Raw genomic sequence first — 72,089 nt, forward strand, 5'->3', positions numbered from 1 at the left:
CAGCTTTGACATACCAAGTTTCTGGAAATTTCGTTGAGCCAAGGTCCCCAAAATACGACGAATACAGTTTAAAACCCATGAAGTCATGTGCGGAGGTTTCAGCGCGAAATTTCAAAAGGGAACTTTGACCTTGATTTTTTCCTTTATTAATAGACTCATTGATGGTGAAATTATTGACCTTCGGATTCTCAGAGTACACTCTATCGGTCTAAACCGATTCAGTGTTTCACTTTGGTGACCCTTTAAGAACGGAGCAAAGTCCAAGCCCGGCCCGACCCGAGCCCGCTACCTCAAACCCGGAGCTTCAGGCCCGAGCCCGGCCTGGGCCCGCCGTGAAAGCTACTTTACCCGGCCCGATCTGTGACGTCATGACAACGTCATATGGTGATGTCATCACGGAATGATGTTTTTTTTTTGCATCACTCGTGTTAACGCCGACGCCGCGGAATAACGGTCAATTTTCGCGTTTGATGAGGCATCTAAGGATTTGGCTCTAATTATATTCTCCGCTAGCAGCGTGGATCAGATGTTTACGATGACAGGATGTCACGTGATCTGCCGACATACCAGGATTTTAGTGTACACGCTGCACTATATACTATCTCTATTCACTATATTGCAGCTGTATCTATCCCTGTGTGTTTGTGTTTAGCTGCCGAAACCTATAGCTTAGGAGAACTTTAGCATATAGCACCTACAGCCTATAACCTATAACCTATAGCACCTGACCACGCGGCCGAATTGCCTCTATACACTGGGCGCATTATCGGACAGGTCGGACTTCCTGAAGAGGTTCTGATTCTCCGTAGAAAAAAAAAAAAGAATCTATACGCACAGGATTCGTTAGCGGCCTCTTGTGAGCGGTGCCGAATAAATCTAGGGAATGCAGTCGAGATGCCACACACAATCTCAATATTCAATTTCTGGCACGATCGGAAAATTTATAGCCGGAAGTATATATTTTTTTGGAAGATCTTGGGAGCCGGGCCTCACTCAGCTCAACAGCTCACAAAGCTACAAGAGCCCTGGCGCAATGCTTAAAGCAAGGGCGTAGCCAGAATTCTCTTTCGGGTTGGGGAGGTGTGGGGGAGGGGGGATGTCGGACACCCTTCATGTATGTTCGTGGGTTTGTACGTGTACGACACACGTGTACGTCTATATCACGGTGTAAGAAACTTATTCTTACACCGTGGTCTATATACACATGTAAAAACTGAAAATGTGCGGGGGGGGGGAGGTTGAAACCCCTGGCTACGCTACTGTCTTGAAGGCAACGGAACTATGTATGTATGTATGTATGTATGTATGTATGTATGTATGTATGTATGTATGTATGTATGTATGTATGTATGTATGTATGTATGTATGTATGTATGTATTTATTGCTGACAGCCAGTCAAGGGGGGGAGGGGCTGCTGTTAAATATATTCGTGAATATGTGCGGCAATCCGTTCACTACACCATATTTCCGCTTTGTCAAAGGGGTCACCGTTGTATTACACTCGTACCCGCCTTAAGAACGTCCGATGTGGCACACCAACACCCTACTTGGCACACGCGCTGCCTTTCGTGTAAAACATGCCTCCAATGTACTACCCCTTCGCTGCGTTAGCCAAAATATCGCATCGCGCGCAAATCACAAACAGCAGAGCGCCCGCCGCCGCAGACTTCCGCGTTCGTGCATAAGCCACGCTTGGGCGCAGAGCTATAGATACAACGCTCTCTCCCTCCTTCCCGCCTCCTCTCCCTCCACTGCTCCCTCACGGGACACCCATCTCGCGGTCCTGCATGGCAGCAAGCAAAAAAGCGAGAGCGCGCCGGCTCTAAATAAGACGAAGTTACCGAGCACGCCGCTGGGTGCGCTGCGGTCGGGAGAGAAGGCACGAGGCTTAGGCTTAGCTTTCTTTCTTTCTTTCTTTCTTTCTTTCTTTCTTTCTTTCTTTCTTTCTTTCTTTCTTTCTTTCTTTCTTTCTTTCTTTCTTTCTTTCTTTCTTTCTGCACATACATGTTGCTTCGTCCAAACTGCCTTGCTCTCCTTCGGGCTGCTTTAATTTGTCCCATCGGCCGAGACAGGGGCAGAAGGTTTCGAGTGCCGCCGGCATTTCCCGTTCCAGTCTTTCTCACTACTTTCATTAGCTCCTCTACGCTCTCTTTCGAACGAGACTTCCTTCGAACGAGATTTGTTTATTTCTCAACACCGGCGGAATGGAGCGAGAGGCTCGCTTCTACAATCTCTCTCTCTCCCTGTTTCACTAGTCTTCCTTCGTTTGTTTGCATTTTGTTTGCGAACCTCCAGCGGGCTAGCGGGCGGTGCTTTGATGGAGGAAGGAAGCTAGAGTGGCGTGCGCGGGCTCGGCGTGCTTCGCCCTGTTTAGAACGGGACGCCGGCTGGCTGAGCGCGATCTTTCTTGGCACGAGCTCCTTCCACACCCATCCTCCTTCAAACCACCGAGCGCGGCGGCGTCGTTTTGTCTACGCGAGCCCCTAAACACCGCAGGTCGTTCACTTCGCTGCCTTGGGAGCTGACCTCTCGGCGCTGCAATGCTGGCTGTGAGAGATGAAGGCGAAAGTGGTAATAACAATAAAGAAATAAGGAATTCTAGGTGTGCTCTTTCCCCTTCTTTTTTTGCGCACTCGGGTAGTGTACACGAGGCGCATGCGTTCATCGGTCAAACAACCTGACGTCGAACACGGACCAACCCTTCACGCGGCGTTGGTGTTCGAGAAAAATTGCCCGTGGGCAGGTATACATAGAAAACGATCCATATACCTGCCCGTCCAAAAACTTTCGGCACGCACGTGACACTCTCGAGGAGGGGTGCATGACAAAAAATTAAGAATAAACAAGTATCAAGCCGTGAAAGCGCTGTGACGAAGTGTTGCTCCATCTCGGTACTGCTGGCTTTTGTACTATACAGCGACGCCGACACTGCACATGCTCGGCGGTAGCTTACCAACACAGCATAGGCCGGAATTTTAATGTCTCCTTTTGATAAAGGAGGTATGTACAACATAAGGGTAGAAGGAGGGGAGGGGGGGGGGAGCGGTGGCGACACAGCCGGGCCTGGGGCGTCAAACCGGACTAACTTATGCACTGAGAGGGAGGTACACGAAAGAAATCTGCCTTTGTTGGGACCAAAATTTAGCAGTTTTTGTAAAAGATGCATTCGAGCAATTTACTGCATGTCTCTGGCAAAATGAATGTGCAAATTAAGGACGCCGACGTAAAGGCCACTCCTTCCCCCCCCCCCCCCCCCCCCTTTCCGGGAGACGAGCATGGGGTGGGTGGGGAGGGGTTCTCTGTATAACTGAGGCCTCTGCATAGTGGTGAGCAGATTCCTCGTCTCCCCGTGGACAAGCTTGGGGGAAGGGGCGACCGCACCCTCCACTTCCGTAACTGAAGCCTCTGTTTTGGACACATGTGCTCTATCTGAATGTTTCTCGATAGTTTGTGAGAACGACAAACGGTATCTAAAAGGCAGGAAGAGTCTATACCAATCATTCCGTCCGCGAATACTTTATAGACATACCTAAAGAGCCGTCAAAGTACTTTTTGGGCGCTACTTTGTTATATTCATACTACACATTCGTACACCTCAGCACATCACAGCACTTTTGCATTCCTCAACAGCATTTTAGCTGGACAGCTTTGGCGTAGCCAGGGTTGTGGTAGGGGGATTCAACGCCCCCCCCCCCCCTCCCCTCCCTTGTTTGCAAAAAAAGTCTTACGCCCCTGCTCAACAATGCTTGTGTCTCGTCAAATACCGGTCGATAATTTGAGTTTTCAGATGGCAAAGCCGAGCTCACGCGTAGCTGTGTTCAAAACATGGCCTTGCAAACCCCACGTACGAGACAAAGGGCGCGTCGGATGCTGAGAGCGAGCATGCGCGCCATCGACACCTAACTGACGTGCGAGTTTAACAGGCACGCGGCTTCGTTATTGTTCCAGTCTTTAAAAAGACAGACAAGAAAATTGACAGTTTCGTGCCCGAAGGGCGACGCATCGACAGCGACACCAAGGTTTCGCGTTGCGCTTGAACGCCTCGACGGACGCGACCGGCACGGTACGGTCACGGGAAGCTGCTTCGCGAATGAACACGGCGGTAACGGTGACGTCAGTGCAAAATATAATCACGAGTCCACCGTTCTACGTCGGCTTCTTGCAATGATCTTCAGCTCGCCCAGTACTGCGCGGGCTGACTCCATTTTATTTATGCGAATTTTTTAAATTTCGTCACTTCCTCTAACCCTTTGCCGTCTTCGGCCGCGCTTCCCACTTTTTATGTATCCCTTCCGTCGCTCTAACCGACCACAGGTTGTCGTTCTTTCCCACCAACCGACGTCCATTCTTTTTTCTTTTAATATAAACCGTATCATATGGGCTACCCATGTTCAAGTTCAAGTTTACTGTTTCTCAAAGTATTACATTAAGACAAGAAATTATAGAAGATACAGAGGATAACTTACCCAGAAGACCGGATGATGAACCTATGCTTTTCCTCTGGCCCAGTCTGTCTTTCCTATTTCTTAGTTTTGACGCCTATCGTTTTCTTTTTAAAGCGAAAACCTTAGATGCCTCAGCGAACGCGAAAATTAACCGTCGGCGGCGTCGGCGTCAACACGAGAAATCCAAAAACAATCTTCACGTGATGACGTCAGCATGGAGCCACAGATTGCCAAAATATCTGACATCACTATGACGTCGCATCATGTCGTCATCACATAACATCGACGCTTTGTCAAAGGTGGGCCGATCCCGGAAGCAATGCAACACCGCCTGAGGTACTGGGAAGCTTCAGGTGGCGAGAGACAACGACTGAGATCGTCGAGGTAATTGAATAGGTGTCTCGTGTACACTGCGGTTGGTTATGGCTTGCAAGCGTGGTCCCCGACTGTATAAATTGATGCGTTGCCACGGCCTTCGAGTGTTACGCAGTGTAAAGTGCTGCCTGATTTTCTGCATCTGAAACCGTCGTTTCTGTCCAGGCAAAACGGAAGAATTCTTCGAAAGGACAAACAGCAGCCGTGCTTCGCACGTGGCGTGCAAAAAGCGGTGAGCTAAGATTGCGCTCGAGGTGTTTACCCGAGTCAACGCGTTATCTTGTGGGGGGAGGGGGGGGGGGAGGGGGGGCTCTTGGCTCGTGCAGGTTAAGAGGTGCTGTTTGTGGTTTGTGTCGCTTCTTGGGTACATATATAGATACGCACGTTGTCAAACGCCGCGTCACTTGGCACACAGCAAGCCGTGTGGGAAACGAGTGCGCGTAAGTTGCTTAACTTATGGGGTTGTTTTGCGTGCCAAAACCACGAAGTTATTGTGGCACGCCGTGGTGGGAATAACGCCGGAATAATTTTTTTTGCATCCTGGGGCTCGTCAACTTAAGTCTAAGCACACGGGTTGCTTTTGCATTTCGCCCACATAAGGACACGTTTGCCTTGAACAGGGGCGTAGCCGGGGGGGGGGGGGGGGGCACCGGGCCCGTGTTCCTCCCCCGATTTTTTTTTTTTTTTTTTGCCATGGCATACAGAGCTCAAAATGACACTCGATCACGTCTGCCTGCCCGACCCCACTTCAGATCAAGGAGGTGCCCCCTCCCCCTCCGAAAAAGAATTTCTGGCTACGCCCCTGGCCTTGAATCGAACTCGCATTCTATAACACCTACAGGGCTACCGAAGCTCAGGTGCGTCGACATTGCTCGAACGTAACAGAGGCTGAAATGACACCCGACTTTTAACGCTTTAGATGCCTCATAAAGCGCGAAAATTGACCGTCGGCGTCAACATGCGTGATGCAAAAAACAATCTTGTGATGACGTCACCACATGACGTCACAGATCCCCGAAATCTTTGACGTCGCATGATGACGTCGTCACATGACATCGCCGCTCGGTCAAAGGTGGGCCGATCACGGAGGCAGTCCAAAACCAGGTGAAGTGCAGAAAGTTCGCAATGCCTCCGATCCTGGAGGCTGTGCTAAACCACGCTAAGTGCAGAACGCTTTCGGAACGGGGCGAGGGAGGATCAATACATCGACCGAGAAGAAGAAGAAGAAGACGACTTTAGCCTTCGAGTCCTCTTTGGCGAATGCATAAGGGACCCTGTGAGCTTCTTTTTTTAGAAATTAGCAGCAATTCGTTTCCAAAACTTGTGCATGGCGCTCGACAACCTGTGTCACTGTATATCTGCATTTCTATCTATCTATCTATCTATCTATCTATCTATCTATCTATCTATCTATCTATCTATCTATCTATCTATCTATCTATCTATCTATCTATCTATCTATCTATCTATCTATCTATCTATCTATCTATCTATCTATCTATCTATCTATCTACAATAATGCTTGAAGTAACACGTATTCTACGTGAAGGAAAGAAGGGGACTTTTAAGGGCTCGTTTTTTCTTTGTTAGACAAAATATTAATCAGAACTAGCAGACAATAATGCCAAGGAAAGTATAGGGGGTGTTATTTGCAATAATAGGGATACAAATGTGAACAAAGTAAAGTGGACGGAAAGATAACTTGCCGCCGGCAGGGACCGAACCTGCGACCTTCGAATAACGCGTCCGATGCTCTACCACTGTCCTACGGCGGCGGTCATCCCCCCGTCCTCTTTATGGGGTATATATGCGCATTTAAGCCCAGGAGTGTTTTCCTTGGCAGTATTGTCGGTTATAGTTCTCGTCATTAACGTATTTTGCGTTGTAACACGTGAGGAACGCCGTGCATAGCGCAGTGCTTTCAGTCCCGTTGGTTTTCTTACACGTTCTCACACAAAACATACACGCTCTACCATTATGTGGCTGTCGGGAATTGAATACTTCACCTCATTAGCCTAGCAGCAATATATAACTGCCGCTGGAGTCAGTATGGCAGGTGCAGCGGCGGTTTGAAGTCACACTAGTGAACGTAATACGAAAATACAGAAACCCGAAATGCTAGAAGCCCGTGTGCTTAGATTTAGGTGCCCGTTAAAAAACCCCAGGAGGCCGAAATTCCCGGAGTCCTCCACTTCGGCGTCCTTGGTAATCATTATAGTGGTTTTGGGAGGTACACTCCAACGATTATTAAGTATTTAAAAGCACAGGAACCAGGCTATGGATGAGATGACAGATTTCTGAGGGACGCTGACGTAGCAAGGAGAGACAGGGAAAGAAAGAGTAACAACCGAAGCACGTCAGCAGCACAAGGGCAACTCTAGTTTGTTTAGAGCGAAATAGGTCTGGCATTGCTATTGTGACTATGTGCCCCATCCGCCCGGGGGCTGGGACTTGGTTACCTGCAGGGCTTAAAGTCTCCCTTCATTGGAGGGGGCGGGGGGGCTCATAAAGCGGCAATATATATATATATATATATATATATATATATATATATATATATATATATATATATATATATATATATATATATTGTAGCGAAGCGTTGGAAGTTTGTAATGGGTCGCCCTCTCGAGCGCTTTCTAGTGGGTCGTCCCCTTCGGCTCTTCTCTGACAGCACGCTCCTCGCGCTCAGAGTCCGCGCTCTGTCTTGACTGGCGCCGTTGTGCCTCGTCGACTAGTGCGGTCAATAAACGCCTTTATAATATATATATATATATATATATATATATATATATGAAGAAAAGTAGCAGCAATATTTTCGCCGCAAAACCAATGCTGATCTGGCTCTGCAACGCGCAGATCGTGGGTTGTTGGAACGCTGTGTAAGCTGTCATACCGAAGAATAAACGCAGTATTTCTAGATATATCGGTCAAGATCCGCTTTCGCGGTCGTATTATCCAATTTTGGGCAAAAATGTGATCGTATTAAACGGATGAAAATGCATTATTTCAAAGAGATGTTGGCCGGGAATAAAAACAAAAACATATTAGGCTGAAAAACGTATTATGCAGAATTGTATTCACGAGATTCTACTGTGTATATATATGTTATGGATTAAGCGTTAAGAGAGGTCTTTGCGATGATCACAGTGCAGTGAAGCCAACTGTCTGTAGAACTAAACAAATGCTTACGAATGCTATACAAATACATATATTATTCCGAATGTATGTCGGGCATTTAATCAACGTGTCAATCCAATCAAGCATCAAATGAAATTATTTTGGTAACGATTTTTCAAAAATAACTCGGGATGTAAAGGCTTAAAGATATGCGATCTCGAAGTAAGTAACATTAGTTGACTCACTGGATTCAGAACCTCAGGCACGACAATGCTATATTTTATTTTCACTACCACTTGCCTAATAAAGTAGTCAAAATACATGCGTCTTTGCAATTACAGTAGAATTGTGATGCACAACTAAAAGAATGACAATTGAGTGGCCAACTAAACAGATGAAGGTGAACTATTACTGGCAGGTAGCTTCACATTCAGGTGCCTCGTGTAACAGTATGCTGTGCCAAGACGCTCCGTCGAACGAGGTGGTGACCCGTGGTTTCAGGAGGCGTTGCCCGTGGTGTTCAGCGTCTCAGTGAATTGCATTCAGCAGTACGACGATACCTGTTTTCTTCTGTTTTGCTGACAGCCCGTCAAACAAACATTCGCGATTAAATCATTGTTCGAAAAATTGCGGAGCATAATTTCCCCGCACAAAGCACTACTGCTGCTACTGCCAACAAATTCTACTCCAGCACTTGTCAAATGGGTGCTGTAGTGCCACCGTCGGACTGCCTAGGGGGGGTCGGGCCCCTACTTAAAAAATAGAGGGGGGGGGCATGCCCCCCCCAGGCCCCTCCTGACTTTAAGCCCTGGTTACGTGCCCAAACATCCCATGTACCCTTTGAACACACAGTAAAAAAGTTAGAAGACAAAAAAAGTCACAGTTTCGCCGCAAGGGCGAAACAATGAATGTGATAGCAACAAATTGGAGTGTTATGCGAAGTAAGGCTATAGTAACCATTAGCGTCATATCCGGTGTAACTCTACAACGTGCTGGCATAAGGGGAATTCAGAAGCCCTTGCTATCGGAAAAATGGGGGCAACCGAAGCTTGGCGTGTGCGCGCAATGCTCATTCCTATTTTAACGCGATAGCGTTAAGGAGCTCGTTTCGCAGAAATTCCGGTGTCGGCGTCGGTGTCGTTCGTTGTGAGCAAAAAATCACCATCTTGTCCATGACCGAAAAATCGAGATAGACGCAAGTAAAAGAAATAAGAAAAATCTTCTGGTTCGAGTGAGAATCGAACCCAGGCCGCCTGCGTGGCATGTAGGTGTTCTACCACAGAGCTACTGCTTAAAACAGCTTCGGACAAAAGAAAAAAAAACACTATATGAATGTCATGTAGTGGAAGGAGTCTCCTTAGCGCATATGATATTGCGTGGCAGAAGCGTTAAATCGCGCCAGGCGTCAAAACATTCGAATCGCGTAAAGAGCGGGTGTTTTAAAGGCCCATCCGTTACGAAGCCGTGTTGCCTTACCGGCACGTCCTTCGCTTATTCGCAAAAGGAAGATATATGGCTTAGTGGGCACTTAACAACTGTGCTTGCAGTAGACATTCTAGGATAGTTTGAAACGGTCAGTGTTGCGCGCACAGTCGTTCGTTTCCTTACGGCACGGTTGAGGCATGCACCCAGAACTGAAGCTATAGGCTAACAATTGAGAAGGCGATGCGCACGGAGCCCGATTACGCTATTGCGTTCTACGCTTGAAGGCGAAACTCAAGCGTCCTCCATGTTTTTTTTTTCCTATTCAGTTCATTCGCCGGCTTAGCAGCACAATTACTTCTGTTGCTGTATACAGGCAGCTGCGACGGTCATGCGTTCATATCCATGTAGAGATGAAACGTGACAACGTGAAAATGACAATCGCCTCGATAACCTCGATAAAATATCAGATTGCCGTTTCAGACACGGCTGATCGCCGACATGCGCACAATCGATAGAGCACCAATTATTGGAAAACGGCTCATACAAATGCGCATGCGAACGGCGCATATCTACAACGGCCACATTCGTCTGCGCTCGCTGGCGCCGTGTTTCTTTCCTTTTCTTTCTTTTTTTTTTTTTTTGCGGTCACACCTACAATTCCAACGACACTTGTGAGGCGATACAAGCGTCGCTTGAGAAAAATACAACAAAAAAGAGAAATTTACTGAACGACAATGGAGTCTTTATACCGTGAATCTTTGCATTGTTTGTGTGTCCTTTTGTTTTACTAGAGGCTTTTCGTGATCGTTCAACGGCAGCTGTTCTAAATATGGCTATACATGGAACAAGTTGAAGTAACGCTCGTGGTCACACGACACGCGTGGTGTGCGCAGTGGCCCTTGCGCCTTAAAACACCACGTATAATGATCACATGGTGTGCGCACTTTGGATGGTAGGTGTTTTACGCTTGTACGCATAAGACACCAACAGTGACCAGTCAACCAAAAGCGCTAATGACACATTACGTCGTTGCAGTTTAAACTTGATCAGTGCGTAGTATATGAACTCACTGATAAGCGTGATCAGCGGCTGTCACGTGAACACGATTAGCATAGAAATAACCAGTCAGGAACTTTGACCTTATAGCAAATGCTTTCAACAATGGTGTAAAGGAGCACAGCTTGCCATTTCTTGATGATAAGGCATTTGAAGTTGGTTTTATAGTTATTTCGTTCTTGCTCATTTTGCGTATAGTTAAGTTAAAAACTCAATACATTATTTTTGTGGTTTCACGCGCCGAAACCATGACATGGGAACTTTTAAAAGCATCCTTCTCGCCTTCTTTTTATTTGTTTACTTATTTTTGTGAATCAACGTTGGTTCGCTATCGACAAGCGCGCCGTGTATTTGTCCTTGTGCTCGTCCTGTTGCTCTGCATTGAATTATTACGCTTATTAATTAGACACTTACGTACGAACAACCAGCCAATGCAGACCATGCAGGAAACTGCACTGAAAGCAATATTACTTATGTTTAAATATTTACACGGTGATCGGCAGGAGTCAATCCGTGCTGCCTAGGTAGTCAAATACCTTTAGCACAACCATACCTGCTATCACCTGAACTGCCACAAGCCTATACAAGTGCGGCAAGGAACGCGACAGCCGACAGTATATCCGCATGCAAATGAAGCCATAACCATTGTTTCGTGCCGCAGTTACGCACAAATGTCATCTGTCGATAACATGTCTAGTTCCTGTCATTGTCATGCCAGAAGAATCGTCTGCAGAGATCGAAATACAGCGTATCTTATTTTGTTACGTGCTATAACGACATACACATCGCATATCAGTGGCATACGCACCGTCCATTGTGCAACGGAAACTTACCAGGTAACCGAAAAAAAAAATAACAAAACACAGAAGAACGAGGAAGCTGCGCGAACTCCCTCCCGTCAGGATGGTTCGACGATACGAAGACGGATAGCGCTTATTACGTAGCTTTCTTCCGTAGGCAAAGGGACGTCTAACCGTGTAATACAGGTCTGCATCGCTCCAGTGCATCGTTACTGTCTTTTATATTCTTCACTATTTTTTCCCCTTTCTTCGACGACCTACGCTCAACTATTTCCGTAGTGCAGCCGCCACCAGCCGTTAGGTGCAAACTATGTTTCCCGACCTGCAATGCACGCAGACAGCTGCGTAGATCGTGTATGCATTAAGTGACGGAGAGTTGAGCGCGAGCGAACTCGTTATAACCCCTACGCAAGAGTGGTGGGACGTTCTATAGCGAGGCCAAGAAGGTGTTCTGATTCATCCGTTGCTTTAGTTTCTTTTCTTTTCGTTTCCAAAGTATAGCGACAGGCCGACGGACGACGAGGAACGAAACCGAAGACAAAACAACCCACTGTTGGTCGTCGCAACGGCTGGGTGAGTCACACTGCGTCGCACTTCGCTGAACCCGCCGCAAAGGCGGGCGGACTCTACCGAAGAAAAGAAAAGCGCCGAGGCCTGCACGCAGCTGCGCGAATGTAGAAAGTAAATCAAACGGAGGCCCGGAGCAAGAGCAACGGAGGTGCCTCGAAACAAGTGTGAGCCGCGTAACTCCACCCAAAACTGCCGTTCCTTTGATTACGTTTATTGCAAGCATTTACAGATTGTAGCGCCATCTATGAGCTAAGTAAACAAGCGCATGTGCAATAATTACGACAAAAAATAGTTTAAATCTTGTTGATATTTAGTCTACAAAGTAGCGCTTTAGTCTTTCAATACTAAGCTGTGGTTCGGTGTTTGTGTCATTTGAGGAGTCGTTGTTCACTCGACGTGACATAACTAGCGTTGTTTTGCGTTTGAGAGAGAGCAAGCACGCTCGCCGTCTGCCGCGTCCCTCGAACCAGAGCCGTATACACGGCTCTGCCTCGAACTAGCGCGTCGTCTACTTCGCTTGGCAGCGCGTTTTTTTTTCTTTCTGTTTTATACCCTACGTCCGTTTGCAGGCCGCAACCATCTTGTAGTTTCGCGTTTTATTTTACATCTCTTTTTGCCGCTGCCATTCATTGTTTTGTTGTTGCTTTGGTTTCTCGACGCGGCGCGTTGCTTGCCTCACACGGCACGGATGATTTCCCGCTCGCACGAAGCCGAGGAATTTCGACCGGAAACAGAAAAAAGAAATGAGTGACGAAGGAGAATCGCAATACTCGGGGCTCTTTCAAAAGTACGAGACGACCCGGAGATGAGACACGCGGGGTAGATGGACGACGCAACTCGCGACGGCACTGTAGACGCGTTACTGTCACACCTACTTAATGTCACCGCCGTACGCCGCCGTCTCGCATTACGGAAGAACGTTAGACACAACAGACCTTTATGCTGCGTTACAGAAAACCAGGCTCCCTGTCTCATCTGAGAGGGCTGCGGTTACGAAGGAATGCAGGCTAGCGTTTAGAATGACATGTGTCGCGGCTAATGTGATATATCTGCGACAGTTTCTTGTAGCCATGTAAACATCACGAGTCAAACCTCTCGTGATCTGCGAAAGTTTCTTGTAGACATGTAAACATCCCGAGTCAAACCTCCCACGTTCTTGTTTTTCGTCAAACGTTGAGTCAGCTTATCAGTCATTAATGAGGGGTCACTCATTACTGGGTTATCATCAGGTGAACCGTATTCCACCAAACACGATACACGGTCATATGACTACTTTACACTGCAACCGCGATATGGCACTTTCACAAGCTCACACCTGTAAGCAGGTACAGGATCAACACGGGGAACGCGATCTGCATAGCCACTCAGGCGCCACAACTAACAAAGCACGCGCGAACGCCGTTTTAGTTCAGTTCGCTACGGGTGGGCCGACTGTCCGGCTTTATATTCAAATCATCCGCACGTTGTTATCATGCCGAACCTCCTTCCTCGCCGTCAAATTTCCCACCTCCTCTCTGGCGCTACGATTGGACGAGGCGCATCACGTGGCACCCTCTCCGCGTCTCCGGTTGGCTGATGCCAGCCGGGAGCCGGTTCAGTCAGTTTGAGCCGACGACTTGGCTCGCATGGATGTCAGTGGAGCAAGCGAGCCAAGAAGCGTGCTTGGCGTTTTGTCGTGCTTCGCGCTGGCTTTTATTCGTTTCCGCCAGGCCCTTTAACGAGTCGTGATTATCTGTACTGTCCTGCGGATTTGTTGCGAAGCCACGCCCTGTGATTGACGGTGGAACTCCCTGTAACAAGCATCGAAGCCGTGAGTGTTTTGCGTTGTTTTGTTTGCGTGCCTGCTGAACTAGCGGCGGCTTCAAGTGACAGCTAGCTCAGTGGGTTGGACTGTTTTAGTGGGGAGCGCCGAGGGCCTCACATTTATAGCGTCGGGCGTTGCCACGCCGGCCCTTTCGCTATTGTCGGCGTCTTGAATCCCGACTACCGCTTCCTGAATGCGACCTGCGAGGGGATTTCGTCTCGTCGCATAGTAGTCGTTCTTCCGTTGCGTGCACCGGCGCTATGCGACTCAGCGGCTGCGCTGAGTGAGTCATACAATACGTGGCCTTCGGCGAAGAGCAGGGGCCTTTCCTTTTACCTTGGTGCAGGAGTCGCCGATAAACCCTTGACATCATAGAAAACGGCGAAGGTATGCATCCGCGCTATCGCCGCCGCTGAGGTCACATCGCTAGGTCGACGGAAACTATTGTTACCTGCGCGAAAAGATAACGTCAGTGGGCCGCGTCGATAGATATTGGTGTCTATACCTTCGTTGTAAAAAGGGACTCGGGCATTTGCTATAATCGATAAGGAAGCCCAAATTTAGTTCGACCCAGTTTTCGTGTGATATTAGCACTGTCCCCGCTCGTTGAAACTAGTTCACGCGAACTTGAAGCCTGTTTCGTACTTACGTGGAGGCTTGTTTGCAAGCACTACGTGTTCGTAATTGTTCACTGTGTCCTAATTGTCCATTAATTAACGCTTTGGATGTGTTCTGCTCCGTGTACGCCTTTGCGATGACTGTAATATCGGAGGTAATTAGACATGTTGACCTATCTGTATTCTATTTCAGTGCATGGTGTCACGCCATGTGATGCGTGGAAGAACGTCAAATATTTGATAGCTGCTGCAGTGTTGGTTTGAAGTGTTTTTCCAACAATTGGTGTCGGATAATTGTTCTACGTATGATTCAAGGCTTTGGTAGGCGCACAGCTGTTGCCGATTACAACATGCCGAGATAACCTAATACACTGAGCGCGCATTCCTTTCATTCATGGAAAGTTGCTTTGCGCCGGATTCGTGTGCTATCGTGGGCAGTACACAATTATGTACTTTCATGAGGGGCAATTTGGCGGGCTACTGTATAGATATAGCTTATCTTCCTACAGGCGCTGCCATCTCGCCTGGTATGCCCGTGATTACGCGCGCGCATATATATATTAGGTCGGTAACCGGCGCTTGTTTGTGCGGTAGGTTTGCGATACGAAAATTCCTGTAGCGACGATTGAAGTATTTGCTGCATCGAAGGTCGGCGAACATGATTAGGCGTCGCAGTTCGTGATTGTGATGCGTTAAAGTGAGACTGCGAACAGGAAGCTGACTAATCAGGACGCCTGTTATGCTGTAATTAATTAATGAGATGTGCACCGTGTGATTGATCGCTTTGTAGTCGTTCCCGAAACATGTAGGCAGGCACGTAGGCAAGCCGCCACCCCCCCCCTTTCCGAAATTTGTCCAGCCTTCTTATTCCCGGGCAACGTTTTTTTTTTTTTTTTTTTTTGCCATGGAGACTTTCTTTCGAACAAGTAGGCCTTGCCCCCCAACCGAAAAAATCCTGGCTACGTGTCTGTATGTAGTAGTACCGATCGAACCTGTGCAAGTTTGCGTGTTCGAATTACTTTTCCTGGGTAGATTAGCCAGCGAACGAAACAGCGCATTGCAGCAGTTTCGGAAAGGCTCGGCGGGTGTTGCTCTGCCAAGAACGAGAACGCGGGTGCGATACCAGGCCATGGCGGCCGAACTTCTATGGTGACGTAAATGGAGTGACAGCCATGTGCTTAGGTTTAGGTGCATATTAAAACCCTAGGTGGTCAAAATCCTTAGATGGTCAAAGCCCCCCATACCAGGGGCGTAGCCAGAAATTTTTTTCGGGGGGGGGGGGTTCAACCATACTTTTTGTATGTTCGTGCGTGCGTGTATACATACGCAAGCAAAACTGAAAAGTTTCGAGGGGGGTTTGAACCCCCCCCCCCCCCTTGGCTACGCCCCTGCCCCATACTGTCTTCGTGTTATCGGAGCTTTGGTGCATGAAACCAAAAAAATTTACAGCCAAGCTGACCCCACTGTGAGCAGGGTTAATAATTAGACGCAGCTTTCCGCTATTTCTCATCGCAATTGAGGAAGAACACGTGAGCGCAATTACTGTCGATTACTGTTCGCCTCGGTGGTGCAGTGATTACGGTACTCAACTGCTGACCCGAAAGTCGCGGGTTCGATCCCGATCGAGGCGGTCGTATTTTCGGTGGAGGCGAAAGGGCTATAGAGGCCCGTGTCCTGTGCGATATCAGTGCACGAACACTATAGACGGACGATATTTTCGGAGCCCTCCACTATGGCGTGCCAGGCACATAATCATATGGTAGTTTTGGCACGTAAAAGCATGCTTTCAAAGCATGCTTGGCATGCTTTCACTTTTACCGGATGCCTCACTTGAGCGACAGCCGCCCCTGTCAACCACGCTGTCATTATATTGGAAGTTTTTTCGAGGACTTCGTACGACGTGAGAATTCGTGCGTGAAAACAAACTGTGGGGATACGCTATTCCTTTCGTGACGTGCATTTCCGGAAGACCGGATACCTGATCGGATGCCATTTCTCTTGGCAAGATTTCAATGCTATGGCGAGCCAGATTCTAGGTAAACAAACGGAGGGTGTCCTGTTTGTTTGTTTTGTGACAATAGAGAATTTTTCTATAGTCGGTTAGAACCGAAAAATGAATATAAGCTCCACCCATTGCCGTCACTGTCCCACTTAGAGTGAATTTGCATAAATGTTCCGTTCAATCACATTAACATATTTACGTGATCTCGAAGACTTTTCGCGTGTTTCAGATAGTTGGTGTACCCGTACAGATGCATGCATGTTCGTGTCCTCGAAGACACAGCGCTAGCAGACGAGGGCGTAAGAGAGACGACCCCACAACGTCCTCTTATGTCCTTGTCTGCTAACGCTGAACATGTTTTCGAATTCAGCATACTAACATTCCCGAAAAATGGCAATGCTAAAGTAATGTTCGTGTCGCTGGTTTTCAGTCGAAAAACTTGATCGTCCTGGCAAATTTCATCCGAGATTCTGACATCAGTGCTTAGCTAAAAGTAATGTTTTAGATAGGAATGACGAACCTTTAGTTTTCGATGTCCGTGGTATTTATATTAGCAGAGATAAGTACTTACGGTTAGGTGATCGACAGGTGACCCGCGGCTTTGCGGGCGGAGCTCATTGTATTTACTCTGTTGTAACCGACTATAGGTATTCTGTGATAGATAGCATTATTACAATCCTCGGGTTTGTCACTAATTAGGTTTCTCGTTTACTTTGCGGTGCGCTTCTGCACTTTGAATAAAAGCGGAGGGTGGCGCTAACTTCGAGGTGTCAAACCTTGCTGGACAAATTTTGTTCCAGTTACTCCCTTTTTTTATACAAAAAAGAGAAAAACTCCAGGCCTGCACGGAACACGCAGCGCAGACACAGAGAAAGCTGGAGGAGCGGCCTTCTAGAGCCCCTTGTAAACATTTTTTTTTTTTTTTTTGGTGCGACTACTGCAAACGCGGTTGCAAGGCACCAACTACGCCATAAACCGTCATAATATTGTGAAGTTGCGAAGTACCCACTATGTAATTATTCATCAGTCTGTGGGGAAGCAAAGTAACCACTACGCTTCTGGAAGGCATTATGTGCACCTTGTTATGTCTGTGGCTGTTGAAAAAGAATCATGGCTGAACCCTTTGTAATAGGTGGAAAGCTTTAAAACACCCACTCCTTACGCAGTTCGCATTGCGTGACGCGTGGTTATTTTACTCTTCTACCACGCTATTCGACATCTGTTAACGCGATTCCTTGCCTGACATGTTTTGCGAAGGCGTTTAAAGCACCGGCATGGCTTTGTGGTAGAATAATTCACTGCCACGCACTGAGCTTGGGTTCAAATCCGTCCCCATCCTGGATACCTTTCTTTTTTACATTGTGCGCGATAGCGGTTACGGACACCGGCGGCGGCGGACAACTGCGCCGCCAAAATCGGCTGTTGTGATTTCATAACAGCTTTCGGTGTAAAACACAAAGCACGCAATTGACGGCAATTCCCCCGTATGTCGTCGCACTATTTGACAATGGATATCTCGGCAGTCGTGTCCTTCAAAGAAATTGCTAATGCTGCGCTTCGTGAATTGCAACATGTGTGGTAGTGCATACGTAATCGGCTAAATAATAATCACCGACTTTGCCGCACGTTGCAGTTCGCCAAGTGTATATGCCAGTCCATTCGAAGGCATACAACTTTGAAGGAATTGTCACGGTGACAATTATATGCACGCATTCTTATCTATCTGTATATAGACACCGAAGTGAGCTGTCTTTTCTTACGCCGGAGCTGTATGCGGCTAGGGTTCTGTGTATTTTTCCTGTCCGTCAACAAGGACGTGTGCGCCAAACTGGCAAGTTGGGCAAGCAGCCCCCCCCCCCCCCCCCCCCCCCCCCCCCCCCTCGTCCTCTCTCGCACACACTTACCACCGGTCCACTAAAAAGGAAGGCAACACGCGGGTGGCAAACATCAGTTATAGGATCGGGCTCAAAACGCCAAGCACACGCGGCAAGACTGCGCGTGTTGCGGAAGGAAGACGCATGCTGTTCAAGTGGAAAACTTCAAAGGATCATACGTTCAATTGAACAGGGACTTTCTGGACAGACATTTCTGATTTCGTTGCAGGGTGTGTGATTGGCTAAGATCGAAATTCTGTGTCACCTCTGTGGCGTGTGCTACATAGCTTCGCTGGTCATCGACCTTCACAGAGCGTAATGGCTCTTGAATTTTTGTTTGCAAAACGGTTGACGGGAGAACTGGCAAATGTTGGCCAAGTACTGGGTAATGTGGGCTACTTCTTTTACATTTTTTAGGTTATCGATTTTCTTCTTAGTTCCGTATATTCATTTGACTGTGTGTGTGTGTCACTCCCTGTCCCGTCCTCGTCAATTCAGTACTGCGCTTAACGTTTGCATATGTCGCACCAACAAGGCCAAAGATCCACCCTTGCCAAGTTCATTTGACTAATTCGTTTTGACGTTTGGACAGCTTTTGGCTAGGACGTTATTCTTAATTGCGTGAGGCACGGGTTGGCATTCAAAGAACGCCCGTACACTTAGATTTCGGCGCACGTTAAAGAACCCCTGGTGGTTAAAATCAATCCAAAGTCCCCCCACTACGGCGTCTCCAATAATCATTTCGTGGTTTCGGAACGTAACACCCCAGCAATCACTAGCTCTATATGCACCGGGCCCTGTCCCTGTTATTGTCCCGCTATCGCGAAGTCGTGGGTTCGATTCCCGGTCGCCAGCCGAACATAGTTGCGATATGGTTAATAATTTGATTGCGGAAAAAACGCGCGCGCACGTGTCCAGACATAGTTACCGTGGCGGCTCGAAATTAATCTGCGGAGCCTCCCTCCCTTTTCGTGTGTCGCGGCTTTCATTATTTTGTATTACTGGCTTTGTTGTTCCTCATTCTTTGCGGGGTGGCGGCCGCCTCGGCTTGTTCTTCGCAAACCGGTTGCGTGCGCTCGCAAATGAGGAGGCCCTCGGACGCTGCGATTATTCTAGCACACGCGATCGAAATTACGTTCAAAGTCTCGACTGAGATCTTACAGCGATTTTTTTTTTTTACCGACAACCGACACGCACCCCGCCAGCCGCAAATTTTTGAAATGTTTTATATTGGGAACAGTTAGGGATAAGAGTTAATGGAGAGTATCTCAGTAACCTGCGATTCGCTGATGTTATTGCATTGATGAGTAACGCGGGAGACGAATTACAGCTCATGATTACTGAACTGGATACGGAAAGTAGAAGAGTAGGTCTGAAAATTAATATGCATAAAACTAAAGTAATGTGGAACAATCTTGGCAGAGAACAGCGCTTTGCGATAGGTGGCGAGACACTGGAAGTTGTAAAGGAGTACGTCTACTTAGGACAGGTAGTAACCGCGGAGCCGAACCATGAGAGTGAAATAACTAGAAGAATAAGGATGGGTTGGGGCTCATTCGGCAAGCATTATCAAATCATGAATGGTAATCTACCACTATCCCTCAAGAGGAAGGTATATAACAGCTGCATCTTACCGGTACTTACCTACGGAGCAGAAACCTGGAGACTTACAAAGAGGGTTCAACTTAAATTGAGGACGACGCAGCGAGCGATGGAAAGGAAAATGATAGGTGTAACCTTAAGAGACAGGAAGAGAGCAGAGTGGGTCAGGGAACAAACGAGGGTTAAGGACATCTTAGTTGAAATCAAGAAGAAAAAATGGATATGGGCCGGGCACGCAGCACGTCGGCAGGATAACCGGTGGTCATTAAGGGTAACTGACTGGATTCCAAGAAATGGCAAACGCGTGAGGGGGAGACAGAAAATTAGGTGGGTAGATGAGATTAAGAAGTTTGCAGGTACAACGTGGCAGCAGAAAGCACAGGACCGGGTTGGTTGGCGGAACATGGGAGAGGCCTTTGCCCTGCAGTGGGCGTAGACAGGCTGATGATGAGATGATGATGATATGCGACAGCATACCAGCGTTCTATTACTGTGCCCTTTTTTTACTGATAAATGATTAACTGACGTGAGCTCCTTTAAAATTTTCGATGGAGGAAAGATTTTTTTTTCCTCTTGAACGCTAACGTTTTATCTTGCCCCTGCTAAGATGGCGACCGCGGCCGCCATCTTATGGTTACGGCTTCACTCTTGGGGCATAATTTCGACTCCAACAATTCCCTTTAAACCTCCTCGGATGTAGATGAGGACGCGACCGTTGTTGACCTCATTGTGAATGCGCCGAGAGTGCCACCGCGCAGGCACGACATGGTCACGCAGTCAGAAGCAATTAACACCCTTCTTATAATTGTTGTTTTGACAAAGGCTCCCTGTACGCGTGCATACATTATCGAGTGAAAAAAGGACGCAGCAGCTGTCGACGCCATACAGCGAAGTCCTTATCCTCCTTCAAAGCGCGTTCCAAATAGCCCCGACTTCGAAATGAGGCGGCGCTCGTTACAAATCGCCGTCATCGGACCACGTATCTTTTCTTGCACGGCGTAGCCGACCGGCCAGTGGCCTCAATTTTTCGCCGCTCGTGTGCGCCGTTGCCGGAGCTTTTAAAGAGACAAAAAAAAAAAAAGAAACGTAGGAGACTGAGAGAGAAGGCTCTCGAAAATTGAAACAGTAATCTCACAAGGACTTGTATGAAGAGGAAGTGGTTTTGCTAGTTTAGCAAAACTTCATATCCGGCGAGAGACACAGGACGGTCGCTAACCAGTTAACTTGAGAAGTAGCAAGCTTTGACGTGAGCCCTGTAAAAGAATGTCAAATTTTGAAGTGTTTTTCACACCGTGTGGGCTCTTTTTATGACATCCGTCAAAAGCTACTTCTCAATTTGACCGGTTAGCGCTCGTCCTGTCTCTCTCGTTCTATGTGAATGTCTGTTTTTTCTTGCGCTTTAGTTATCCCAAAACTTCTTTTGTGGAGGGGAAGACCGCAGTATTCTACTGTTTCACGCATTGGTGGACACCTCAGCGGCGTACCGGTAGAGATAAGGGTAACGTTAGATAACGTTGTATAAGCGCGATATTTGCCACTTATGTATGTCTATATCAATCCACTATCCCTGGCTTGTGCGTTCGAAAGGGTATCGCGTCATTTTTGTTTATTTTTTGGTGAACTAACATTTTTTTGTTACAACATACTTTGCAGCATTTAATCATTTGTGCGTTGGCGGGCTAGTTGGTTTATCACGCTAAGTTTGAACAGCGCGACTGAACGCGGACAGAGTAGAAGATGCGCGCGCACACATACAGCGCTGACTTTGTCACAGTATAAGGCATTACGCAGTTGTTTTAGGAGTACAAGCGCGATACCAAAAATAATGGACATATTTGGTTACCATTACATACTTGTGTATTGCAAAAGGGTTTGTTATAAAATGTGATTAGTGAGCTAAGATAACTTTTGATTGTTACTTATAATGTGTTTTTTTTTTGCGTTATCTAACTTGAACGTTTTGTATTGCCTCTCCCCTCCTAATGTATGTTTACTCTCAGGGTGCTGTAAATAAATAAATAATGCTTCGGAGACTCATACGGAGGAGAGAGGGTGCAGAAATTAGCCAGTATCATCATCATCATTCTTGAGAGAAGGATGCCTGTAAGAGAGAGAGAGTAACAAAGAAAGGGTGCGTCGTCTGCTAGGAACGCTCGTCTGGCCCGAGCAGACGACTCCACCACCACGACGACTCGCTGGGCTCGTTGAGAGTTGACAAAAGGCGTAGCACCACTTGAACTGGCGTTGCGCGTTGACACTATGTGCTCGAGGACCGCAATGTGTGCCGAGTGGGGTTGAGAAGGGTCGCGTCGCGCGAGCGTATAATATACTAACGACGCGTACACATTGTTCGCCCCTGTCTAAACTCGCGCGCGCCCGCCCCTCGTTACGCTTCGTAGAGCCTCTCCACTTACGTCCTGCTGTACGAGCCAAGGTCTCGCGTATGCAGTCACGACGAAAAGGAACGCACGCAAAAAAAGAAAAGAAAACCTTGCGCGCGGGTATGCGGGCGAAAAAGATTTGCGACCTCACGCCTAACAACGCGAGAATGAGTCAGGGCCGCGGCCCTTTAGGGGGCGCAATTCGCAAAGACTGCGACGGCGAGCGAGTCGGAATCGAGACGAGTACTCGCGCTTGTTTATTCGGCGTTCTCGCGGCGTCTGCTACGGCAGAAACTTCCTGGAAGACTCTTGCGAAAGGCAGCCCCGTCTGCTAGGGCAAATACCCTGTTTACACGATTCTAGGTCGTCCCATTTGATCTAAATTTGAAATCCGAAGTTGGGAGGGTCGACTTACAATCGAAACTGAATTCGTTTGTGAGGTCGACTTTCAACCGAATTCGAAACAAACGATAAATCGGTCGCGTTGTGGCATGGTTACGACATTGTTCCCATTCCGGCTCTACCTGTAACATATACCGTATTTTCTCGTGCGCAACGAGCACCCTTAGCAATTTTCGCGGACATTAAAAAAAAATCCCTACCTAAAATCAACGACGTCGGGTTTCAATCCGTGAGTACTGTACATAAAATTTCTCTGGCGGTATGCCATTGGCTGGACTGTAGACAAGGAAATTAAATGTGCTCCCCTTGTGGGGATGGGATCTCTCACTTATAACAATCTGCCTATACCTCACAGTGATTTATACCGGTGTCACACGGGTGACACGGTTGATCAGGGCCGATCCGGATGAGATGCTGCTGAACAGTCACCTTTAATCGCGATCAGGCCCGATCGGGATCAAGACAATCGCGACCTGCGCATTGCGATTTGACTGATGCCTGTGCCAAACTCGGCCCGGATTAGTTTGGAGCGCATGTAGCAGCGATGATTGTTGATCGCGATCGAGATATCTGATCCGGATCGGCCCTAATCGCGACCTAAAGTGCCCGTGTGACACCGGTATTACAAAACTTGTTTTGGTTAATCTCAGCTCTTGGTGGATGGCGATACACCTATACAGAATCGTTGCTTTGTACCTGACAATGTGTTAGCTTCACGTTCTTCCTGAATTTCTCAGTGGGACGGGCGTGTTTCTTGTCGCAGGTAACTTAAAAAAATATTGTGGTAATCCTGACACGAATGCTTTTTTTTTTGTTATGTCCTGCTCTGTATGCATGTGTGAAGTTTCATGCATCTGCTTTATGTTTTTTCTGAGTGATAAACAATCAGTGGTGCTTATAAGTGCTGTCCTGTCCACGTTTGGTGCAGTTCTGATTCTTAAACATGAACGTTTATCGATTATCCCGGCTTGCCATCTTGTTGCAGGAAGTGGGCGCATTGTAGCTCCCCGGCACCATGTCTGCCTCACGCCTGGAGCAGATGAGGAGCCAGTTCCAGCAGAATCTGCAGCAGCGCAGCGGTCTTCCACGGCCGACGCGGATCCCTGGACCATCAACAACCGCTGCCACTGCCAAGGCTTCGTCCGCTGTCAAGCAAGCCGCACCGTCTCTGTCTCGTTCGAATGGCCACACCTTTGTAGATGGAGAAACGGTCTCGCGGGCCAACGTCAACGGTAAACTTCAGAACGGCAGTGTTCACAAGGACATCTCGGCCGCGAGAAATGGTACGTTGAGAGTTGCCGTATTAACCCTTTGAGACTCTTTGTACAACTTGTTTTTGCAAGCTGTGTCACCTTGGATGAATTGAACCTCCTGCATGTTAAATGTCTTCATTGAATTTCATTTCATAGTGTGCCGCATGTGATAACTTTACTGAAGGCATTACCATGTGCAATGAGTCATTTGACTTGCCGCTTTCCACGAGCCACGTCGAACGTAAAATTTTTCTTTGCTCGTAATCGACAGAGCCGAAAATGAAATTGTGCTATATTTCTAGCCTGAGATTCGATTCTGTTAGTGCAAAAACAGAAGTGAATGACTTCATAACAAGTATATCTTTAATTGCGATCTAATTAAGATTAATTACTGTAAAACACATAAGTCAACATATTATTACATTGTTTGGGTTGCAATTGAATATTGAGTGCCTTGAAATAATGTTGTGTAAATTTGATCCATTTACAGGAACTTTCCCATAGGTTTCGTCTGCAAGGAATAATTACGTGTATGATAGGAACATAGCGAAACTGAATTGCTAGAGAAAAAATATGCATCTGCAGTGAAGTTAGCTTGACATCAAATGTTTGTCAAACATTTTGGGAAGATTCAGAAGAACGTTCAAGCAATGCAACACTTTCTTGGGAAATTGCATAAAGAGGTGGCTGTTGAAATAAACCTGGAATTTTAATGCATTAATTTGGTTCGTGTAACTGGGTTGCTAAATTGAGACGTGCTTTTGTTTGTGCAGTCGTTTGTCCTTATAGTACTCGATTTTAAAAACAATTGTGAAATAAATTTGCCTCGCATGTAGGTTTTGTTATAACTTTGTGCGTTTGTCTAAGTCTTAACGAACCAGTGAATTCCAGCTGTGAGAACTTCAAACAACTGTCGGACTCGGTGCGCATTGATACTTTCGTATCCTGCAGCGATTATTTGGCAGGTATAGCTTGCATTCGGTAAATATCATTACATTGACACACGTGTTTAAGAGCAGAGCTTTTTAAGCTTTTCATTGCTCCAGGTAGTGCGAACAGAAACTATCTTAATCATGAATAGGCACACTCTCTTCGTCCTCTTCTTTCTCTCAGTCCTTTTCATCTACTGCTTCACTCCCAAAACACGTGTGCCTGCCGATTTCTTCGGCGCGGGATGAAATAGCTCTGACAGATGAGAGAATGAGTTCAGAGAGAGATAAAGAAAAAGAAACAGACAGAGAGAAAGAGAGAAATTCTTGGTGAAAAAAAAAAGTCAGTTTCGCCGCAAGGGCGAAGCAATGAATGCGATATCAAGAAAAGCGGCCCGTGATGGAGGCGCTGCTACGCTGCAGAAACATCACGGGCCCCGCCAGCAACTACCGCGCAAATTTTAGAAGAAGCGAGCGAGCTGGCCGACGACTTTTAAATGCGCCCGTTGCGCTCCTCGCGCCATCTCTCTGGTAATGAAGAAACGCTTATAAGCGCCTGCCGTTTCTGAGTCTTGCCAGCGGTAAAGGGTGTGTATATAGCACTCGCCCTTAGCTACCTGAAGGATCTGCGTTTTGTGGCGTAGTGGTTAGCGCCACGCGCTGCGGAGCGAGCGGTCGCTGGTTCGATTCCGCGCTTCGGAAGCATTTTTCTTTGGGACTTTTGTGTATATATACGTACTTATACGGTGCGTAACGGCGGCGGCAAAAACCAGCCGAGACTGTCCATATAATTGCTATTGCAATAAAATTCTTGGCGAGGCTGGATTCGAACCCGTGCACCCACGATCTGAAGGCGAGCGTCCTGACCACTCGGCTATTCAGACACTCCAACAGAGCATAGCATAGCCTTGTATAGTATAGTATAGCAAGGCGGGGAAAGGGAAGTGAGGGTGAGGAGGAGGAGAGATAGTACAGCAAAGCATACAGAGAAACAGAAATGGAGAAAGACAGAAAGAGAGAGAATCAGAGAAATAAGCCTAGCATAGATGTCATTGGTCTTTCGAAAGACGCGTGGCGCCACCTGTCGGAGCAGTGTTGGGTAGTACAAAGACCGACTCCCTCGCACAGTTTGCTGTGGGACCAGCTCCAGGTCCATCTAGCGAGTGCGAAACAACGATTGAGCTTAATATTGCGTGTGTTGGCGCATTTAAGACTCGTGATACGCACGCCACGGCATCCTATTATCTGAGTTGGTTGTCACCACACAGCATCGCGTACGTGCGTTTTGAAGGCTGAGTTCCGGTTCTAACTAGCTAACACGTGTGCCATAGTAAATCGCAAAATGTTGGTCGTGACCACACACCCTCAGTTTTGTTTTGCCCGTGGCCTCCGCGATAGCCTTAGCTATCTCGGAGGCCACGCTTTGCCTTTGGTTGTACTCCGCGAAGGTGGACAGGCACGTAACCCCATTTGCAGTATATAAACGGAAGACAATCATCAAGAGACTACATTTGAGGATGCGTAATAAAACAGTCAAATGCACAGCAAGCGAATGATGAAGGGAGAATACAACTGAAAACACGAAAATCACCGGGGCCATTCGTCCCTGATGAAACGAGTTTTGTACCACTGATCGTAAGATACATAGCTAAGTAAATTGATCGTGTATGTACTTCATTGCTATGGCATTACGTATATACCCGATTTTAACGCATTTAGGCGCTAGAGAACGGACGTCGGAGGGCTTGCCTTGAACTCGATGTCGTGCGAGGCTCGCTTGCGAGTTGCAGCGCGCCGGAATAACTGAAACTTCTTTTGCATTGTACCCGCAGTTCGCTTTGATGAGCTTCCTACTTTTTTTTAAAGCGTGAATTGGCGGAAAACGCTTTCCAGGTCCTTGATTTTCAGGAAACCTCGACACCAACGAAAGAGGGGGTGTTCTATTGTGGCCTATGCACATTCGCTTGCGGACAGCTCTTCGTACTACCCAGTTAGCGTCAGGGCTGCGATGAGGGCGCTGGTGGCGGTGTTTTTCGCAGCGTCGCCTGGGCAGAGCCTGACGTCTATAGAAAGAAAGAGAGAAATGGAGAGAAAGAAATGGAAGAAAGACAGAGAGAGAAAAAACAGAGGGAGAGGAAGAAATAGAGATAGAAAGGACAAGAAAGAGAAAGAGTGAGAAAGGCAAAGAAATACATAGAGAAAGAAAGAAATAGAAATAAGCAGAGACAAAAAAGGTATAGAAAAAAAAGAGACGAGAGGAAAAGGAAAAACAGAGAAAGAAGGAAAGGGAAAAAAAGAAGGCCGCCCAGCTACGCATTTGCTTCAGACTTGGCAGCCCTAGTGAGAAGCGGCCTTAATTTTTTCACTGGCATTCTGGGTATTTTCACTGGGTGCTTCACTGGGTGGGCGGCATCTGCTTTTTACTTTTTGTGGACTGACATGCACTTTTATCGGCAGTGTAACTCATTGCCAACAGAGACAGCATCCATTAGTTATATGTAAAGACAAATGCAAACACGTTTTTGAGTGTCATCTCGCGGGAGTACTGTGCACCTGGTAATTTCGACATGTGCAATGGTGCACATGTCGGCGTAGGTCGGAAAACTCGCTCATGAGTCGACTCACTCAGACTCATATCAAGCCGTGAGTTTGTCTGATTGAGTCCGGCTGAGTATTATGTTGGTGAGTTTGAGTCCGAGTGAGTCCGGTTGAGGAAAATTTTGCTCTAGAGTGCGTGCCCATTGCTGCAGGCTCATATTTGTCCACCCGAGGAAATGCCACTGCCTTCTAAAGTTGTATTCGACCATAAAACAATTTAAAGGGACACTAAAGGTAAATAACAATTTGTCAGAGTGAAAGCTCAATGTATGACGTCTGAAACGGCAGTATTATCAACAGCGGTTCCCTACTTATCGAGAAATTAAGCTAAATGTATCACACGATGAGCGCCACGAATGGTACATTTTGGAAGTGATCCCGATGACGTGGGAGAATCTGAATACAATTAATCACTAGCGATCAAACTAGCTGCAATAAAAAAAAAAACCTTCCGTGCATCAAGAGACGTAATAAAATGCTACTTGTTCGTTTCAGTTTGATTCATGGAAAAAAAGAACCGGCGCGCCTGGTTCAAAAGTTGTTTTCGCCGAACTGCGCTTCGCCCGGCGCCCTGCTTCGCTCACACGGTCGCGTCTCAGTGGTAGTTTCAGTATCTCGTACTGCCGCGTGTGTTTTGCACGCTCGTGAAAGTCGCTCTGACAGAAAGTTCGACAAAATACCGCATGCATGTGGTGTTGCCGGATGGCCGAATGGTGCACGCCGTCAGTGCACGCCGCCGCGCAGTAAAGGCGGGCAACGTTGGGCACGGCAACAGTGACGTGCGAAATACCGCTTTCAGGCGGGTGATTTGAAATGCGCTAACGCGATGCGGACCACTAAAACGTGATTTTATTTCAAAATAAGCACCTCCTTCGCATAAAAGTAGCACTACGAGGTTTCTGGACCGCTATTTCAACAATCAACGTCGACTTAATATTTGCCTTTAGTCCTTTAAGACATCACAGCGCTGCCGCCGTGACGTCGCTGGGCTGTGGCGAACGTGCGCTGGATATTTGCCTTGCTGGAAGAATGACATGGATTTGTGGTGGTAGTAACTTTGCTTCAGCAAGATATTCACACTATTCGTATTTCCTGATGTGAACAATTTTTCAGGAAACACTCCATCTAGAAAAATACGCAGAAGTGTAGTAGAAAAGTATGGTCGACAGTACCAATTTTTGTTTTGAGCATCTGGCCTCGCATAAGGAAGCATTGCACAGGCATCTGAGCATGCAATATAATTCTTTTATTGCTTATGCTCTTTCATATTAACAGTACCCCACTTTCGTCTCTGTTTTGAGCTTTCTTTTGTTTGATTCAGAAGTCTAAAAAAAGGAAAGCTCAGTTCAGTCGATGACACAGGGTTGCGAACTTCGGGCGATGCTGCGGCCTTAACTTATTCTAGGTGTTTTCGACCTCGGCTAATGTGCCTGACAAGTGTAGTAGTGATCATTGTTAGAGAATGGAAGCACAGACAAGCTTGCTGACAACTATTATTGTAGGACAAGATACAAGCCGTGCAAAGGCCAGTCATTGTCTAGTTAGAGTAGAGGTGTTGCCAACATTGCTACGCTTGGAAAGAACGTTAGTGGATGATGACTGCCGTTGATCCGAGAAGTGCAACAGCCAACTTTCATGGATTTCCATGCAGGTCAGCTTAACGGCACATCTCGACCAGCAACAAATGGGACATCTAGGCTGCAAACTAATGGAACATATCGGCCACAGACCAATGGTTCCTCCGCAGGCAGGACAGTTGTGGTGAACGGCGCACGGCCCCAGACGAATTCTACGCAGCATACGTTACCTCCGGTTGCCAAGGGTGGTGTACTCATGACTATGACGACGACTCAGCTGAGGCAGCTCTGTAATGGACATCAGAATGGCTGTGTATGTTGGCTTCACTTCCATCGCTTATGCCCTTGCCATTACATAGCGTACAGTTTACACAGTTTGGTGATTGTGATAGCATGCATTAATGTACACAGTGGTCCACTGCTAAAGGGAACACTGGAGCACGTGGCGGCTGCAATGAGTTTTGTGCAGGCGCAGTGCGCGCCGTGAGTGTGCTCTTTGGTTTTCCGACATTGTCTGCTGCAGCGCTTCAAATCGCCACGAAGTGGGCCGTCCACGCGATGAAAGAGCACCGCGTATAGTGCTCACTGCGCCCGCGCGAAACTCGCTGCAGCCGCCGGCCGGCGGTGGCACGGAGCGGCTTTCACGCGCTTCTTTTAACAATGTACCGCTGTGTACACACCCCCTTCCTCTCTATGATCCATGCTAACGGTGAGTGATGGTGTCATGTCCTACCACATTTACTCACATACTATGTATGAGCACTGATTAGTACAGGCTAATGGCTGTTTGATTGGTTATTGTCAGCTATTGCTGGCTTAGGGTGAAGCTAAGTGGTTGCAAATTATGATTTTAGTGTTGCGTAATGTAGCCTAAGTGGTGGCTAACACTGGTTAACGATGGCTTATCATTGACCGATGTCAGCTACTGTTGGCATATATTGGCTAAATATTGGCTGGTGTTGGATAATGTTGGTCATCGTGCATTGAAATACGTCGGAGTGCTAGTGCTCTCATGTATACATTGCAAATGACATTAGCAATTGGTTTTGCTTCATTTTTTCGGTGCTTTGTTTCATTCTTCGTGGGTTTAGATGTCTTATGTAATCTGTCATTGTAGTGAATATCTTCAGGAAAGGATTATGCCATCTTGTTGATTTTCAAACTAGCCTGCAAAACTTCAGTGGACATTCTTCGCCTGTGCTGTGAATACTGTATTGGGATATTTTTCGCCCTCTTTCCAATGGCAGTGTTGTAGTCAAAGGTGCCCTGCAGAACTTTCAGAACATAGTCTGAACATGCTGCCAAAATGCAGGCAAGGACAGAGTGCGCCAAATGTAATATTTGACTGCATGCGGTACGTAATTTACAATTTTGTGTCGCACAGCCAAAATCGCTCGCTCTCTCCTCGGCAGTGTTGCCATCAACTATGCGGCAGGCGGGAGCAAGCGTGCCCACAAGTACTGGCTGATTTCATGAACGGCACATTAGTGTAGGCTCTCGGAGGGCACATACAACATTTTGTTGGTACCATGGCCACCCGTGGGGTGGCACTGCATGCTGGCACCACACATTTCTGAACTAGAAGTAACGACAGACATGGTCAAAGAACAAGCAAGAGAAAATGTTCAAGGACATGACGCATGGCAGTGTAACTTCTGGGAAGTGCACCACTTCCTTATTATCAACCACTGTGTACCTACCAGCGCACTCGTGGTGCCGAAAGGAGAAAGCAAACACTCGTTTAGTGTCAAAACTTTGCATATAGTTGACTGCAAGGAACTATTGTGGGAGCAGATTCACGACGCAACGAAGTCTTATTGTGGCGCCTTCTTGTGATAACGTCGACAGGTTTTGCTGTACCCTTTTAAGTGCAGCAGCTGGAACACTGACGGGGAAAAAAAGGAGTCACATTTGACTCTACAGCACGAAACTACCCAGAAACTGTGGAGCTACAAAACAGCATGTGTACATGTTGGGATGTTATTGTGCATTCACCTCTGTGTGCAGAAATCGAAAGCGGACTAAAGAAGCTACTATAATAGTGAACTACATAAGGTGCTTCAATGCCGGCTTGAATGCTTGCTAAGGCTTAAGGGCTGGGATTTAAATAAGATACAATCATTAGATGCAACCTTATTTTAATGAGATTTGACTGTATATTATGCCGATGGTCTGATTAGTAGCACTGAGTGCCTTGTCACTCAAGCTGCGCTTCTCTAGTGTTGGTAGGGACGTGAAAGTTAGATGAGGAAAAGTGTAACCAACATTAGTACAACATGTTCGTTACAGGGGTCCCAAAAGCCACCTGCAAAGCCTGCTTCTGTGCCGGCTTCAAGGACAGCAAGCTCCGTAGCACGAACACCTCAAACTGTGCCATCAAGCAGAACTCCTAGTGCCAAGCCAGCTGCTGCCAAAGCAGTTTCGGTTGAACAGCCAAAGAAGGTATGTTCTTACATGGGGTGGCATCAGAAGAAATGAGGCTTCTGTCTTGGATCATGACTTCATCAAATTATGATTCAAGGTTCTAGCGGTGCTCAAGGTTGGAGGCGGTACTAGGCGTGTTGGCCGATTGGCTACGGCAATCTTCTGAGCGCAAGATCATAGATGTTGACTTTCATGTTGCATGCCTAAGCAAACAGATGATTACTGTTCTACTTTCTTTCTGTGAAACTTACATTTGCTCATAGGTGCACGTATTGCTCATAAAAGGTTCCTGCTCACAGTTGCATGTTGCCTATATGAAGCTGTTTTTGACTTGGTTAACCATGCATGCTCATAGACAATCAGTTTTTGCATTTGGGGTACTTGTAATTCATTCGGAGTGGTGTTTTGTTGCCAGCAAATGACAACGATGTTAGACATCAATGTAACGAGCCATGCAGCAAGTGAGCCTGATGGCTATTGGTTCGTTTAATGAGTGCCGCGCTGGTCGGCGATCTCGAAAACAATGTGCCGTGTCGTGGAGGTACCGTGGCTGTTGCAGGGTGCCTATATGTCAGGAGTGCTGTTTCTTGGGCTAGTTGGAATAGCATACAGGGCTGGATTAACAGTGCAGAGGGCCCGGTTAAAAAACATTGCTGATCCCTCTGTCATAGGACTCGGTATAACACGAAAGTGAAACGTGTCTTCACAGACGTAGTTGAGCGTTTGTTGTGCATTGTTTCGCCCCAAGCGCGAAGGAATGAATACTACAGCATCAAATTGTAATGTTACGAGAAGAACGGCAAGCAGCTCGAAACTTGCAATGCGCTGCTCAAGCAGAAAGGACGCGCGGAACGAACATACACAGGATGAGCGCGAACTGTCACAGTTGTAACTTATTTCTGTGTGAGCAGCGCTCTCCTTTCGCAAAAGCGGCGGCTGCAGTGAGCGAGGCGACGACCTCCGTGCTCTCAACGGAAACTTGCAGGCAGAGCGCAAGACGTACATACCACCGAGATCACGAGATAAGCGCCCGCACGAGCGACCACGCCCTGTCGAGGCGCGCGCTAATCCGCGTGCGGGACGACTTTTGAAGCGCGCTTTTCGAGCCCTTCGCGCCATCTCGCTAGTGATAACGAAAACACGCTGTACCGCCGATCTCCGAGTACCGCCGCCGGCAAATGGTGTACTAAATAGCTCGCCGTTAGCATAGCAGACAACATGCCGTCTGTGGCGGAGTCGTTTCGCGCTGCGCGCTGGCGATAAGTTCGACTCCCGGTGACGGAACTTTTTCTTATAGTTTTTTCTTTGCCATATGTTAGTCTTTATATTTTACAACGTCATATCCGTGACGGAAATACGTCAGTGGAGCCGTGGTGGACCCCGGCATAAAACACTTTCGTGTTAAAATGATAAGGTGGGCCCCTCCGCCCCCCTCACCACTTCCCGCCTTACCCTCTCGTCATTCTTAAGGCTTCACGCTTTTCAGAATTTGCTACAAAGAACACATACCGTTTTTACTCGAAGAACATTTTACCAGTTGATGGTCTCTAAGTCTCCGTAAAACCTACAAGTATGAATTAAGAGAGAACGACGACGCTGGGAGCACAGAATCAAACCATCACTCCTTTGGAGTACTTCCATAATTGAAGAGTTCTATACCTTATAAATATTTCATTGGGCATTGTTTACTCTATAGTGAAAGCATAATATAGCACGGAAACCTGTGTCAGCTTATTTCCGGTTATTATTCTGTTGAGCACATTAAACGAGATTTCAATCAAAAACCACTGTCTATGCGCCTTCGCGTTGTGTGTTCCAGAACTGTTGCACCGTGGCTGCTCAAATCTCAGTCAGGCTGCTCTCAGTGCATCAGCTCCGTTACTCTACGCGATGCATGGTTTTCGGCGACTGCAACGTTTTGACCTCAGACTGAAGAACTGTGAGCTGACTTCAGAATTAGGAACATTATGCATTGAACAGTCTTTTCGAAGCATTCGTTGAGATTGAACCAAACCACGAAGTCTGCCTTTTTTTCCAGCCCTCAGGGGGCCCAGGCCTGGAGGGCCCTGTTCATTTTTGGACGCGCTTGAAGACTAGGACCTCGTGTGTTGCCAGAGCTCATTTCCCAGACAGGAGGACCCCATCAGGCATTACTGCCTTTTGTCCTCCCTTCCTTAGTTTAACAATGTACACCTTGAATAATCTAACTTCAACTACCTCTGAAAGCATTCACAATTGCTTTAGGTACACGTGTGCCAGCAGTCTAGGGGTTTTTTCAACACTTCAGCTGTCGTGAATGAATTGTGGCATTCCCGTCACTCTAGCGTTGCTGTTACTGCGAATCTGTGCATCCCGTGTTTGATACTGTGAACACTGGCATGGTGAAAGATCATCCAGAGTGCCAATCGCCAACAAAAAACAAGTTTGTTTTCAAGAACTAATTACAGGGAATCTGACAATAATGGCATAAGCGCAACCATGTTTAAGTAAAATCTGTTCGACCACCTGTCTTCAAGGTATGTATATTGTCATGGTAGTAACAGTGATCACTGTTCATTGATGATATTCAATCACTCTTCAATGATAAGTCGGTGGAAGGCGATGCAAAAAAGAATGACGTGCTGATTCAACTGACCTAAACGTCACAAAGGCTGATTAAACAGCGGAGCTGGTGGCATCAGCGCGCCTTTCCTCCGCTTTCGCCGACCACTCGGCGCGACCTTCCTCCTCGCTCACCAGCGCCACCTGTGCTCCACCGTGCGCTAGCGTTGGTCGACTCCTTTCACCGGCACTGCCAATTGCGATCCTGCACTTTCCTCCTCTCCACACCACCTGCTCCTCTCCCGCCATAGCTTCGCATTTGCTCTCCTCCTCCGTACCCAGCTTCACCCTCTCCACCGTTGCTACCCTTTCTCTACCAAACTCCACTCGCTTCACTAGGCTTCCCTGTCACCCATTTAGCTTTACCCATTCTCTGTCTCGTCACGATTCGCTCTCACAGCTGGGCTAGAGTTAGGCAACTATCCCCAGGGATTTACCTTGGTTATACTGGATAAGGTGCGCACACAGACACGGAAACTAGAAAGAAAAAATAGGACAACACAGTGTTCGTGTATGTGGGCGCGCCTTATCCAGTTCAAACATGAATAAATGCCAACTAGCCCAATTCGCTGTGCTACTGCGATTTACCTTGGCTTTAAACAGCTCTGCTGCTTAAAGATTTTTGCCTCTGATGCTATGCATAGCTGGCTTTGTATAAATAAGAAAACAATAGATTTTGTTTTGAGAGCATAACATTCCAAATCAAATTGGTCTATTGCTTTGGTAATGGCTGTTGGATTTCATGGTGGGGTCAGATGCTGATCGGTGTGCTGATCGATGTGCTTTAATTGGGGTCTGTTCTGAGCATTCATGACTATGCTCTTAACTGCCATAACTGCAATAAATTACAGCCTACCACTGCGCCCACGTCAAGGCAGACCCGAACTCCGAATGGTACCGCGGTTGTCGCCACTCAGCAGAGGACATTGCCAGCGGCCCCAAAAGCGGCACCTCCCCCACCTGAGGCTCGGCCCTTGGGCCCGAACCAGGAGCGATGCGACATCTGTGGCCGGGGCTTCAACAAGGACCGCATCGAGAAGCACAGGACCATATGCCAGAAGGCGGCGACCAAGAAAGTGAAGGTGTTTGATGCAACCAAGATGAGGACAAAGGGTACGGAGGCGGAAGCATTTGTGAAGAAGGGTTTCCACAAGAAAGAAGTGCCGGTGAGTGTGTGCTCCTTATGTGATGTGAAAGGGCGACTAATTCTTTGACACATACAGTGCAAGTCCTCTTACATAGCCTTCCCCTGCACCTCAGTATTCAATGCCTCTTGCTGCTGCAGTGCATTATACATGTAAACCTTAATGTAATGTAGTACATGTCAGAACAAATTGTTATATTGCGAACTGTGTTGCACTGAGGTCACATTTTGGTTGCACTAATGATGTTGCAAGTTTTTATTCTCCAACATTTTCACTGTGCACGCGTGTTGCCATTAGTCTCGTACTATACTTCTTTTACAGAGTTTGAGTTAGCTCGGAATCTTGGCTGATGTTTTGAGGTAAAGACTGCCAATGATCTGTATTGCAAGTTCTGCATGATGCTTCAGTGACTTTCACGAAGTTTAACTGACTATAAGATAACTCGAAGCTTCACAACAGGGCAAAAAACAAGAATGAGGAATGGAAGATCACAAAATGCTGGCACACTGGTCAAAAATCTGAACTGTTTTATTAATTTTTTTGACAGGGCAACAGATAACATCTGTTTCTTAACATTTTATTTTTCTTGTCTGCCTTTCTCAACCTTATCTTCTGCACTCTTGTCAAGTGCAACTTGCCCCAAAAATTGCTCCACTTTGCAAATGAAACTCCAGAAAAATGTAATTGCATACGTGGAATCATTACATGCAAACTACACAGGTACTAAAACTGAAACAACCTTGCACATACAGGCAATGCTGTCGTTGGCCTGGAATGTATTGATGTTGATTTGATCAATAGGTGATCAGTCTAGTTTGTGATGTAATGGATGATTGCCATTTTTTACAGCGAAAGTTGTTATAAGATCACAACAGCTGATTTTGGTGCCATAGTTGTCTGCTGCCGCCGCCGCCGGTGTCCATAACCGCTATCGTGCGAAATAAGAAAAAAATGAAATGAGGAAAGGATATATGGGATCGGATGGAATTTGAACCCAGGCCCTCTGCATGGCAGTCGAGTATTCTACCACAGAGCCACGCCAGTGCTTGAAACTCCTTCGCAAAAATAGCCTATATGAGCGTTATGTTGGGCAAGGAATTGCATTAACATGTGTAGTATAAAGTGGTAGAAGAGTAAAATAACAACCAGGTGTCACACAATGTGAATTGTGTAACGAGTTGGTCGTTTGAAGGTTCTAACACGTTACCAAGGAGTCGGCCAAAATTTGTCGACACCAGCCACAGCACAAACAAAGTACACATAATGCCTTACATATGTGTAGCGGATACCACGCTTCTCCTCAGAATGACAAATAATGGCATAGTGAGTGCTTCCCTACTTCGTAGAAACTATGACGATTTATGGCGTTGGTAACTTGCAAGTGTACTTGAATTACTTGCCCCAAGAGCGTTTACAAAGAGCTCTAGAAAGTCCGCTCTTCCGGCTTTCGCTGTGACTGTGCTGCGTATTACGCGCAGGCCTGGTAATTTTTTTTTTCATTGGTAGATTAACGAGACTCATGCAGATGCATCTGCTTGTATCTGTCCTTGCTTAAATCCTATGTATCCTATGTATCTGTCCTGCCACCTGCTCACACTGACTCCGCATTTGCAGGTGAAGAAGCCCAACTGGCGCGCCAAGCACGAGGAATTCCTCAACGCAGTCCGGCAGGCGAGGCTGGTGCAGGAACACCTGGCCGCTGGCGGCAAGCTGTCTGACCTGCCGCCGCCGCCTCCGTCGGAGAACCCGGACTACGTGCAGTGCCCCAAGTGCCTCCGCAAGTTCAACGAGACGGCTGCCGAAAGGCACATTCCCCGCTGCAACCTTGCCCCCAAGGCGTCTTCTGGCACGCCGACCAGGAGGCCAGCCGCCCTCTACGGCCGCAAGTGACGGGACCGTTTTTATACTTGACCAGTCACCCAGAGGTGAGGTTCCCTCGGGGTTCAGTGGAACGTCATTGGGATTGGGTCGGGCAGGGTAGCACTTTCCTAATGCTACAGTTGGACCCCTTTATAGGAGACATGCACTGGGGAGCAGCTCTTGTCTCTTATGTGAGGTGTCTCTTATAAGCAGGGCACCCTGTTCTCATTTTCTAATCAACCCCTATTCCGGGTAGGCGCACTAGTGTCTGCTACACCTGATTGTCTATTACACCAGTGCCTCTTATGAAGGGGTTCGGCTGTATATCAAATCTGAAGACGATCGCAAAAAAGTTCTATGTATGGGTAATTCGATATATAATGTATCTTATAAATCAAAAATATATTCAAGGAGATTTTACAACTGTTCGATATACAGTAAAACCTCGGTGATACGAATCTCGCGGGATCATCAAAAATATACGTATCATCCAAAATTCGTATCACCAGAAAGTATGAAAAATTAGCATGCGACAAAAGAAAGCTGGCGTACATTTTTATTTATTCTTTTTCAGGGCCGCAGCAAAGTCACAAACAGCTCTGAATGATTGCCAGTGAAGTTTTTAGACGTCAACAATCATATTTGCACTCTTAAATATACCGCCTGTGCGCACGTGTGTAATTATTGAACCATGTGTGTTGTGACCCGCGAAGGCTAGTAGCCCCTTCCAAATCTTAGTATGCTTTTCCGCATGACACAGGAATACGGCGGCGAATGTGACTCAAGGAGCGCTTTGACGCGATAGATGGCCAGGAGATTTCACAACCGCTGGTCATACGTTATTGTTTTCTTATCGCGGCGGTGTTGGGGATCATTTTCGAGAGATTTACGGCCGTGCCCGCACAAGTGCGTCCCCAACAGTCGTGCATGTTGACGTTGTGAGGCCTAGCTCCTTCGCCAAGACCGTCGATCCTTGTCTTCTTTCGGTCCTCGTCCACCTTTCATAGGGTGTCTGATGCACGAGGACATCGCTTGCATGGAGGAAATGGCTTGTCACGGCCGCTGGACAGCGGCCGTGGGCTTGTAATCTAAACGCGAAGGCACAAGGAGGCGCATTAGGGCCTCCAAGATTCGCGCACACAATCTCGGAGGCTACGACGCGTAACTGAAGGTTTGTTCTAATCACTGTGTAAGAAAAGTATTTTAACACGAAAGTGTTTTATGCCGGGGTCCACCAAGACTTCACTGACGTATTTCCGTCACGGATATGACGTTCTTAATATGTACACGAACATAATACAAAGAAAAAAAACCAGAAGAAAGAGTTCTCCGAACATGGGAAATTTGGGAATCGAACCCACGACCTCTCGGTCCGCGACGATAGATCGCCGAGCGTTTAACCCATTGCGCCACAATTTTTTTTTCTTTCATGGTATTTATTCAACATAGGATAGCACTTGAAAGCAATTGAATACAGACAAAGAATTAATATGTTAATTATGCTCTTATCGCAACACAATGACGAACAGAAGGCACTACAGAATTCGCAATCACCTCTATAGCGGATACATCACATAACTGATTTTCCAATTGTGTGCTAGAACAGCGGTAAGGATAAGCACCTCACCAATGCCGTATACCATTCTGGTTGATATTCCATTTGCTCGTAGACATCTCTTAGCTGAGTGGCCAACCTAATGAAGTGGGCTGTTGAGGAAACCATCGGCTCTGCGTTTCTCTGCAACATGCGCGTCTTCCACAGGCTATGCATTCCAATGAGAAGAAACATGTCGAATGGTATGTCATTACAACTCGCTGGCAAGAGATATCGCACGGAATGGGAATTTAGCACAGTCTTTTTGAAGAGTTCGTTGGAGCACATCCCAAAATAAGATTGCATCTCTGCAGCCTATAAAACAATGTTCAATTGTTTCTGGCACATCACACAGAGGACAATCAACGGACGACACAAAAATGTCTCTTGAACGAAGCCAAGTCTTCACAGGCAAAGTCTCTGAATGTAATTTAAAAAAGAACGTTTTTTGTCGATGGTGTCAGCGGCATTTTACGTACTCGATCTAAGACATCATGTCCTGGCAGTCCCAAGTATTTTGCACGATAAAGTGGTGGCGGAAACAGCATCGCTATTAAATGTCTGTAAAGATTTTTGCGTGATACACAGTACAAATATTCATTTGAAAACCTAACTGTTAAAAAACGAACAGAGAAATAAACTTCTCGCATAAATCCCCATAAACATGGTCGTGGAGAAGAATCGGATGAAACTACTAGATTAGGTAGCACATTTACCAGGTTTACCTGCAAGAGTGCTCGAATAACAGGATGGGAAGCGTCGCGGAAAAAGAAGTAGCGAGATACAATTTGCCACATGTACAGATGTACTAGACCTAGCCCACCTGCACTAACTGGTCTGAATAGATTGTCTCGTCTCATGGATTTATATGTTGATGACCATATAAATGTTGCAAATTTACGATGAAAGCTCTGAATATGCGCTCTAGCACAATGCAGCACTTGTAGTACATAGAAAAGTTTTGTAGCCAAAAACTTGTTGCACGTTTCCGCTTTACCGAAAATGGAAAGGTTATGTGGTATAAAAGATTTAGCATAACGCTCAAGGCCTGCCACCCTATCTTTCCAGTACTGTGCGCTTGACTTGTGTGCACTTAGTGGAACACCAAGATATTTTGGTGGCACCACAGACCACTCAATACCGGCAAACTGATCAGGTGTAGATCCCCATGACCCAAACCACAAACCTGAACTCTTAGAATAGTTTACCTGTGCGCCTGAGACGCTACCAAATTGCTCTACTGCATCAACAATCCTTTCAATACTGGGTTTGTCAGTACAAAAAAAGGCAATGTCATCTGCATATGCTAAAACTTTAACTTCATTCTCTAGCACTCTGAAGCCATGAATATTGTGAGACTGAATAATATGCAAGCATATCGGTTCTAAGTATAGAGAAAAAAGGAGCGGCGACATAGGACATCCCTGCTTAACAGAAGAGCTGATAGATATAGGCTGCGAGAGATGACCGTTCACTATTAGGCGGGTAGAGCAATTATTATAACAAAGTTTCACTCCTTTTAACAGTATTGAGCCCACATTAGCTTGCTGTAAAAGGGAAAACAGAAACGAGTGAGAAACACGACCAAATGCCTTTGCGAGGTCAACTTGCAGTAATGCAAGTTGGTCAAAAGAATTTGAGCAAAAATCTAGAATAGTACGAGCGATGTGGATGTTAGTCTGTATAGAACGGCCTTTCAGTCCACATGTTTGATGGGGTCCAACAACAATCGACATTACAAACTGCAACCTATTAGCTAAAATCTTGGCAAAAATCTTATAGTCTACGTTACATAACGTTATGGGCCTGTAACCATCAGCATGACGTAATTTTTCTTTATCAGCACTCTTTGGAATCAAAATTGTGTGACTTTTTGTGAAAGACTGTGGAAAAGCCTCGATCTCTAACGCCTCTGTGAAAATTCTCATTAGAATGGGACATAGACGTCCCTTAAATGCCTTATAAAATTCACCTGATAGTCCATCAGGACCTGGCGTTTTCGATAAAGGCAATTGATCGATGGCAAGTTCTAGCTCTTTCTGAGTAACAGGGCCGCTTACAAGTGAACAATCTTCATCTGTTAATGGCTTAATGAGGGACACGAATTGATCGAGAAGTTGAACATTCTGAGCAGAAGTACTAGCACTAAACAATGTTCGGTAGTTGTTCTCAAATTCTGCCATGATATCATCTGGATTGGTCACCAGAGTACCATTAGAGTATACTTCCCATATCATTTTTGACATTGCGTTTCGATGCTCGTCAAGCAGAGCCTGACGAGTTGGTTTCTCGGAATTTAGTGCTCGATTATTGCGCCAGCGAATACGCGCACCTCTGTAGCGTTCTGCATCAAAATGTTGAATTTCACATTTGATACTAGCAATTTCTTCAACACATGAACCAGGTGCTTCACACTCTATCTCATAAAGGCTTCTGAGGCTATTCTCTAGCATCTTTTCTTCGTTTTTCTTATAGAACGATTTTACAGAACTTTGTTCTATAGCGAGTGCGCGCACCTCTTGCTTGAACAACTCCCATGCAGCAAATAAAGGTAAATCAGCGTTAAAACAAGTGGTCATCACACCTCAGTAGTAAATGCTTTGTCGCTTAAAAGGGTGGAATTAAATTTCCAAAGAGCCCAACGAGGACGGAACTTTACATTGGAATTTTTTCCTAGTTGAGCAATGACGATGCAATGGTCTGAAAACGATACCGGTTCAGTAACACATGACCACCCACGCGAAAGAATGGTTGAAGAGATGTAAATTCTATCGAGACGTGCATGAGAAAGTCCTTGAATGTGCGTGTACGAACAACTCCCTCTGTGGGAGGCTCCAATATCCACAAGTCCCGCAATTTCAGTAATCTCAGCCAACACCTCTCCACTCTTATCCTTGCGAGAACTTTGCCCTACACGGTCATTATCATCACAAACACAGTTAAAGTCGCCCATAAGCACTGTCTCTCTATCACAATCTAGCAGGGGAGCCATACTTTCAAAGAAAGCAACTCGTCTACCTATGTCATTAAATGCATAAATATTCACCAAACGCCATGCAGCACCATGCAGCACAAAATCACAACATATAAACCGTCCTTCAGTGTCAACCTCATAGCTGAAGGCGGAATAAGGGAGATTATTCTTAAGTAACAAAAGACAACCTGCCGACAAACCCATAGAATGTGACACACATATGTTATAATCATGCTGAAAGAGCCTCAGGGCCCTTTCAGTCTCGTCATCACTCTCAAGCTTTGTCTCCTGAACTGCGACAAAGTCGAAACGCTTGCCTGTAAGCAGCCGACGAAGTTGCATTTGCTTCTGCCGAGACCTAAGCCCTCGTAGATTTAAGGTCGCGAAGGTGAGCTGCATGGACGCCATGGTGACTACACACCGCTTTTCTATTCCAAGCTGTCAGGCGTGGAGGGTGAGGGAGAAACCTCCCTTGCACTGCCACCAGGCCGTCTGGACCTTGATCGTCGATGCTTTTCTTTGTGTTGAGACGGTCGCCGACCACGTGATTGCTTTGGCACGCTGATGTCATTTTCCTCAGAGGACACAGATGCGTAGGAGGCGCGGCGTTTGGGAACTGCTGTGTCCATTTTAGTGGACACCTCAAGAGCAGATACGGGAGCATTACCTTGGCTCTGTCGCTGGTCAGGAGCACTGCTCGTAGCGACGACAGCATCTGCCGTGATGTCCTCGTTGTTGGCTGACTTGACGTTCAGAGACGACACATCAGCACATAGTGGCTGCTTCTCACTCCGACACGCAGTTGCCTCGCATCTCTCGGACACGGAGGTGCTCTCGGATAACGTAACACTGGTTGTTGACGTGTCTGTTGGTACCGACGTATTCATTGTGCTTATGTCCATAGCGTTAACTGTTGGAAGGTCACCTTTCGCATCAATGACCTCCGTAGCATCCATTATGTGCTCTTTAACGGCATCCTCTTGAGGCCGGGTTCGGTGCCTTAGCTTATCGGCATAAGACACCACACACTCATCCGCAGAATGTCCAAAACGGCGACAGTTTTCACAACGAGGCGTCCGGCAATGCCGACGTATGTGACCAACTCTATTGCAACGGAGGCACAGAGGTGGCCTCCCAGGAATCAATAGAAGACTCTGTACGCCGCAGACAGTAAGCACATGTGGAATTTCCGCAACAGTGACTCCATCGGCTAAGGAGAGCACAACGTCACGGTTAAGGGTCTTCATGTCCTCCATGTCCGCTACACGCCAACTTTCTCTGCTTACTGAAGTCACCTTTCCGAAAGGTTGAAGTGCTTCACGTATGTAGATGTCCTCCAATCGTTCTGGAAGCCACAAGAGCTTCATCTTGACCTCTGCCGGCTCCGGGTCTATGACGATGCAGCGGCGGTTTTTAACCATCACTTCACTGAGTGCAACGAGTTTGGCCTTTGCTAACGCTGACTTGCAGGTAACCATCCAGACATGCGACATCTGGAACTGTCCAATTGAACTTATCTCCTTCAGGTCGATAGCATTCCGTAGGGCATCTCTGAAGTCTTGAACTCGATAGGGGCGGCCGGCTAAGTCAGCGTGAAGAAATACAGAGTCGGTGACGAGCTTACCGGTTGGCAGACGTGGAAGTACGGTGCGGTATTCATTACTACTGGCAGCAGCCTGAGCAGTACCTCGGCTAGAAGCCGATGATGCCACAAACGCATTTGCAGAGAGCCACACAGACGCGCCTTATATATCTAACACTCCTCCGTGTACCTGCGCTCTTGCTCGGGGCGGTGCCGCCGCCTACGAGCAGAAAAGAGAAGTACTGCATTATGACACTAACGCGCACCGACAGTGAACGCTTCGGTGGTCTCAGCACTACGACGCCTCGATGCCAGCATTCGAAGGGACTCTGGCATCAAGAAGCACTACCAACGCCACCTAGGTGGCGTTCGCCCTACTCAGCACAGCGGAGCGTGCCCTCCGCATTTCGCTCTGAAAATGTTTCTGAAGTTGATCGCGGAGGCTGCAACTGCGACGCGCTATACGCGCTGATTTGACTCGGTGACGACTCAGTTGCGTGCTCTGTCTTTGGCGTTGTATTAGTGTGTCAGTTACGTGCTTCGTCTTTCGCGTTGTGCTAGCGTGTGCAAGGTAGTGCAGCTTTCATATGCACCAACTGTCTCCACTGTCTACTGATACGAGTGTGATGGCACCGACTACGAGAACTGCGGCATTAAGCGCCGTCGAAAGACAACGACGTCGGCGAGCTAACGTCGCGCAAGTGAGTTTGGTGCAGCGATGGACACGCCAGGGGGGAGCGGGAGGCCTTCGCGCGTTCACGGCTCAAGTTGAGAACTCTGCCTCTCGCTTTCCTGAAGTTGAGCGCATCGCGACACACACCGAACCAAGACCGAGATGATCGTACCTTCGCCGAAGCGACCCGCCAGCGGGACGCTGCTCGACAATACGACGCAGGATGCCCAGCACACCCACAGGATGGTCCACGACCCGCAAATCATGCACCCTTCGCTGCAGCGGACCGCGAGTTCACCAAACAATTCAGTGACAACCCGTTCGGTTTCGCCTGCACGGTTTGCGAACGCCTGTGGTTCACCTGTGATTTGCTGGATGCTCCGGCGCGTGCAATGCACTGTCTCCGGACAATGTATCCCGGTCGCGAGTCTTTCCGAGACTTCCGCTTATGTGCCAACTGTTTCACTTTCGTGTTCTATACCGATTCCTATATCAGAGGGATCAACCACATTTTTTTCTTACACCGTGATTCTGACCAATTGGCGGCGCGGCGCGTATGCCCGCGGTTGCGTTTCTGCGCCCGCACGTGCTTGGAGCGTCTTCCGCGACAGCGCGGATAGCAGCTCTTCGTACCTGCGCGGTAGCGTACCTTCGTATCAAACGTCGTGGGGTGAAAATCTGTTCGAAACAACCGTACTCATTACATTGCAGGCCAATGGGCCTTGGCCGAGACCAAAGAAAAATTCGTATCACCCCGAAATTCGTATAAGCCGTGATCGTATCACCGAGGTTTCACTGTACGCAAATTCATATGTGGATTCAACTGTATCACTGACGAAAATTTGTAAAACTCTGCCCCGATACATCGCTCATGATGATTAAAAAGTGCTAAAAAGCTGCCACAGTGGACCCGACAGTCGCGGGTTCGATTCAGGCCGCGGCGGTCGCATTTTTGATAGAGGTGAGAATGCTAAAGACCCGTGTACTTAAATTTTGGTGCACGTTGAAGAACCCCAGGTAGTCGAAATTTCCGGAGCTCTCCACCAGGGCGTGCCTCAAAACCATATCGTGGTACTGCCACGTAAAACCCCAGCAATTATTATGAATACATTGGTGTAGATGGCTGACAGCATTTCCGGCACTGTCAAGCTGACCCTTTATGCCAGGAACATTTTTAATTGCACTCTTGATGCATCTGTTGCAGAGTTGCACAAAATCTCAGGAGGGCAATTTAGTTTTAAGAGTGATCATTGAAGGATACCACCCTTCGTTAGTGTAATTGCTCAACAATTACTAGGCTGAGGGAATGGCAGTCAGTGAGAGTAGAGATGGTGATGCTATCAGACATCCTTGATGATTTGTCATTTGCACAGGAGTAGCAGAAACCCGGTGGCACTAACAGGCTGTTGATGGCCTTGTCTTATAAGGGAATTTAGGACTCTTGATATGCTATTTTCAAGGTTTAGCGATCAGTTACTTTCGAAGCCGAATCGAGTGTAGAATACTGTTGGGATAGTGAGAAGCTATTTTCACTGTCTACATCCCCTTCAGGTGGAAATTATGATTGACTGTCTGTAAAATTATCAAACTTACGCTACTTGGTTCTGCGGCACTCTATATTCTATTTTATATGTAGATTTGTGCAATTTCAGTAATTGTAATTAGTTATTAAAGATCAATTTATAGTGAAGTCAGTCATGTTCTTTTTCTGTTAAAAATAATTAAGTTTTGGGCTTGAAATGCAAGGGCACCTTGTTATCTGTTCTGGGTGCACAAACATTATGCTTGAGGCGTTGCTTCCAGAACGTGGCACATCAAAGAACTCATTGAACATGATAGTGTCTTTGGCAGAGTGATCCTCTGCAGCAGTGCGCAGCAAAATGAAGTTAAATGAGCGCTAGCTGTCCACTTGGGAAGCATGTACAACTGTGCACGTCAAGTAATGCGGTGCATGATGAAACTAGCTGATATACATGCAAATGTACATCCCACCGCTGAAGGGGAAATAAAACTGTGTTCACATCCTAGTTACCAGTTAGTCATCGCATAGCTTGCTATGAGGTGTTTTTGGAAGACCAGATAAAGCATATCGGTAATAAATAAGCAGATTGGAAATATTGTGCAAATATTAAAAATTTCGATGAGTAAAATATTCTCGTTACCATTTATTCGCATCCGATGTGAGAATTCGCAACTTGGAAGTTGATGAATGTTCGTTTCTCTCTATGTAAGTGATGTCAACATTTACTGTAGTCCAGATGGAGACGAATGATGGATATGAGGGATGCTTTTAATAATACTCCCGCAGTATAGATGTAGTTGTTGCGCAGGCGCTACGCTTCTTTAACACACGCATGGTACACATCAGCTCTGCTCAATAATTTTCACTCTTGCGATAAAAATGGCATGTTTGTAGGCGCTCAACCTACGCAAAAGTTCTTTTTGCATTTATTGGACAGTGTTAGCAACCCTTCAAATCAGCACGGTTCCTTAGTGCGGTTCCTTAGTATAGAATATTTTGCCTTCAGGCAGCATGGTACTGTATGCAAATACGTCTGACATGTTCCAGTAATGCCTTTGCTATGTTGCTACAGATACTTCATAGCAGGTTGCGCCAGACAATTTTGTAGTACACCAACGCGTTCTACTCATTTGCATCCTGTTTGGATTTGAATTTATGCTTGTGACTCCGCTAGCATCAAGTCACGTTAAATAATGCTTTTCTTATCTCTTTGCAGTGACACAGACCACGTTGAAGAATGTTGAAAAGCCGTGAATCTTCTCTGCTGCTCAAGCGACGAGCAATTAGTCGTTCAGTGATGTTTGGCAGCAAGACTCTCGCCAGTATATTTTTATTCCTGGCCGTGTTTTAAAATACCAAGGCATGTTTTTTGCAGTTGTGCAACTCAAGGGCAAAAGAATGCGAGCGATGTTGCATCCCGTGAGAGTTCCCGGTGAATTTGATTTTTTTTCTGTGGCTTTTACGTTTTCAGCTTTTAATATAGCTTTACTGTGCTTTGCCACACCTCTTGTTATGGTCACTTTTGGCGAGAATTTGTTGTAAATAAATGCTTTTTCTCTTGTACTTGACAAACTTTTTTCGTGTATGTGGGTAGGTATACTCGTTCAAGAAGATGGCACCTTTGTGGTGTTTCCGGCACAGAAAACAACACTAGTACGGCTGTAGAACACACCTAACTACTTCAGCCAGTCAAACTCATGCTATCACAAGCATCTGCAAACTTTTTTCAGAAACGAAATAGATATAGGGGTTCTGAGACACACACACAATTTGAGTTTTACAGATGGGATGGAAAACATTGCGATTTCTAGCTGCACGGCGCATCACTAAATCTTCATTAATTGCAGACAACACAACACAGGCCTTACTGCACACATATGATACACATATACACATTAAGAATTATGCCTGAATGGCAAAAATACATTCAAATACATTATGGGAGGCAGATGTCCACATTTAAAAACTGTCGCTATGCAGTTGTCCTTCCGCGTTGAAAGTATGGATAGCCTGGGATAGGCCCAACGTATGCGCATGTTACAACAAAGCTCAAAGGAGGAGTTACCTATAAATCCATGTAGTACTCGTATATATTTGGACATCGGTACAACGATGTGGCATGGGATCTGTCGCTGAGCCTTCTTAGTATTTAAATTTTACAAGAATGCCGGTGAGTCACGCTGAACCATTGCGCCAAACGCCCACAGTTGCAGAATTTGAATCTATCTGAATAATAAGAATATGCTAAGAATGTAAAAGGAAAACACTTTGTATGAAGGCTTCGTAGAATTTGCGCAGCGGTGGAACAAAGGCCCTCTCTATGACAAGGCATAAAGACGACATAGAGGATTGCACACACCAGAAAAAAAATAGGCTTTCCAAAAATTTAATGCCGAACTCTAATTTTGGTGGTAGTGAGATGCGCATTCCGTGGGACCGTTCCAGATCCTGACGAACTTTAGGAGGAATAAAATTACCGCCGATTCAGTCCGAAAGTTACGTGCTAAGCAAATGCCACTACCTACGATAAAACTGTGCGCTTACTCGTCACTTAGACGACTCCAAAAGTAGATTGTGGGAATTTTTTGTTTAGATAACGCAAGTTGCAACAGTGGATGCGTGGTGATCAGCGTGTTAAATTTCCTGCTTTCTATAAGAAGAAGAGGAGCTTTATGCCGACGAGCTCGCGAGCGCGTTCGACCAAAGGAGTCTGGTAGCCATCTTTATGTTCTGGACTCATGCGGACGCCAAATAAATTACACCGTCTCCCACTGAAGGGAACCATGAGGGGATGCGAAGCATCATTGGAGGCGCACACCGAGTTTCCGTTACGTTCACTCGGCGTTTTCGTTAGTGTGTGAGGTTTTTATTTAGTCTTTGTGTTATCATTACGTCGTGTTTGTGCGTTGCTTTCCGTTAGCGCCGAGTGAACGAGTGGCGTCGACGTTGACGTTACAGCTCATCCGAACGGGAGCGAAGCGAGAATGACGGAAGCCGATCGAGCGCGCGCGCTTATATACACATGAAATGGGGGATGGAGAGGAGAGAGTGGGTTACAGGCTGTATTTGTCTGCGTCGCGGCTGCATCACGTGGGAGGAGATGCTGCGCCACGGCTGTAGCGCGGGGGAGGAGAGGAGGGAAGGCGACCGAACACCTGCGTAAAGGAGGAGAGTGGGAATGAGAGTAGGCGCATGCGCAGTGGAGCGCGGACGCCACCACCAACGACGGACACAGCGCCGAGCAAAAGCTGCTTCGCATCTAAAAATCGCAGGGTCTCTTATGCACTGACCTAAGACGACTGGAAGGCGAAAGCCATCTCTTTCTTGTCAGTCGCGTTGATACTGCCCCGCCACCCTCTGAAAGCATTCTGCGCCTAACGTGGTTTTCCACTGCCTCCAGGATCGGAGGCACCTCACCTGGTTTTTCATTGCCTCCGTGATCGGCCCACCTTTGACGAAGCTGTGATGTCATGTGATGACGTCGCCATGACGTAACAAATTTTGGCGATCTGTGAGGTCGTGATGGCGTCATATGTTAACGTCATCACGTGGTGATTGTTTCCATCACTGGTGTTGACTCCGCCGGTCCGGAACACTGGCAAATTGACGCGTTTGGTGTAAACATCTAAGACTATATCACCTTAAAAGGTATGTTCCGTATGTTCTGTTTGCGACATATGTGGCGTTTTTTTTTCAAGAAGAGCCAAATGCAGAAACCGAAAGTGCTAAATTTCACGGGAGCGTAAGGCGCGCCTAAGTACCTTTAACCTCTAAAGCAGTTGGAATCGAAATGCGCCCTTTCCTGATGGTAACGTGAACTCAAAAAAGCAGTTTCCAATCAAAAATAAGCCAAATGCTGCATCTGTTTTAATCAAACTGAGCCACATTCATTAAACCAGCGCTGCGTCAACAATCCTGACCAAAACAACCAACATGGTATCATCCAATCTGTTTGATTTGTGTCCTCGTCGCTTTGCTATCGTGTTTACGTTTCACAATTAGCTTTTCTAGGGTGATTTGGCACTTACTGATGGACATGATGTTGTAGAGCAAAACTCGAATATAAAGAGTAAGAGGCTAACTTTCCTACTTCTTTTTGCCTCTTAGCGTTTCTTTTCGAGTTAAGCACTGCAGTATCGTGTCCTTGTTTCGCTCGAAGACGATATATTTGAAGTAAAAGATATATGAAATGAAAATATTGGGTACCGATCTATTCCTTGAAGAAGTTATCCGAAACGGCGCGGCATAGAACAAGCTCCGAAGAAGAGCTGGAGCATTTTTCAAGGCCTTCAATAGATGCCAATAACAAGAAAACGCTGCCGACAATCCAGAATAGTGCGCCTTTTGTCAGGATGGACCACTCGCTCTTCAAGTCTAGTCGTGGACCACTCGCTCTTCAAGGACGGCACAGACCGAAGCACAAGGACGATGTTAATTTTATCGCAAAATATTGCTATACCGTACATTCGAATCGTTTTATGGACTTATTTTATGAGGTAATTTAAGCCCAAATGAAATGTTCCAATCTTTAAGAGCCAAATACAAAGTTTACTCCTGAATACCGACGATAGTGGGCTATATAGATTTTAGCTGCAAGACAGATTTGACTTATTTAGGAGACAGGAACACACTGGGAAAAAATTGTTGGAGCAGGCCCGACCATATTGGAGTAGCAAAAAAGTGCGTTTTTCTCAGTTTCAGTTAAAGTGCATTTGGCTCTTTAAGAAAAAAAGAAAAAAAAAACGCCTCACATTTTACGTAACGACCGTCGGTGGAGAGAATATACGAGAAACGACCAGTAGGCCCAGCTGATTCAGCATTTCGGAACCTCCAAGCGCCGCATTTCACGACTTCGCGACCGTTGCTGCGGGATGCAATGGCCGTGCTCGACGCACGCTTCACACCAGTGTTGCGGAGTTGCCACCCCGGAACTGGAATGACTCCGGAATCATTCCACATTTTCGCGACCCCGGAATCGAATAGGGACAACGCTTGGAGGAATGGAATCTGAATGGAATTAAGCGCCTTTTGCACGGAATGGAATGGGAATGGAATTACGTCTTTTCCCGAAAATAGAGCACGTTTTTGTCTACGCGCTGTTTTTGAAACTTCAGACATTAGTAAGTCAGAGCCTCGATTTTAACAATAAAGCAGTATTTGAAGAACGGCTTGGCTAATTACAAGCAATGTACATATATAAGCAACGCGCCTACTACAAACTGAGGCATAAGTTGGTGTACAAACAAATACATTATCCCAGCAGATACTGAAGGGAGCAACAAGCTACCCCTTCGCGTTGGTTCCCATTGATACCCCCACACGAAAGCGGCGGATACTATCCGCACAGCCTGACCTTTATCTCACGAGCACTTTAGTACCTGACACACGTAAATAACCTTTGTGACAAGGAAGACATTGCATACCCGCGCACAGGCGAACACAGAAAGTTCTCCTCACCCCATCCATGCTTGCGAGGCGCGCTTGACAAGCGGGAGTGCAGACGAGCAGTGCGGCCCAGTGTTCCGTATTCGATGCAAAGGCACAATTTGGCCGAGCGGTGCACTGTTCCAACTAATACCTGCACATCTAGAGGCTTTTGTTCCCCAATAACCAAATCTTAGTTTTCTCCATATTCCCGACCGCTCCAGACACGTGGCAAAACTGCTTAGTCTTCTTGAATACTTTCTTTTGTCAGCATAAAAATACGCTATGTGGTCATTCAACATTAACACATTCAAGCTTAAACAATATTAAATTACGTCACCATTCGTTCAAACATGCTGTCCATGCAAATACTATAGGTAGCGGGGAACTGCCCCTATGGGAATTAGTAGGGTGGTTGTACAGCACGAGATATGTCACCAAGCTACTATCCCTCGACGTTGGTAACGTGTTTTGCGTACTTTTGCAGTTCTTAATGCATCTGATGACATCAGCTTTATGGGGCGTTCATTCTTAACTCGATAAAACTGTCAGGGTGCCTTTCTTACGTTGAGGAATTACAGGAACGGAATTGAGCTGCCCGGCCATTCCCGGAGTGGGACTGGGATAAGTCTTTTCATTCCAAGGAATTGAAAGGAATGGAAATGCGGCAAGTTATAATTTTCCGGAATGGAAGGGAGGCACCCATTCCACAACACTGCTTCACACGCAGACCTCTTCCTGCCGCGCGCTCGTCTCCCCTTTCACTGCGAAGACGCCGCGCACCAAAACGAACCGTGTGCTGGGGGCGATAAAAGACATCTGTAGTTCTGCGTAAATCAGAAAAACCAGTAAAATTAGTAGATTCCTAATATTCATATGGCGACAGATTTCCAGTAAAAACTGCATTCGCGTTTCTGGTGTAGATGCCTGTCCGCTCGTTTCTCAGGCATGAGCGAATGCAGACTGTTACGTCCTCATCTGGACTCCAGGACACCAGGGTTTGAGGGGTAATGTCTTCCTGCAAGTAGTGTTCTCGGCACCCAACAAGCTTGGTAAAATATGTGCCAGATTAGACCGCAAGCTTACGTCAGCAGAAAAAAACTAATACCAACAGATGCACGATAAATCACAGAACAGATTTTGTGAGTTGTAAATTATCCGGTGTATATTGTTTGCCCCTATCTTGTGGGAAAGTATACATCGGCCAAACGGGTCGGAGTCTGAACACCAGGCTGTCAAAGCATGAGAGGGCCTTAGAAAAACATTCATGCCCACATAAAGGGGCACTGTTCTCAACGTGGCTGCTTGCCGCTGCCTGATGACACCTCCGTGGTTTTCCATGATGGGAACCAACTAACCAACTAAGTGTTTCACATTAACAAAAGAAAAGATTCCTGCGTTAGTCAATCATCAGTTTCATTAAGTCATCGGGAAGCCACCTTCCTGAAAGGGCTTTAAGTTGTAGTGTTGCTTCTGTTACGCCATCGTTCTTGTCTCCTATTTCCGTTTTAAGCGAGTGTAGATTTCTAGTGGAACATGTTGCAACAACCCTAGATTGTATATCATTTTTTAAAAGTGTATAAGCTGCACAAGTTTCATTAAGTTTTGTTTTTTTGTGTTGCTTGAGTATGCGCAGAAGTTTGGTCCTAGATAAGAATACATGGACTGTAGGTTCATCTTTACACGTGCATCGGTTATCCTACCACTAGAGTGTGCACAAAATTTGGTCTTTGATAAGTTTATATTGAGGGTTGATTCATTTTTCTGTCGCTCGAGGGCGCTTGGGTGCATATATATTGAAGAATATTTCCTGCAATAAATTCACTTGCGAGTGTAGCGAGTGTCCTGTCCTTCCTATTCCTTTTGCCCGCATCAAAAATGCGCTACTTAACGATATAGGTATAATGATCCATGGATCCATCCATGGATCCATGGATCCATCCATCCGTCCATCCATCCATCCATCCATCCATCCATCCATCCATCCATCCATCCATCCATCCATCCATCCATCCATCCATCCATCCATCCATCGATCCATCAATCCATCCATCCATCCATCGATCCGCGCATCCATAAATCCATCTATCCGTCCATCCATCCACCTATCCATTTATCCATCCATCCAGCCATCCATGTGACCGTCCATCCATCTCTCCATCCATCCATCCACCTGTCCATTTATCCATCAATCCATCTATCCATCCATCCGTCCATCCATCCATCCATCCATCCATCCATCCATCCATCCATCCATCCATCCATCCATCCATCCATCCATCCATCCATCCATCCATCCATCCATCCATCCATTCATTCATTCATTCATTCATCCATCCATCCATCCATCCATCCATCCATCCATCCATCTGTGGCGAAGTAATTGGTACTGCTTAACGGTTGCGCTCTCCAGCGGCTCCTCGTGGGTCGTCCTCTTCTAAACGCCGCTCGCGCTCGGAGCCCGTGCTTCTGCCTTGACTGTCGCCATAGTGCATTGTCGCCGAGTGCCGTCCAATAAACCGCTTAACAAATTGGTGGAGAGTGCTGTGCTCCCATTCAATGCCCCTGGAGCTTCGTTCCCGTACTCTGCCATCTACCATGCCTCAAGACGCCGCTCAGCAAACGCCGCCTCCCACACCGACCACATGTCCCGGTGTCCCACGCATCCGCGATCCACCTATCTTCACTGGCGCCGATGGCACCGACGTGGAGGACTGGCTCGCAATTTACGAGCGCGTGAGCGTACCCAACAAATGGGACGAAGCAGGCAAGTTGAGCAACTTGGTCTTCTACCTCGCGGGAGTAGCAAGCTTGTGGTACAACAACCACGCGTCCGATTTTGCTACTTGGTCGGATTTCAAGACCGCAGTCATCAACGTTTTTGGCCGCCCTGCAGTTCGTAAGCTGCAAGCAGAACAGCGCTTACGCGAACGAGCTGAGCAAGCCGGTGAATCTTTCACCAGTTATATCGAAGACGTCCTAGACTTGTGTAAGAAAGCCAACGGCACCATGTCCGAGTCTGACAAGATCCGGAACATTATGAAGGGCATTGACGACGATGCCTTCACCATGTTGCTCGCTAAAAACCCTTCCACCGTGGCCGAGGTCATAACACTGTGCCAGAGCTACGAGGAGCTCCGCCGGCAACGTTCGATGACCCGTCGCTCTCCATCACGCGACGAAGAGCTTGCTGGCTTGGCGGCCATACCTGACCAGGCCACGCTGCTTGCAGAAATGAAGGCATTCGTGCGCGAGGAAATCGCACGCCAGTTCTCTCTCCTGGCCTTCGCCCACCCGCCGCACGTTCAACAGTAGTCGACGACCCTTCTTCCTCCCATCCGCCGAGCGTTTGAGCAGGAAATCGCGGAGGTGATGCCTGAGTACCACCAGCCACCTCCGGCTCCTGCGCCACAGAGTTACGCTCAGGTTGTCGCCAGGACGCACCAGGCAATCCCTGCGGCTGCACCGTGGAGTTACGCCGAAGCCGCCGCTAGACCTCCGTCCTTCGAAGCGGGCGTGCCGGCTCCGTATGCTGCCGTCATCCCTAGGCCCCGACTGCAACCCACCTTGCAGTCATTTCAGCAGCCTCCCCGTCAATCGCATCCTGCGACGTGGGCGGGACCTGTGCCGGCGAACCGATGGCGCACACCCGACAATCGGCCCATCTGCTTTGCATGCGGTTATGCCGGTCACGTGGCCCGTTACTGCCATCGCGTGCAGCCGCCTCGAGTCGCGTCAACCACCACCAGCCAATCCAGCCGTGCATTCTACGACCCGCCTATGTCGCCGACGTCACGCCCAGCTCCATCCACTCGCCGCTCTCCGTCTCCACGCCGTCGCTCACTGTCACCAATGCGGCCACGTTCTGTCGCACGAGAGCAGGAAAACTAGTCGTCGCAGTCCACGAGGCAAGGGCTGCGACGCTATCGAACTGTAAAAGCCCTCAGCGAAGTCCATCGAATGTCATAGACGTGTTTGTGGACGGTGTTCGCGCGTCTGCCCTTGTCGACACTGGAGCCGCCGTATCCATTATGGACGCAAAACTTAGCCGCTTACTTCGAAAAGTGACGACGCCACTTTCTGGGATGTCCCTCCGTACCGCCAGCTCCCAGAGTATAGGCCTACAGCAGCATGCACTTCTCGCGTCGTCATTCAGGACGTTCTGTACGACGTCGAGTTCATCATAATTGCTGCATGCTCCCACGACGTCATCCTGGGATGGGATTTTCTCTCCCGCCACGACGCCATAATTCACTGCGCACCAGCCGCCCTCGAACTCTCACCGTTCTCACATTTGACGCCGGCAGACAGTCCCTCGGCATTCACCAAGACCCTCGTAAAAGACGATACCAAAGTTCCTCGAAACTCGTCGACGGCTGTGCCAGTTTACTGCGCCGGTCTCTGCGACACAATTGCACTCCTTTCGCCATCTGACCGCGTTTGCACTAGGAAAGGGTTGGTGGTACCTTTCGCGACCGTGCAAGTCACGCAGGGCAGCACCGCTATTTTTGTTACCAACCCATCCCCGCACATTGTTACGTTGGTGCGAGGGGAATGTCTCGGCAGAGTGGAGCCCCTCGAAGACGCACAAGTTCGGGACGCACCCGATGACTCGCACGGGACCAGTTCCCGTACCATCAGCGCCGTTTCCACGTCTGATTCCTCACCCGCGGATGTATTTGTTCCCTCCATTGCTGACAACCTTACGTCGGTCCAGCGTTCCCAGCTTCTGTGCCTGTTGGAAGAATTTCGATCTTCTTTCGATGTCGGGCAAACTTCTCTCGGCCGCACGTCCGCTGTTACGCATCGTATCGACACTGGCGCCCACGCTCCACTCCTCGCACACGCTCCACTGACTTATGGTTAATACCACGTTTCCGTACCTTTTATAAACTGCAGTCCTTAAAACACAACCTGCCATCAATTCTTAATCGATACAAAGATAAAGGGAAACCCACGTTAAATTCACTACGTCAAATAATTTTAAAATCATCAATATGAGTACTTCATTATTAAGCAACAAGCAAAAACAATTTCTAATGAAATATATACATTATGTTCGGCATAAATTTAGTAGCTAACTCGCTCAGTCTTCATTTTTGCTTCATGTTGTGTTTCATGCCGTGAATATTTTTTCCTATATATTGTACATGTGCATCTATGTTTGTACAGATGTGCATGTGTGCATATATGTGCATGCATGCATGTTTCATGCAGTGAATATTTTTTCCCTATGTATCGTACATGTGTATCTAAATTTGTAGAGATGTGTATATGTGCATATGTATGCATGCGCATGTGTTTATATAGATGCAAACTGTGGGTATTTTTTCCTTTTTCAATATGTTTTTTCTTCTTTTGTGTAAATAAGCTACATTTCAGTATCACCTTTAGTCCTATATTTATTACTGTAACGTTGCTGTTTTCTATTTAAAAACAATGCTGCTCAACGTTTTGTTCGCTATTTACACATTTCGCTGTTAACTATGCTGATGTCATATTACTTCAACGATGTCAGCTACTGACATGTTTTCTGTTCAAGATTTAGTATGTGCACCAAGGACGGGCGCCACGTGTGCCTCGATGTCAAGCCCTGCCTTGTGTTTTTTGGTTTCCGGGCCTCTGTCAAGCTGCAGACCGCAGCTTTTAGCCCTGGAACCCATTCCAAATGCATTTGGAAAAAATAAAGAATTTGAATTTGAATTTGAACCACCACTGCGGCAACGTCCATATCGCGTGTCTCCCACAGAACGTCGGGTAATTAATGAGCAAGTGGACGATATGCTTCGACGCGACGTTATTCGACCCTCGGACAGCCCGTGGGCGTCGCCTGTTGTTCTCGTTGCCAAGAAGGACGGTTCTGTGCGCTTCTGTGTGGACTACCGAAGGCTCATCAAGATCACTCGGAAGGATGTTTATCCACTGCCGCGAATCGACGACGCGATTGACAGCCTCCAAGGAGCAGAATACTTTTCATCTCTCGATTTGCGCTCAGGGTACTGGCAAGTACCCATGGCTGATGACGCTCGACCGAAGACAGCCTTTGTCACGCCCGACGGCTTGTACGAGTTCAACGTCATGCCGTTTGGTCTGTGCAATGCGCCCGCCACCTTCGAGCTCATGATGGACACCGTTCTGCGCAACTTGAAATGGCACACGTGCTTGTGTTACCTGGACGACGTCGTCGTTTTCGCTCCGGACTTCTCCACGCATCTTCAACGTCTGCGGCATGTTTTGACGCGTTTGACCAACGCCGGCCTCCAATTGAACCTGAAGAAGTGCCGATTTGCAGCACGGCAGCTGACAATCATAGGCTACGTCGTGTCCAAGGACGGAATCCTTCCCGATCCGGCCAAGCTTCGGGCCGTGGCCGAATTTCCCAAACCTACGTCCGTCAAAGAACTGCGCAGTTTCGTGGGACTGTGCTCCTATTTTCGACGTTTCATACGCAACTTTGCCACCATCATATCGCCGCTGACGAAGCTCCTTGGAAGCAACGGGCCCCTACATTCGTGGTCGTCCGAATGCGACGACGCGTTCGCAAAGCTCCGTCGTTTGTTGACGTCTCCTCCCATACTACGCCACTACGACCCTACGGCCCCAACGGAGGTACACACGGACGCCAGCGGTGTAGGCCTCGGTGCTGTTCTTGCGCAACGCAAACCAGGGTTCCCCGAATATGTCGTCGCCTACGCAAGTCGTACGCTTACTAGAGCCGAGACCAATTACACTGTCACGGAAAAAGAGTGCCTGGCGATCATCTGGGCCCTTACAAAATTCCGACCTTATTTGTATGGTCGCCCATTTGATGTCGTCACCGATCACCACGCACTATGCTGGCTGTCGTCATTGAAGGATCCCTCGGGCCGTCTCGCCCGTTGGGCACTTCGCCTGCAAGACTACGACATCCGCGTGCTGTACCGCAACGGACGTCAGCATGCTGACGCCGACGCCCTCTCGCGCTCCCCCTTGCCTGACGACAATGCCTCCTGCTCAGTGTCTCACACTGCTGTTTCTTCTATCGATGTTCACACCATCGCTACCGAGCAGCGCAAGGATAAATGGATCGTTTTGCTAATAGACTTGCTCACTGATCCGTCGACAACACCAACCACTCGCGCGTTGCGTCGTCAAGCCCACCATTTCGCCATTCGTGACGACCTACTGCACCGACGCAATTACAACGCCGACGGCCGCCAGTGGCTACTTGTTATACCCCGAAGTCTGCGTGCTGAAATATGCGAGTCCTTCCACTCTGATCCGCAATGCGCGCACTCTGGGGTATCCAAAACTTACCACCGCATTCGACAACGATACTTCTGGCGAGGGATGTACCGCTACGTGCAGAAGTTCGTCCGCTCCTGCCTCGATTGCCAACGCCGAAAACCTTCAACGCACGTGTCACCAGTCGGTCTACAACCATTACCTTGCCCTAACCGTCCGTTTGGGCGCGTGTGCATCGATTTGTATGGACCACTTCCTCTGACGTCGGCTGGTAACCGTTGGGCCATCGTCGCCGTTGACCATCTAACGCGATACGCCGAAACCGCTGCCCTCCCAGCGGCTACAGCGCGTGATGTTGCCTCCTTCCTGCTACACCGATTCATGCTGCGTCACGGTCCACCCCAGGAGCTTCTCAGCGATCGAGGCCGCGTCTTCTTGTCGGAAGTCGTCGAAGCCATTCTCAAAGAGTGCCATGCTGTTCATCGCAAAACTACTGCTTACCACCCGCAGACGAATGGCCTAACCGAACGCTTCAACCGCACGCTCGGCGACATGCTCTCAATGTACGTCGCCGCCGATCACACAAATTGGGATGCCATTCTGCCCTTCGTTACCTACGCCTATAATACCGCCCCTCAGAGCACTATTGGTTTTTCACCCTTCTTCCTGTTGTACGGAAGGCACCCGTTGCACACCATTGACACGATACTACCCTACAAGCCAGATCCATCTGATTGTACGCCTATTTCTGACACATCCAGGCTTGCTGAAGAGTGTCGCGAGCTTGCAAAGGCCTTTACAACGCACGAACAAGAGCGGCAGAAGAGGCTTCGCGGTGGCACCACCACTTCTGAGTCCACGTTCCTCCCCGGAGCGCTCGTATGGCTCTCGGTCCCTACCACTGCAACCGGCCTCTCTTCAAAACTACGGCCGAAATACGAAGGCCCCTACCGGGTCGTCGAGCGCACATCCCCGGTCAACTACCTGATCGAACCCATCGAACCAGCTTCGGACATGCGCCGTCGAGGGCTCGACATAGTCAACGTGGAGCGCCTCAAGGCCTACTATGACCCACTCATAGTAACGAGCTGTTAGGTCGCCGGACGGCTCCCTTTTCGTACCCGGGGTAATTGTGGCGAAGCAATTGGTACTGCTTAACGGTTGCGCTCTCCAGCGGCTCCTAGTGGGTCGTCCTCTTCTAAACGCCGCTCGCGCTCGGAGCCCGTGCTTCTGCCTTGACTGTCGCCATAGTGCATTGTCGCCGAGTGCCGTCCAATAAACCGCTTAACACATCCATCCATCCGCCCACCCTTCCACCCATCCATCCATCCATCCATCCATCCATCCATCCATCCATCCATCCATCCATCCATCCATCCATCCATCCATCCATCCATCCATCCATCCACTACCCAACCATCAATCCATCCATCCATCCATCCATCCATCCATCCATCCATCCATCCATCCATCCATCCATCCATCCATCAATCCATCCGTCTATCTATCCATACATCCATCCGCCCACCCACCCATCCATCCATCCATCCATCCATCCATCCATCCATCCATCCATCCATCCATCCATCCATCCATCCATCCATCCATTTATCCATCCATATATACATCCACCCATCCATCCATAAACCTATCCATTTCTCCATCCATCCGCGCATCCATCCATGCACCCATCCATCCATCCATCCATCCATCCATCCATCCATCCATCCATCCATCCATCCATCCATCCATCCATCCATTCACCCATCCATCCATCCGTCCATCCATCCATCCATCCATCCATCCATCCATCCATCCATCCATCCATCCATCCATCCATCCACCCACTTACCCATCCATCCATCCATCCATCCATCCATCCATCCATCCATCCATCCATCCATCCATCCATCCATCCATCCATCCGTCCATCCATCCATCCACCCACCCGCCCACCCATCCATCCATCCATCCGCCCATCCATCCATTCATCCATCCACACTTCCATCCATCCGCCCTGTTGAATCTACCTATAGAAAACGTTGGCGGGAAACGCCATGCCGCGCAAAAGACGAGCGAAGAAGCGAACGTAAGGCGGGGCTGCTCGTCAGCACGCAAGAAAAGAAGAAATGTTCGACCAGGGCAACACGGGTGTCGGTCTCTTCTCTGTCGCTACATTATTGGTGCCGAAACCCGGGAGAAGGCCGACATCCTCCATACCGTACCGAAGGTGGACAAATTACGAAGGCATCGAGGCGCCCTTCGCGGTGCCACTACCTGACCCCTGTCCGAGGCTAGCGAGATCCTCCTACAAGGCACAGTACTGTCTTCCGCCGACTTGCAGGCACTCATCGACGGGCTTCGCGACAAAGACTCAGCTCTTCTCGAACTGGACAAACAGATCGCCGACGCGCTTGACGGTGAGGAGTTCGAAGAAGAAATTACGGTCGCTATTGAGTACCACGAGAAGATAGTGAAAGCCGTCGGCAGGATTCTATCTATCTATCTATCTATCTATCTATCTATCTATCTATCTATCTATCTATCTATCTATCTATCTATCTATCTATCTATCTATCTATCTATCTATCTATCTATCTATCTATCTATCTATCTATCTATCTATCTATCTATCTATCTATCTGTCTGTCTGTCTGTCTGTCTGTCTGTCTGTCTGTCTGTCTGTCTGTCTGTCTGTCTGTCTGTCTGTCTGTCTGTCTGTCTGTCTGTCTGTCTGTCTGTCTAACCGCCTACCTGGGCGCTCTCCTGGTCGTCTCCATAACTTGTAATATACCAAAATTGGCATAGCAGGGGATCACTGTACGACGAACACGATTCACTGATCATCACATGAATAACGCAAAATGATTATCGCATACGTCATGAAATTCTTTCTCTCAGTGACGTGCGGCACATACCCGTATACCACAATTCGCGTTATGCGGGTATGAGCTACAGGTGATTCACAGTCTCAATCAACACAGTAACCGCGAACATACGCATTGAAACCAGGGGCGGCGCCAGTGGGGGGATTGGGGGGGCTCCAGCCCCCCCAAAATTTCCGCCTGCCCCCCCTTTGCCCCCCCAAGAGCAAGCATAGTCAAAATACAATGCCTATGTTCCCAGCCTCTCTGCCCCCCCCCCCCCCCCCCCCTGAAGGAACCCACTTGTCGTGGGTGCCCCCCCCCACTAAAAAAATCCTGGCGCCGCCCCTGATTGAAACGCAAGGCAAGTGAGGGAACTCGAGGCAGAACTCCCCTGGAAGACGCTCGACTGCCATCCACTCGTCTACGTGGTCCGCCAGAATGACGCAGTGTTCTCTTCATTCCTTATGAGGCTGATGATGGCCTCATGCTGACCGAGTATGAAGCCACATTGATTGAAAGCCACTTTGTGACACGCGAAGAATCTGCCGCTAAGTGCTCTGATGGCATTCGGCTATACAACAGCATGAGCACGTCGACCGCTATAACACACGTTTCCTCAACGCTGTGGACGTGTTATGGCATCCCGAATTCGATAACATAACTGGCTGTAAGAGCGAGCAGGTATATAGGGACGCCCTGATCAAGGTGGCCAAGATTAACGCAAGCGACATGGGTGGCTTGCCGGCCTCCATTTGCCTGAGCATCGGCAAGCCGTGCATGATCACGGCCAAAATCGACGTAAGTGATGGCTTCGATAATGGAAACATGGGAACCTTGTGGTATATCGAGCGTCACGAACACGGCAAACTTGTGCGACTGTGGCTTGGATTTTCAACGTCCGCGGTAGGCATTGTCCCAGCCAGGACACAGCGCATCACTAACACACACCCCTCAATAAAAGTGAAATGGGTGCGCGTGGTAATGCGAACCACCACATCCAGAATATACATCAGAAAAATATCTCGTGTAAGAGGACAATTTCCACTTGCGCAAGCAAACGCCAGAATTATATATAAGTCACAAAAGGCCACATACGCCCAGGTAGTCTACGGATACAATAAGCGCTAACCACTGAAGTTGGTCTACGCCGCACTTTCAAGGGCCACCAGCCTCGGCGGCCTATACCTAACCAAAACAAAAGGTGACACGTCGACTTGAGGTTCCGACATGTCGCCGACTCTATCGACAGACAGTCTGGTTGACGACATGACCCGGCTAGCAAACAGGCCTCTAGAGATTGTGTTGGACCGCGCTACAGCATTAATTCGATGCCACAACCACAACAATTACTTCACACTCGCCTCTCTCAACGTACGGTCTGTGCACGCACACGTGCACGCCCTCACAAAAGACGCTCCGCTCACAGAAACTGGCGTGTTAGCACTTTCTCAAACTTGGAGCGATGAACCTGCGGTGTTGTCCACAGCAAGCGGCTTCATTTCAGGTGCGGAGGCGTGGGCCCATATAAGAGCACGGCGATGCGCAACTTCAGCGTAGGCCGCATCCCACTTCGCCCGCCGCCAGACACAGGGCGCACACAGACAAGCAGCGGAATAGGCGAGGTCTGCGTTGCGCACATCAGTGACAATAACAAAGACATTCCACTCGCCGCCATCTACCTGAGAACACTCAAGAACTCCTTCCGCACAGGCACACGGGTTCGTGAAACGTGCGTGCGTTCTCCATCATAACGGGCAAGTATAAGCACTACATATCAGCTTACACCGTCTGGTGTTGTTGATACCGATGTTGCTGTTGGCCTCGTTACGCAATTGTAAACTGGTTATATAACACATGTACGACTCTGCAACATATGTGTTGGCGCATACCATTTGTCCATATCTTTAGCGCCATTTGGTCACATTTCGCTCACTGTAAACAATTACGTCAATGTCATCTTCCCGCCGCATGCTTCGCATAACATCGATTCTTACGGTACATGGGATCTGCCGAATTTTTCTTTGGTGAGTTGGTAGTTGGTATTTACTGAAGGGCATGATATTGTAGGGCAAGGCTCGAATATATAAAGTAAGAGGCCAACTTTCCTACTTCTTTCTGCCTCTTAGTGTTTCTTTTCGAGTTTTGCGCTACAGTATTATGTCCTTCTTTCGCTCCACGATGATATATCTGAAATAGTAGACAAGTGAAATGAAGATGTTGGGCGCCGATCTATTCCGAAAGGGCGCGTCACAAAACGAGCAAAGATGAAGAAGAGCTGATGCATTTTTTTGAAGGCCTTTTATAGATGCATAAACGAGAAAACGCTGCCGAGAGTCCACAATAGTGCGCCTTTTGCCTAGAAGGAGCAAATATTCTACAAGTATAGTTATCGCCATTACGCCATTCAACAAAGGACAGCACCAACGCGAACACAAAGATGGTGTTAATTTTGTCGCAACACATTGCCATATCGTCCATTCGCTGCGATTTAGACTTCTTTTACGAGCTAACTCAAGCCCAAATGAAATGTTCCAATATATAAGAGCCAAATCCAAATTTTACGCCTGAATGCCGACGATAGTGCGTGTGGGGATTCGAGGCGCGCCCGAAGCCACTGCGCGGGCATTTCGCCGTTCCGCGAATCCTTTCCCTCTCCCGTTCTCCCGCGACGGCAAGTGGCGCCATCTTGCGCTACGCGCCGGCTTTCGTGGTGGCGCTGCACGCGGTCTGGGAGCCGCGAAATTCAGCGCGACGGACGCGCGTGCAGGCCGGGACGAACGCTCTCTCTCCTCGGACGCCGCTGGGTAAGCACGTATTTCTTTCCGGTCCAACGTCCCCTTTGGGAATCGCTGGACTGTAGCCTGCCTGGGTGCCTCGGCATCCTTGCAGGCGTGTTTACCTCAGTGTTAGCTCCGGTTCGTACGTGAAGCCAAAGAGCGGTGCCTAGTGCTCGTGCGCGGTCGTACCACGCCGAGCCGCACTTGCCGGAGGCCCACGCGTACGGAGATTGCCCTAACTCTCGCGGCCAGACCCAGTGGTCATCGTGAGAGTGCGCAGCATAGCCGCGAGGGACCTTTTCCCGAGCGGCGTGTCAAAGCTCGCCATTGCCAGCTGCGACGTGCTGGCGGTTCCCCTTGGTGTATCGTCCGCGTGGGAAGCCCTTTGCTTCCCCGTGCCCCGGGAGCGGAGGTGTAGTGTGTGTCTGTTGGGGTGCCGCCGAAGGCAAATAAAGTGTTTGTGTGTGTATGTTATCTCGAACACTGTGTTTATGCCGCGCGGCGCTGAACGCCTTTGCTAGCTGAGCGCGCGCGGAGCGGTGCGCTAAACGTAAGCAGGCAACGGTAGACGCGGCTCTGTGGCTCGCTAAGCCTGAACCCGCGGTAGTCTTCGGCTCCGGTGAGCATCGAGGCTACCACATGCGTTATATAGATTTTAGTCGCAATAGAGATTTGACGTATTTTGGTGACATGAGTACACTGCCAAAGAATTGTTGGAGCAGGCCGGGCCATATTGTCACTGGCGAAAGACTGCGTTTTTCTCAGTTTCAGTTAAAGTGGAAGTGGCTCTTTTATAAAAAAAAAACAAACAAACAAAAAAAAAACGCCTCATTTACTTTGCGGAGCAAAGTCGAAACAAGCAAGACACATAGTCGTATGAGCGCGATTTTGTGTAGTACAATACTCTGAAGGTATTTTTTCCATCTTACAGATCCTGTAACCATGGCAACTACTAGTCCGCTAGGCGAATCTGTCCTCAACTTCTCCGTGGACCTGCACAAGCAGCTGGGTGATTCCACGAGAGATCGAACATGCCTGTCCGGTCGCAATTTTTGTTTTGCCTGGGTTTTTTATATGTTATGTGGGCACATTCGAAGTGCACGGAACTGAAAATTTTATTTCCAAGAAACGCTCCCAGCGCGCCAAAAAATATTTGAAGGTGGCGGCGCGGGCCTCCTGTTTTTGCTCACTGCACTGTTTTCGGATTGCACGGCCGAATTTAGCGCGAACTATAAATGATGTGTCGAAATTTTTTTGCTGGTTTTAATACGCATTACTGTGAATTACATCCATGCTTTTTTTATGCCGTCCTCAAAAAGAAGAAAATGTGAAAAAATGGCAAACACGGCCGAAATCAAAAAAGGGTCCTAAGTTTGAGGCGGGATCCTACTTAAAACAGACACTTCAAAACAATGTCAACTATAGAAAAGAGACTTTACAATATTTATACGGAAGATCATTTTCCTACGGGCAGCGCAAAAAAAGAAAAAAATAGTTAAAGAAGCCAGTTTCTTCAAAAAAGTACATTTTCAAAAAATAAAATAAAAAAAAACTCCGGTCTCAATCTTGACGAAAATTTTTTTTCGAAGAGCGCTTATGTCAATGAACACACGGTTTTAATATTATAATGTCCTCATTTACTTTGTTTACGAGATATAACTGGCCAAAATGACCCTTGCTGTGTGTGCTCACTTCAGTGCGACTGATGGTTGTAATTAGCTTGCATTGTGCATAAATCGCAGTTCTAATTATTCTGCTGCAGCAAAACCTTGCTCTGGTGGCTTTTCGTCAAGAAAAATGTCTTCTGAGATTTTATTTTTGTCTAGCGTGTGCAAAAGTGGGCTGCTGCCGCCCTCTAAATGGCTAACGTGTAAACAGTTTGCAGCCTACAACCTCGCCTACAATCATCAGAGTATAGATGGGCGCGCCTGTTCAAGATATGAATCGCTTCTTCTTCCTGAAGGAATGCCTGATCTACCTCATCGCGGTTAGATGTAGACAGGTTTTCCTTGAGGAGCGTAGAGCAATGCAAGCAGACTTCGCAGGTGACGCGAAGATCCTCAGCCTATGAGAGTAGCTTGTGGAGGTAGGCAACAACAAAAAGAGCAAAGAAAAAAATTTGCGCGACGAAAACGTTTTCCTCAGCAATCTTCTTTTTGTGAACGCGTTAATAATCTGCACAGAACAATCGGACGTAGTCATGGGCCGCGCGCATCGCGTGTAGTGAACAGCTAGACCTATAGAGCAAGTCGAAACGTTTATACTGAACGGCGCCGCACAAATTATCTCACATCTGCGCAGCTGTCATGAATGCCTTTCCAGAACTGCTCACGGTTTAACATTTTATGACTAAGGGTGTCTAACCGCTTTGGGCTGTAATAATTAATTTGTAGGCCACACTCATTGTCAAAACTAAGGGGAATGTCCGTCTGCATGGCGCCACCAATGACCTCTGCTGTCCTCGACGTGGGAAAGCACTTTAGTAAAATGGCAACAAAACATCATCAATTGGGCAGCTTCGGCCACTCATGGCTTAATCATGCCGCACCGCACGTTTTCTGGCTGTTGAAACGCTGAGGTCGAGATGATACAGGAAGACGTTATCTGCGACACCGAAAACATGTGATAGCGGGAAGTGAAATAAACGGCTCGAAAATCATTGAGATAACGTTTTACAAATGTTGTTTAGGCACAGTGTGCGTCGAATGGGGAAGATGGTTAGAGCGTACAATGCACGTAATGGAAGGGAAGCAAGCAGGCAGTGAGAAAACAACTGCATAAGAGCGCGCCTGCTGATTGTGGCATTTAGTCACAGATTAAGTTGCCCTTCGCTGCATACAGATGCTTAATTCTGTGTACAAGGAGAGTTTTGACAAAGTGACCTAAACCATGTGTTCGCGGTGTCTCGCGTGCTTTTGATTAGCGAATACTGGCGGGGTAAGTTGAGGTTGTAAGCTGCAAACTGCGTACGCGTTAGGCCTTTTGAGAGCGGCAGCAACCCACCCCCGCACACGCTAGACACAATTAGTTTGAGAATACATTTTTCTTGACGACAAGACACCAGAGCAAAGTTTTATTGCAGGAAAATAATTAAAACTACATTTACGTGCAATGCAAGCTGATGACAACTATCAATCGCACTGAAGTGAGCACACACAGCAAGGGTAATTTTGGCCAGTTAAATCTCGTGAACAAAGCAAATGAGAACATACATATTAACATGGTGTCTTCACTGACATAAGCGCTCTTCGACAAAAAAAAAAATGTCAAAATTGAGGCCTGAGTTTTTTTTCTTTATTTTTTGAAAATGTACTTTTTTGAAAAAAACTCACTTCTTTAACTATTTTCTTCTTATTTTGCGCTGCCTGTAAGAAAACGATCTTCCGCATTAATGTTGCGAAGGCTTCTTGAAATACTTGACACTGTTTTGAAGGAAAGCAGATGATTTTTCAAGGGCTCGTTTATCTTTGTTAGACACAATATTAATGAGAACTAACAGACAATAACGCCAAGGAAAGTACAGGGGGTGTTATCTGTAGTATTTAGAATATAAATGTGAAGAAAGTAAAGTGGACGAAAAGATGACTTGCCGCCGGCAGGGACCGAACCTGCGACCTTCGAATAACGCGTCCGATGCTCTACCACTGAGCTACGGCGGCGGTCATCCTCCCATCCACTTTCTGGGGTATATATGTTGATTTAAACCTAGGAGTGTTAGTCAGCGCCAACCGCAGCCATGGCGGCGAGTGTGGAACACTCTTTTTTTGCCTGTTGGCGTCACGTAGCACGTGATCTTTTTTACGAGCTGGCAGCTGACCAATAATCCCTCGCATACTACCTGAAGGCATTAAGTCTGCCAGGACGAGACCCTCGCTATGAATGAAGGAAAGCAGATGATTTTTCAAGGGCTCGTTTATCTTTGTTAGACACAATATTAATGAGAACTAACAGACAATAACGCCAAGGAAAGTACAGGGGGTGTTATCTGTAGTATTTAGAATATAAATGTGAAGAAAGTAAAGTGGACGAAAAGATGACTTGCCGCCGGCAGGAACCGAACCTGCGACCTTCGAATAACGCGTCCGACGCGTTATTCGAAGGTCGCAGGTTCGGTCCCTGCCGGCGGCAAGTCATATTTTCGTCCACTTTACTTTCTTCACATTTATATTATAAATACTACAGATAACACCCCCTGTACTTTCCTTGGCGTTATTGTCTGTTAGTTCTCATTGACACTGTTTTGAAGTTTCTGTGTGAAATAGGCGCCAAGGCGCATCAAACATAGCAAACTTTATTGATTTGGACCAGGTTTGCCATTTTTTTCATTTTTTTATTTTTCAGGACGGCATAAAAAAGCATGAATGTAATTCACAGTAATGCGTATTAAAACCAACAAAACAATTTTCGACACATCATTTATAGTTCGCGTTAAATTCGTCCGTGAAATCCGAAAACATTGCAGTGAACAAAAATAGGAGGTCCGCGCCGCCACTTTCAAATATTTTTTTGGCACGCTGGGAGCGTTTCTCGGAAATAAAATTTTCGGTTCCGTGCACTTTGAATGTGGCCACATAACATATAAAAAATCCAGGCAAAAGAAAAATATCGACCGGACAGGCATGTTCGATCTCTCGTGGAATCACCCTTTAGAGGGCGGCAGCAGCCCACTTTTGCACACGCTAGAACCAAATAAAATCTGAGAACACATTTTTCTTGACGAAAAGCAACCAGAGCAAGGTTTTGCTGCAGTAGAATAATTAAAACTGCGATTTACGCTCAATGCAAGCTAATTACAACCATCAGTAGAACTCAAGTGAGCACACACAGCAAGGGTCATTTTGGCCAGTTATATCTCGTAAACAAAGCAAATGAGGACATATGATATTAAAACCGTGTGTTCAATGACATAAGCGCTCTTCGAAAAAAAAAAATTTTCGTCAAAATTGAGACCGGAGTTTTTTTTATTTTATTTTTTGAAAATGTACTTTTTTTGAAAAAACTGGCTTCTTTAACTATTTTTTTTTCTTTTTTTGCGCTGCCCGTAGGAAAATGATCTTCCGTATAAATGTTGTAAAGGCTCTTTTCTATAGTTGACATTGTTTTGAAGTTTCTGTTTGAAGTAGCAAAGGCGCCAAGGCGCCTCAAACTTAGGACCCTTTTTTGATTTCGGCCGTGTTTGCCATTTTTTCACATTTTCTTCTTTTTGAGGACGGCATAAAAAAAGCATGGATGTAATTCACAGTAATGCATATTAAAACCAGCAAAAAAAATGTTCGACACATCATTTATAGTTCGCGCTAAATTCGGCCGTGAAATCCGAAAACATTGCAGTGAGCAAAAACAGGAGGCCCGCGCCGCCACCTTCAAATATTTTTTTGGCGCGCTGGGAGCGTTTCTTGGAAATAAAATTTTCAGTTCCGTGCACTTTGAATGTGCCCACATAACATATAAAAAACCCAGGCAAAACAAAAATTGCGACCGGACAGGCATGTTCGATCTCTCATGGAATCACCCAGCTTATGCCGAAAGAGCAACCAACTGGCGACATCTTCTTTTCGCCTTTCAGCATATCGGCCGCCCTCTCGATGGCACTCGGAGGCGCCCGGAGCAACACAGCCAAGGAACTACTTTTGACCGTCCTTCACGTGGACTGTGACCGCATCCACGAGGAGTTCTCGAGGTTCCTCTCTAAACTACCGGACTGCGCGGCTGACGTCAAACTGAACATCGCCAACAGAATGTACGCCGAACAGTCGTTTCCAGTCTTGTCCAGTTACAAGTCGCTCCTACGGGACAAGTACAACGCCACCATCGAGTCCGTGGACTTCCGCAACCAGTACGAGAACGTGCGGAAAGAAGTGAACGTCTGGGTCGAGAAGGCCACCGAATCCAAAATCAAAGACCTCCTCCCGAGGGGAAGCGTGGACGCCCTGACAACACTGATACTTGTAAACGCCATCTACTTTAAATGCCTTTGGAGCTCGCGATTCGACCTGACGCACACACGCGCTTCCGACTTCCAGCTTGACTCGAGGAATAAGACTCAGGTCCAGATGATGTACCAAAAGTCCAGCTACGCGATGTCGTATTCGGATGAACACGAGGTACAAGCTTGAGAGGTACCGTACCGCGGCCGCAAAACATCCATGGTCGTGCTCCTTCCCAACGATGTCGAAGGGTTGTCCAAGCTAGAGGAACGCTTGACCGCGGCTGCGCTTTCCGAGATATTGACGAACCTGTGTACTCACTCCAACGTCAAGCTCTACTTGCCGAAGTTCAAGCTTGAACACGACGTCGGCCTCAGAACAACGTTAGAGGCGATGGGGATCAAAGACTTTTTCTGACAGGCAGCTGATCTTTCCAGGATAAGCGACGCGGGCAAGCTAGTCGCTACCGACGTTGTCCACAAGGCCTTCGTCGAAGTGAACGAAGAAGGCACCGAGGCCGCGGCCGCTACTGCAGCGCCTGGATGGCGGAGAGAGAGTACAAATTTGTGGTGAATTGGCCATTCATGTTCCTCATCCGAAGCCGCGACCCTGACGTGCTTTTTATGGGCTCCGTTCACCTACTGTGAACAAGAAAGGTGTCATACGTGGAAGAACGTGAAAGAGGTTATGTATTGTTGTGTCTGGGTATTTGGATCCATCCCGCCGCTGCAACCAGTTGTTGCGACCGGTATTAGATCCGTCCCTCCTCGGCAACCAGGTTGTTGCTACGATAGGGCAGCGTCGTAACCGGACTCCGTTTGGTTGCGTAGTCGAGTCTCCGGGTTGAAGAAATGCTGCTAGCAAGTTGGGAAAACAATAACAAGTTTACTGGCACTTTTTGTACACTCAATTTACATCGTGACAAGGTCAGAGTTCAACGACGAGCGAATTGGATGAGCCTGTTACCGAGGGCTCAGAGCCCCATTTCTCACTTCGCACCGTCGTTTTAACCCCTCAGGCGGGCTCCTCCTTCTTGATGACCACCAATCACACACACGACCCCACCCACCATGGCACAGTCCATTTCATTGTAGCTGAGGGGTCGTTGCACTCTTGAAACAGCAAGGGTCAGGCGGTCGACGGCACGCTTGTGGGGGAAGCAAGGCGACAGGTTCCTCAGGCTTGTTCCTAGGACTCTTCCCCGAAGGGCAGAAAAGGGTCTGCGGCGACTCCTGTCAAAACATACAGGTCAGGTCGTTTCGGCAGCACACCAAGCCAAGCCCAAGTGGCCCATTGTCTCCGGCTTTGCCGTCCCCGACTTTGAGGTCGAGACTCTTCCTTTGTCGGTCGCTTCGCGTACCGAGTCCGTTCCTGCGATGGATGCAGGTGTTCTAGCAGTGTGAGAACGCATCGCTCGCCCATTCTCAGGGTCAGCGCGTCGCCGCCGACTGCTGGTCATAACAGTATGTTTGCCACATGAGAAAAGGGCACGCGTGCGCTTTTTGAAATAGATCGTGTTATCGATTAGTCTGGATGAGAATAAATAGTCACATGGTCCTTTAAGCATTTTCCCCCTAAGAAAACTCGAAGGCGAAGGCCAACTTCTTTTCTTGTAAGTCGATTGTCAATCACTGTCATCAACTCATCGTAGTGCTGCACTTTCCCTCTCGTTCTGAATTTTATGATTGTCTTAACCGCTTTACCAAGTTAACGGTATAGCAAATGTGACATTCCCGTATTGTCTGTAGCTTCTTCCCCCCCCCTCCCATTTTTTTATTCCACATGCACACACTCTGGTAATGCACATGCGCGCACGTACACGTAAGCTTTGTAGCAGCAACATTGAAAGAGGCAGGGAAAAGCGAATTCATTGGAAGGCTTATGGGATGTGTTCCTGCTTTTGCGTTGTAGCGAAACAATTAGGTAAGCGATTAGGTACTGTTTGTAGTGAACATGGTAAAAGTGTGATCAAGCTTTACATGCAGGACTGTGTTGCTTAGGTTTTTACACCGTTGTGCTAGAGTATTGCAGCAAGGTATATCACAACACTTCGAAGTATAAAGGGAAGTATATAGACGCGATGCATCTATCGTACTCAGAACGCTGAGAAAAGCACTGCGCAGTATAAATGACAGCAAAAGCCGTGTTATTTCAACGTGATCGGATTTAGGGCGACCGAGGAGTCTATAGACAAAAGTGCCCGTTGCTGCTGCAGTGTCGCGAAGGCAATTAAGTGCAGATTTTGTAGCGTTAGCTACACTGGCCGAGGTGGAGCAGTTTCGCGTGGCAGTTCGAGAGCCATGCTTCGCATGCGCGAGGAGCAGTGACGTCACACGGCGCGCAGCTGGCGCACCGGAGCTGCCGCCGCCGCGCGCGCCTCGCCGGTCTGCGCATTCCAGAGGAGTGACGTCGTAGCCGCGACAGACGCACTGGCGCCGGCGCGCGCCCAGGTGTGCGCCTCCGTTGCGCAGTGGCCGTCTGACGCTGCGCCTGATCCGCTTGATAGCGCCTATCATTTTGCGCGTATGCGCAGACGAATCAGTGGGGGTGTACAAATAGGAGGGAGAAGGAGGAGGAGGAAAAGAAAAAAGAAAAATGGAAGGACAGGGAGGTTAGCCAGTTGTCAGACCGGCTGGCTGGTGTTTGCCAGTGTGGTATAGCCAT

The 72,089-nt window shown here is 47.6% G+C and overlaps 2 protein-coding genes and 1 pseudogene across 2 annotated transcripts; 2 read left to right on the top strand and 1 right to left on the bottom strand.

The window, feature by feature from the left end:
* Window positions 1–13,370: 13,370 nt before the first annotated feature.
* On the top strand, window positions 13,371–46,769 carry LOC119374292 (transcriptional regulatory protein AlgP). Its single transcript, XM_037644369.1, has 7 exons — window positions 13,371–13,602; window positions 23,460–23,757; window positions 28,906–29,144; window positions 31,121–31,273; window positions 34,708–35,022; window positions 36,616–36,926; window positions 46,423–46,769. The coding sequence occupies exons 2-6, from the start codon at window positions 23,490–23,492 to the stop codon at window positions 36,889–36,891; spliced, it is 1,251 nt and encodes a 416-aa protein (XP_037500297.1). The 5' UTR covers window positions 13,371–13,602; window positions 23,460–23,489; the 3' UTR covers window positions 36,892–36,926; window positions 46,423–46,769.
* Window positions 41,858–42,937, bottom strand: LOC119375393 (uncharacterized). The gene has a single exon (XM_037645573.2). The coding sequence runs from the start codon at window positions 42,920–42,922 to the stop codon at window positions 41,858–41,860; it is 1,065 nt and encodes a 354-aa protein (XP_037501501.2). The 5' UTR covers window positions 42,923–42,937.
* Window positions 46,770–64,440: 17,671 nt separating the features above from the next.
* Window positions 64,441–70,097, top strand: LOC119373590 (leukocyte elastase inhibitor-like; annotated as a pseudogene).
* Window positions 70,098–72,089: the final 1,992 nt, after the last annotated feature.

The sequence above is a fragment of the Rhipicephalus sanguineus genome, chromosome 11, assembly GCF_013339695.2.
Source record: "Rhipicephalus sanguineus isolate Rsan-2018 chromosome 11, BIME_Rsan_1.4, whole genome shotgun sequence".
Taxonomy (NCBI): Eukaryota; Metazoa; Arthropoda; class Arachnida; order Ixodida; family Ixodidae; genus Rhipicephalus; species Rhipicephalus sanguineus.

Excerpts from the sequence above, each read along its gene's own strand:
- LOC119374292 (XM_037644369.1), top strand. The coding sequence starts at position 23,490 with ATGTCTGCCTCACGCCTGGAGCAGATGAGGAGCCAGTTCCAGCAGAAT. Across the intron at positions 23,758-28,905 it reads CATCTCGGCCGCGAGAAATG|GTCAGCTTAACGGCACATCT; the intron begins GTACGTTGAGAG and ends ATTTCCATGCAG. Across the intron at positions 35,023-36,615 it reads TCCACAAGAAAGAAGTGCCG|GTGAAGAAGCCCAACTGGCG; the intron begins GTGAGTGTGTGC and ends CCGCATTTGCAG.
- LOC119375393 (XM_037645573.2), bottom strand. The coding sequence starts at position 42,922 with ATGTCGCATGTCTGGATGGTTACCTGCAAGTCAGCGTTAGCAAAGGCC.